Below are 72,089 nucleotides of genomic sequence, written 5' to 3' on the forward strand. Positions count from 1 at the left end.
ATTCACACACTGTACAATTCATCCTAAGTAAGCAATCAATGGTTCCCAGTATAATCACATAGTTATGCATTCACCACCACAATCTGTATGAAGACATTTCCATTTCTTCCTCAAAGAAAGAAGAAGAGGGAAAAAATGAAGATTAAAAAATAAAAATTAAATTAAAAGGGGAAACAACAAACACAAAGAATCCCATACCCTTCTTTATATCCCCTTCTTATTGATACTTAGCTCTGATATATTGCCTTTGTTACTTTTGATGTAAGCATACTACAATGTTGCCATAACTAAAGACCCTAGTTTGCATTGGTTGTATTTTCCCATGTACCATCCCATTTTCAATCCTTGCAATGTTGACATTTATTTGTTCTCCCTCATGTAAAAACATTCTTATATTTGTACATTTAATCACCATCATTGTCCACTCTAGATTTCCCTAAGCTTTACAGTCCCAGTCTTTATCTTCTCTCTTTCCTCCTGATGTCATGCATGCCCCAGCCTTCCTCTTTTGACCAATCTCACACTCAGCTTTGCTCAGTGTACTTTCAATAGTGTGCTACTATCAAATAACATTGTGCTATCCATTTCTGAATTTTACAAGCAATCCTGTTGAACATTCTGTGCTCCTTCAGCATCAAATGCTCAATCTCTACCCTCTTTCTATCTCCTCATGACCTGTGTTCTCAACTTTAACCCTCAAAGTTCACTTATTAATGTTAGTTCATATTAGTGAGACCACACAGTATTTGTCCTTTTGTTTGACTAATTTTATTCAACATAATGACCTCAAGGTTCATCCACATTGTTGCATGCTTCATGACTTTATTCTGTACACTTACTGATACTCTTCATTTCTGTACTCTTCTCCAAACCTCCCTCTTCTGTCTTTTCGTATCTGCCTGTAGTGTTCCCTTTAGTATTTCTTGTAGAACAGGTCTCTTGTTCACAAACTTTCTCAGTGTCTGTTTGTCTGAAAATATTTTAAACCTTCTTTCAATTTTGAAGGACAGTTTTGTTGGACATAAAATTCTTATTTGGCAGTTTTTCTCTTTCAGCACCTTAACTATATCATACCACTGCGTTCTCGCCTCCATGGTTTCTGCTGAGAAATCCGCATAGAGTCTTATCAAGCTTCCCTTGTATGTGATGGATCACTTTTCTCTTGCTGCTTTCCTAACTCTCTCTTTGTTGTTGACATTTGAAAATCTGATCACTAAGTGTCTTGGAGTAGGTCTATTCAGATCTATTCCATTTGGGATATACATACTTCTTGGATCTGTAATTTTATATCTTTCATAAGAGATGGGAAATTTTCAGTAATCAATTCCTCCATTATTTTTTCTGCCCCCTATTCCTTCTCTTATCCTTTGGGACACTCATAACATGTTTATTCATGCTTCATGTTGTTTGTTGTTATTCAGTTCCCTGAGACCCTGCTCATATTTTTCCATTCTTTTCTCTATTTGTTCTTTTGTGTGTAGGATTTCTGATATATCCTTTCCTCTAGTTCATGAATCCTTTCTTCTGCCTCGTTAAATCTGCTGTTGTATGTCTCCGTTGTGTTTTTCATCTCTTCTATTTTACCTCTCATTCCCATAAGTTCTGCCACTTGATTTTTCAAGCTTTTGAGTTCTTCTTTATGGTCACCTCATGTCTTCCTTATGCCCTTAATCTCTTTTGCCATATCTTCCTTCAACTCAATAAATTGATTTTTATTTGATTTAGCATGCTTCTTTGAACATCTTTAATTGTAGATTCAACTCATGCATCTCATCTAAATTGTTAGTTTTTTCCTTTGACTATGCCATATCTTCATTTTTCCTAGTACGACTCATAATTTTTTGCTGGTGTCTTGGTATCTGATTTCCTTGATTAGTTTATTCTGGAGGCCGTTTTCACTCTTTTATCTATGATTTTCTTGTTGGTTGGCTTTGATCTCTATCTGTCCTTTTGCATTCAGTTCAACTTATTCTAGACCTCTAGCATAGCTTCTGTTTAACTGTTAAGAATGTTTTAGTTCTTGTTTTTCTGGTTCTTTCCCTTCCTATATGGAGCTTTGTTTTTTAGGAGAGTTTCCCCAGGTATTATCAAACCCAATCACATTTTCCCAGACCAGACAGGTCCAGGTCTCAGGACAAGGGTGTAATTGGTATCAAGTTTCCCTGAGACTGGAACCCAGCAGATTGTGAGACTTTCCTGTGAAGCCTCTTGACTCTGTACTTTTCCAATCCTGACCAGCAAGTGGTGCTTGTCAGCCTCTGACTCCCCGCTGGTGTACAGTGGTGTGGTGCCTTTAATTCTCAACAGAACCTGTCCTACCAAAGGCTGAGGTAGAAGGCCAACTTAAACTATTTCAGTTTTGCAGCCCCTGGAGTCTGAATTCTTTAAATAAGTATCACTTGAGCTGGGCATGCTCCCTCCTTTTCTTGGGGAGAATATACCCTTTAGGGAATTATCTCCTTCACTTGATTAATTACTTTGTCTCTCAGACATATGTTAAATCTGCCCTGGCCTGGGTCAGTGCTAACAATTGAAAATACCTGAGGCCTTCTCTAATGAGCTACTTAGAATAGATAGTAAATAAATAAGAAATCCCTTTCCAGAGCCAGTCCCCAGCCCCCAAGTTTGCCAGTTGTTTAAGATTGTAAACTGCTGGAATGCAATATACCAGAAATGGAATGGCTTTTAAAAAGGGAATTCAATAATTTGCAAGTTTACAGTTCTAAAACTGTAAAAATATTCAAATTAAAGCACCAACAAGATGTGACCTTCACTCAAGAAAGGTTGATGCCATCCAGAACAGTTCTGTCAGATGGGATGTCCCGTGTCTGGCATCTGCTGGGGTCTTTGGGTTCTGGACACCTCTCAGCTAAGAAGGAACATGCAGCAACTGCTAAATTTCTCTCCTCATTTCATAAGCTTTCCCCAGGGGCACCTTCTCTCTGCATCTCCAAAGGTCTCTGGCTGTATGGGCTCTGTTTGTTCTTAAGCTTTTTCCAAAATGGTTCCCTCATAACGGGCTCCAGTAAGCAACCCACCGTGAATGGGTTGCAACACATCTCCATGGAAATCACCTAAGTAAAAGTTACCTTTAAAAACTGGGTAGATCACTTCTCCATAGAAACAATAAAAAAGATCCCACCCAGCAATACTGAGTGAGAATTAAAGAACATGGCTCTTCTGGGGTACACAATAGCTTCAAACTGGCACACCAGTCAAGAGCTGGGCTGGTACCTGGCTTTATGTGTCCTTTTTCTTGGGGTACAACCCTTTTCCAGTATTTTGAGCTAACCTGACTCCAAAAACTTCTGGTTTTTGTGTTGTGTGTGTGTGTGTGTGTGTGTCAGCCCCACCTCCTTTTTGACAGGAGAGCCTCAGGGTTATTTTCTTGCTTGCTCTGGGTTTATCTGTGTTCTGAGCTTGTATTTAGCAGTCCAAATTTGTTAATTAAAACCAATTGGAGCTTGGTTGAGCTATCTTCCTTTGATCCTAGTACTAACTGCTTTTTTTCCCATGGGAAAGTGTCTCCAACACTGTCTGCCATGCCAGTGGGGAAAAGGTTCCAGCCTCTGCAGTTTGGGGGCCTTACTTACAATTCTGTGCTGTGATCTGGGTCAATCCACCTGCTCCAAACTGATGTACAATGTGAGTCTGATCTCAGATATTCCCCAAACAGTTGTTCCAAACACTGTCTGGCTATTTACTAGCTGCTCTGGAGGAATAAGTAAATTCCACACCTCCCTATGCTATTTTCCTGCCCCAACTCCATATAACATGGTCTTAAGCCAAACTAGTCACTCATTGTGGAACTCCATTTTTACATTAAAGAGTGACTAGCAAATGACCCAGCAATACCATTGCTAGGTATCTACTCAGAGGACATGAGGGCAAGGACACAAGTGGACATTTGCACACCAATGTTTATAACAGCATTATTTACAGTTGCAAAGAGATGGAAACAACCAAAATGTCCATCAACAGATGAGTGGCTAAACAAACTGCGGTATATACATACAATGAAATATTATGCAGCTGTAAGACAGAATAAAGTTATGAAGTATGTAACAACATGGATAGAACTTGAGGACATTATGCTGAGTGAGATTAGCCAGAAACAAAAGGACGAATACTGTATGTTCTCACTGATATGAACTGACATTAGTGAATAAACTTGGAATATTTCGTTGATAACAGAGACCATCAGGAGATAGAAATAGGGTAAGATATTGAATAATTGAAGTTGCAGGATACAGATTGTGCAACAGGACTGAATATAAAAACTCAGAAATCGACAGTACAATACTACCTAACTGTAATGCAATTATGTTAAAATTGAAGCTGCATGTGAGAATGATAGAAGGAGGAGGGCTGGGGATATAAATGAAATCACAAAGAAAAATAGACAATAAAGGTTGAGTTGGTATAATTTAGGAATGCCTAGAGTGTATAATGATAGTGACTAAATGTACAAATTAAAAAAATGTTTTTTGCATGAAGAAGAACAAAGGAATGTCATTACTGCACGGTGCTGAAAATAGATGGTAATTAATATTTTAAAATTTCAACTTATGTGTGAGACTAAAGCAAAAATGTTTATTTGGTACAAAATTTACATTTTGATTAGTGCATTTCCTAATATAACTTATGTAGATAGCTTGCTTGAACACCATAAGTACATGGAACCTTGGGTAGGACATGAGATTTTGTTAGTTTGTCCAGAGTGATGCCCTGATGAATCCCAGAGTGATTTGATCAGTGAGTGGTAAAGTATTTGCAAAGTCCCCGAAGGGGAATGGTGAGAACAGGGGAAAATTCAACTTCCCCAAGTTGTATTCTTTTTTTTTTTTTTATTAATTAAAAAAAGAATTAACAAAACAATTAGAAATCATTCCATTCTACATGTACAATCAGTAATTCTTAATAACATCACATAGTTGCATATTCATCATTTCTTAGTACATTTGCATCGATTTAGAAAAAGAAATAAACAGACAACAGAATAAGAATTAAAACAATAATAGAAAGAAAAAAAACAAAAACAAAAACAAAAAACCTATACCTCACATGCAGCTTCATTCAGTGTTTTAACATAATTGCATTACAATTAGGTAGTATTGTGCTGTCCATTTCTGAGTTTTTATATCCAGTCCCATTGTACAGTCTGTATCCCTTCAGCTCCAATTACCCCTTCTCTTTTTTTTTTTTTTTTAATTAACGGAAAAAAAGAAATTAACCCAACATTTAGAAATCATACCATTCTACATATGCAATCAGTAATTCTTAACATCATCACATAGATGCATGATCATCATTTCTTAGTACATTTGCATCGGTTTAGAAGAACTAGCAACATAACCGAAAAAGATATAGAATGTTAATATAGAGAAAAAAATAGAAGTAATAATAGTAAAATCAAAACAAAACAAAACAAAAACCTATAGCTCAGATGCAGCTTCATTCAGTGTTTTAACATGATTACTTTACAATTAGGTATTATTGTGCTGTCTATTTTTGAGTTTTTGTATCTAGTCCTGTTACACCGTCTGTATCCCTTCAACTCCAATTGCCCATTATCTTACCCTGTTTCTACCTCCTGCTGGACTCTGTTACCAATGACATATTCCAAATTTATTCTCGAATGTCTGTTCACATCAGTGGGACCATACAGTATTTGTCCTTTAGTTTTTGGCTAGACTCACTCAGCATAATATTCTCTAGGTCCATCCATGTTATTACATGCTTCATAAGTTTATCCTGTCTTAAAGCTGCATAGTATTCCATCGTATGTATATACCACAGTTTGTTTAGCCACTCTTCTGTTGATGGAGATTTCGGCTGTTTCCATCTCTTTGCAATTGTAAATAATGCTGCTATAAACATTGGTGTGCAAATGTCCGTTTGTGTCTTTGCCCTTAAGTTCTTTGAGTAGATTCCCAGCAATGGTATTGCTGGGTCATATGGCAATTCTATATTCAGCTTTTTGAGGAACTGCCAAACTGCCTTCCACAGTGGTTGCACCATTTGACATTCCCACCAACAGTGGATAAGTGTGCCTCTTTCTCCGCATCCTCTCCAGCACTTGTCATTTTCTGTTTTGTTGATAATGGCCATTCTGGTGGGTGTGAGATGATATCTCATTGTGGTTTTGATTTGCATTTCTCCCAAGTTGTATTCTTGATATTCTCACAAGCAGTGTGGACAACCAAAGCTAGAGGCTGAGCCCCCAGTCTTGGAGTTTGTTCATATGAAACTTAACCCCACAAAGGACAGGTCAAGCCTACTTAAAATGTAGGCCTAAGAGTCAACCCCAAGAGAGCCTCTTTTGTTGCTCAGATGTGGCCTCTCTCTCCAGCCAACACAATAAGCAAACTCACCACCCTCCTGCTGTCTACATGGGACATGACTCCCAGGGGTGTGGACCTTCCTGGCAACATGGGACAAAAATCCTAGAATAAGCTGAGACTCAGCATCAAGGGATTGAGAAAACTTCTTGACCAAAAGGGGGAAGAGTGAAGTGAGACAAAGTGTCAATGGCTGAGAGATTCCAGAGTCGAGAGGTTATCCTGGAGGTTATTCTTATGCATTAAGTAGATATCACCTTGTTATTCAAGATATAATGGAGAGGCTGGAGGGAACCACCTGGAAATGTAGAGCTGTGTTCCAGTAGCCATGTTTCTTGATGATGATTGTATAATGATATAGCTTTCACAATGTGACTGTGTGATTGTGAAAACCTTGTGTCTGATGCTCCTTTTATCTACCTTGTGAACAGATGAGTAGAAGATATGGAATAAAAATAAATAAAAGGGGGAACAAATGTTAAAATAAATTTAATTTGAAATGCTAGTGATCAATGAAAGGGAGGGGTAAGGGGTATGGTATGCATAATCTCTTTTTTTTCTGTTTTCATTTTGTTTCTTTTCCTATTGTCTTTTTATTTCTTTTTCTGAATGCAAATATTCTGAGAAATGATCATTATGAATATGCAACTATGTGATGATATTGTGAATTACTGATTATATATGTAGAATGGAATGATCATATGTTAAGAGTGTTTTTCTTCGTTTGTTGTTAATTTTTTTAATATAATGAATAAGTAAAATTTAAAAAAAATAATAAAACGATTACCAAATTAAAAAAAAAAAAGAGTGACTAGCAAACTAGTCATTTGGATTTGAGTCTATGGCAGATATTTTTTCAAAAATGAGATTGTCAATTTCAGTAGAATAAGTTATAGTAATTGCTATCAAAGGTAAAAGTTTGAGTTTTCAAGCTAAAATTCTGATTTTTGAAAACTTTTACCCATCATGAGCTGGACAGCTTCTCAAGACTCTTCTGATGAGATTAGTGGTGATTTAACAATTTGGTAGTAGGTTTAGTTTTTTGGAAATTATATTTATTTTCCACAAAAGGAATCTACATTACTACATAACATGTTCATTATTATGAACTATTATTAGTTTCATTCTGTTATCCACATCAACAAAATACCTTTCAGATCCTCAATAGTTTTTCAGACTATAAAAGGATTGGGGCCAATTTGAATTTATTATGTACCCCAGAAAAGCTATGTTTTAATCCTGATCCAATTTGCGGGTGCACCCATTTCTTTTAATCCTGATTCAATATTGTAGGGTGAAAACTTTAATTAGGTATCTCCATGCAGAGGTGACAGGCCCAAATGTGTGTGTGAACTTTTGATTAGATGGAGTTGTGACTACACTCATTCAAGAAGGGTCTTGACTTTGTCTAGAGATATGAACGAAGCTTATCTGGATAGGACTAAGGTAAATCAGAATAATAAGAATGATATGGCCCATATTTTCAAACTGCTACCTCAGTGTGAGACCAAAGGGAGAGGTATTTATTTGGTGCAAATTTTATATTTTTGGTAGGACATTATCTAATTTAAATTGTATGGTCAGTTTACTTGAACACCATAATTACATGGAATCTTGAATCGGGAGTGAGATCTTGTTGGCTTGTACAGGTTAGTGTAATGCCCCAATATATCTCAGAGCAATTTAGACAGAGAATAAAGAAGTATTTGCAAAGTCCTCTTGGGGGACTGGGGAGAAAGAAAAAAATATTCAACTTCCCCCTGTGGAAATTCCTGATATTCTCAAAGCAGTGGGGACAACCAATTCAATAGACTGAGCTCTCAAAACTTGGGGCTTGGCCCTATTAAGCTTATTCCTGCAAAGGAGAGGCTAAGCCTATTGATAATTATGCCTCAGAGTCACCCCCAGAGAGGCTCTTTTGTTGCTCAGATGTGGCCTCTCTCTTTAGCACAACTCCACAATTGAACTCACTTCCCTCACCACTAACTCTCCCTGGCAGCATGGGACCTGACTCCTGGGGATGAGCTGAGACCTGGCATGATGGGAATGAGAAAGACTTCTTGGCCAAAGGGGGAAGAGAGAAATGAAACAAAATAAAGTCTCAGTGGCTGAGAGACTTCAAAGAGTCAAGAGGTTATCCTGGAGGTTATTCTTATGCATTATATAGATATCCTTTTTAGTTTATGATGTACTGGAGTGGTTAGAATGAAGCACCTGAAACTGTTGAACAGTGTTCCAGTAGCCTTGATTCTTGAAGATGATTGTATAAAGATATAACTTATACAATGTGACTGTGTGATTGTGAAAACGCTGTGTCTGATGCTCCTTCTATCCAGGAGCATGGATGAGTTTTATAGACAGATGAATTTTTAAAAAAAGGGGGGGGAGGGAGATAGATAATAATGAGAGATAAAGGGTAAAAGTTGGGTAGATTGAAATACTGTGGATCAATGTGGGGAGGTAGGGTGTATGGGATATATGAGTGTGTTTGTTTGAAATGATGTACGTACCCTAGAAAAGCCATGTGTTAATCCTAATCCCATTTTATAAAGGCAGCCGTTTCTTCTAATCCCTATTCAGTATTGTGTGCTTGAAACTGTAATTATCTCATCTCCCTGGAGGTGTGATTTAATCAAGAGTGGTTGTTAAGATGGATCAGCTGGAGGCACGTCTCCACCCATTTGAGTGGGTCTTGATTAGTTTACTGGAATCCTATAAAAGAGGAAACATTTCAGAGAATGAGAGATTCTGAGAGAGTAGAACGATGTAGCCACAAGAAGCAGAGTCCACCAGCCAGCGATCCTTGGAGATGAAGAAGGAAAATGGCTCCTGGGGAGCTTCATGAAATAGGAAGCCAGGAGAGAAAGCTAGCAGATGATGCCGTGTTCACCATGTGCCCTTCCGGCCTAGAGAGAAACCATGACTGTGTTCGCCATGTGCCTTGTCACTTGAGAGAGAAACCCTGAACTTCATCAACCTTCTTGAACCAAGGTATCTTTCCCTGGACGGCTTTGATTGGACATTTCTATAGACTTGTTTTAATTGGGACGTTTTCTCAGCCTTAGAACTGTGAACTAGCAACTTATTAAATTCTCCTTTCTAAAAGTCATTCCATTTCTGGTACATTGCATTCTGGCAGCTAGCAAGCTAGAACAATGAGTCTTCCTTCTTTTTATTTCTATTTTTGGAGTGATACAAAAGTTCTAAAAATGATCTTGGTGAAGAACACATAACTATGTGATGATATTGTGAGCCATTGATTGTATAATATGGTTGAACTGTACATGTGTGGATATTTCTCAATAAAAATATTCTTAAAAAAATATGGTCTTTGTTAGTTTACTTTAGTCCTTTTAAAAGGGGAAACATTTTGGAGAAACCTCAGAGGAGAGCTGACAGAGAGAGAGACCAGAGACACAGATAGTTGGAGATGCTTGGAGCCCAGCAGACATTGCCGGTGTGCCTTCCCATAAGATTCTAAGCAAGCCAGAACGTGGAGAGAGTCAAGGGAACCAAAAGATGGAAGCCAGCCCTGGAGAAGCAAAGTGAGGAATCCCCACAGGAGCAGAGGCTGAAAACAGCAGAGCCCAGGAGCAAGGGACCAGTAGATCCTAGTCATGAGTCTTCCCAGCTGACAGAGGTGTTCCAGACACATCGGCCTTTCTTGAATTTAAGTATCTTTCCCTGTAGGCCTTAGTTTGGGTATTTTCATAGGCTTAGAATTGTAAACTTGTAATTTTTAAAATTCCCTTTTAAACGCCATTCCATTTCTGGTATTTTACTTTCCAGCAGCTTAACAAACTTAATACAGGAATTTTTTTTCTCATGTTTCACATTTTTAACATTGACCATTCATAATAAAGATCCTATTAAATAAAAAGACTCACATAAGCAAACAAAATAATACAGTGATCTTGAGACCAAAACATTTGAGAACCGCTGTATTAACACATTGAATCCTCATTGTAATCCTGTAAAGTAGAGCATATCATACCCAATTTGCAAATGAAGGAACTTGAGAATAAGAAACTTTTCTTCTACCTTCCACACACTCACCCCCAATTCCTACCTCTAGTACTCAGAATTTCAGGGGCTTTATTGCTTACCCATTGAGGAAAAGTCAAAATGGTAGTATAAGCCAGTGTCATGAATATCTAACTGAATGCTTAGTAATTGGTTTCCTTTCATTTTTAAACAAGTTATTTTTCTTTGGTCCCCTAAAAGCATGAAATCCTTTTGGCATTTACCATTGGAGTATTTTGTTGGGATCCATAAGGAGCATTATCTCATTTTTGTCATAGGTAGATCGGTGGATGTATAATTAGAACATTTTTCAATTTCAAGTGTGTCTCCTTAAGCAAATCCACTATTAGATAAAGGAGACTATATATGAGCAACAAACTGAGGGTATAATGGTTTTTTGGGAAGAATTACCAAATAATTAATTCAATACAAGAATCTTTTCATGGCAAATTCCTTCCGCATTTAAATTTTTAAAAAACTTGATTTATATCTAAATGAAAATCATATCTATTGTGTAAAGTGAGATACAATGAATATCACTTCATAACTTTAAAATAATACCTATTGTGTTGGTAATTAATATTTTAAAATTTTAACTTATGTGTGAGACTAAAGCAAAAAATGTTTATTTGGTACAAAATTTATATTTTGAATAGTGCAGTTTCTAATACAATTTATGTGGACAGCTTAATTGAACACCATAACTATATGGAACCTTGGGTAGGGCATGAGATTTTGTAGGTTTGTCCAGAGTGATGCCCTTATAAATCACAGACTGATTTGAACACTGAATAAAAAAGTATTTGCAAAGTCCCCTTGGGGGAATCATGAGAAAGGGGGAAAATTCAACTTTCCCAAGTGGAGAATTCTTGATATTCTCACAAGCAGTGGAGACAACCAAAGCAATAGGCTGAGTGCCTAATCTTGGGGTTTGTTCATTTGAAATTTAACCCCGCAAAGGATAGGCTAAACCTACTTAAAATTAGGTCTAACAGTCACCCCCAAGAGAACCTCTTTTGTTGCTCAAGCGTGGCCTCTCTCTCTCAGTCAACATGACAAACAAACTCACCGCCCTCCCCCTCTCTATGTGAGACATGATTCCCAGGGGTGTTTCCCTTCCTGGAAATATGGGACGGAAATCCTAGAATGAGCTGGCACTCAGCATCAAGGAATTGAGAAAACCTTCTCAACCAAAAGGGGGAAAAGCAAAATGAGACAAAATAAAGTGTCAATGGCTGAGAGATTCCAAGCAGAGTTGAGAGATTATCCTGGAGGTTATTCTTATGCATTGAACATTATTAAGTATTACCTTTTTAGTTAAGGTGTAATGGAGAGGTTGGAGGGAATTGCCTGAAAATGTAGAGTTGTGTTTCAGTAGCCATGTTTCTTGATGATGATTGTATAATGATATAGCTTTCACAATGTGACTGTGTGATTTTGAAAACCTTGTGTCTGATGCTCCTTTTATCTACCTTTTTGACAGATGAGTAAAACATATGGATTAAAAATAAATAATAGGGGGAATGAGTGTTAAAACAAATTTAGCAGATTGAAATGCTAGTGATCAATGAAAGGGAGGGGTAAGTATGAATTTTTTTGTTTTCTTTTTGTTTCTTTTCTGAATTGATACAAATGTTCTAGAAATGATCATGGTGATGAATATACAACTACGTGATGATATTGTGAATTACTGATTATATATGTAGAATGGAATGATCATATGGTAAGAATGTTTGTTTGTTGTTATGTTTTTAAAAAATTTTAAATTAATTTTAAAGTATTCTATAAAATCATATCTATTGTGTCAAGTGATATACAATGAATATTACGTTATAACTTAATTTTTATCTTTTTCTTGTTAACCATATGTAGACTTGGATCTGCTTTAGCATGACCTCATCATGTCATTCTCTGGCTTAAAACCCTTCAACGTCTGCTCACTGTCCTAGGATGAAATGGGATATCACTAATGCGGTTAACAAGGAAGGCCTTGCCCTTGTCAATTACCCAATTCACCCTCGGCCCCTCTTCCTGGCACCTCTGCCCACCCCACCCCCAGCTCTTTTGTGTCTCAGTTCCATCATATTTTTTTCTCTGTTCCTTGTTCTTTGATCTCTTCACTGGGCTGACCCCGCATTTTCCAGATCTCAGTTTGTATGTCTCTTTATCAGGAAGTTTTCCCTGAGGGCTGGGGCCCTGGGTATGTTCCCATGGTGTTATATATTCCTTTCATATGAGTATGTTCCCACTTCTGAGGACCTTTTATTGTCTTTTGCCCAACAGCTTATAAACCCCCTGAAGGCAGCTTCCATTTTTTCCTCAAGGCCTAGCATAAAAAAAATATTTCTTGATAAGTAAATAAGTTATGACATGTGATATAAAGGACAGAGTGTTATTGTCATAGAGACACTACATAATTTGAATCCACCATTCCCTTCTTCTGTTTCCAGCTGTATCCAGTATATGTTTTTAATATAAGGAACTGAAAATCTGCATCTGGCAAGACATTTTATTTAACAGATGATCTGAACTCTGACTTCAAAGATGTAATTGAAGCTAACAGGGTCAATTCTCAAACTCTATGCTCCCACTTATAGACCTCTTGGCAGCCCATCCATTTATAGATCCCTTGGCAGCCCATCCAGCCTTACCAATGTGTGGCAGACAAAATTCTAAAGATGTCCCCCTAAGATTCTCATTGCCTTGTTATTAAGCCATTCAAACACTAATCTAGATACTGCTGGAAAGGAATTTAGTAGATGTAATTAAGATTACTAATCAACTTACATTAAGATAGGGTGATTATCTAGATGGGCTCAATGTAATCACATAGGCCTTAAACACCAAAACAAATGATACCCATGGCTGGCTCTGAGGTGTACAGGCCACATGTAAGGACTGAAGAGAGGTCTTAGGAGCTAAGGGCAGTTCCCAGTTTTCAGCCAGCAAGGCAAAAGGGATCTCAGCACTATCACAAGGAACTAAATTCTTCCAAAAAAGTGAATGACCTTGGAAGTGAATTCTTGCCAAAACTTCCCAATAGGAGCCCAGCTTATGGACAACTTGATTTCTGTTTTGTGAAACCCAGCAGAGAAACCATCTGAGTAATCCTGGGTTTTTAAACTACAGAATTGTGAGAAAATAACTTTGCATTGTTTTAAGCCACTAAATTTGTGATAATTAATTACAACAGTAATAGGAAAATAGTGCACTCTCTTTCGGTTGCTAACGCTGCCAGAATGCAACACACCAGAGATGGATCAGCTTTTAATAAGGGGATGTATTTAGTTAAAAATGTATAGTTCTTCAAAGGAAAGGAGCTAGCTTTCATCTGAGTTTCTCTGTCAATGGGAAGATACACAGCAATGTCTGCAGGCCTCCTCTCTTGGCTTCTGGGTGTAAAGTTACAATTCTAAGGCCATGAAAATGGCCAAATTAAGGCACCAACAAGAGGATAGCTTCTCAGGGAAAGATAGCATCTGGAGTATATTAGCTAGCACACTCTAGAGAAACAGAATCAGTAGGAGATATCCGTAAATATAAAAATTTTAAGTGTCTCATGCAACCGTGGGAATATAAGAGTCCAAGATCTGTAGGGCAGGCCATGAGCTGGCAGCTCCAATGAAGTCCTCAGTGAACTCTCAGGAGAGGCTGGCTTGCTGAAGCAGGAAGAGTGATTGTCTCTTCTGAAGACAATCCAGTGGTTAGGGTGCATGGGTGGTTAAGTGGTAGAATGCTCACCTTCCATGCGGGAGACCTGGGTTCGATTTCTGGACCACGCACCACCACCACCCCCAAAAATCCTTAAGGTGATTAGATTAAGTGTTACTTTTTGCAGAAGACACTCCCCTTAGCTGATTGCAAATGCAATCAGCTGTGGATGCTGGCAACGTGGTCATGATTTAAATCCATGAAATGTCCTCAGAGCAACAGACAGGCCAATGCTTCCTGACCAGACAACCAGGCACCACCACCTGGCCAAGTTGACACACAAACAAGACCATCACATGGGCTTCTCTGTTGACTGGCAAGGCATATGGTGATGTCTGTTGGTCCTTTCCTCCAGGGTTTCACTGCTTTCAGCTCCAGTTCCAGTGGTCTCCTCTCTCAGCTTCTTCTATCTGTCTTCAAGCATCTAACTTTCTGCTCTCTGTATTGGATCTTTTAAGGACTCCAACAAACTAATTAAGGTCAACCTTGAATGGGCAGGATCACATCTCCATCTAATCAAAAGGTTGCACACACAATTGAGTAGGTCACATCTCCATCAAAACAATCTAATCAAGAGGTTCCAACCTAATATTGGATTAGGATTAAAATAACATGGCTGCCCACAAGATTGGATTAAGATTTTAAAAACATGGCTTTTCTGGGGTACACAACAGTTTCAAACCAGCACATACCACCCATTGGATCCCCAAAAGATATGTCTTTCCATATACAAAATACATTAATTCCATCCTAATATCACAAAAGCCTTAAACTATTTCAGTAGCAATGCAAATACAATACAAAGTCAAAACCAGAGCAAAAATCTCATCAAAGTCAGTTATGGGCATTGTCTGTTCTAAGGCAAAATTTTCCTCTGACTATGGACTGAGATACTTAGAATCTGCTTATCTGTTATATACTAAGTTAGCTGTTATATACAAAGGAGGGACAGTCATAGGATACACGTTCCCATTTACATGGGGTGTTATTGTCTGGGTAAAATGTTCCATACAATTCTAAAAACCTACAGGATAATCTCCATTAGACTTCGAAGTCTGAATCATTTATCCTTGGGGCTTGAGAGAGCAGCAGTCCCACACATTCCAAGGACTTACACAGTGGACCTTGTTCTAGTTTGCTAGCTGCCAGAATGCAATATACCAGAAATGGAATGGCTTTTTAAAAGGGGAATTTAATAAATTGCTAGTTTACAGTTCTAAGGCTGAGAAAATGTCCCAATTAAAACAAGATTAGAAATGTCCAATCTAAGGTATCCAGGGAAAGATACCTTGTTCAAGAAGGCTGATCATGTTCAGCATTTCTCTTCCATGTGAGAGACCTGGGTTCAATTCCTGGACCATGCACCCCCCCATCCCCAAAAAAGAAAAAATCTTCCAAGGGCACATAGCAAAAATGGTGGTGTCTGCTGGTTTTCTCTCCAGGCCTCTTGCTTCATGAAGCTCCCCAGGAGGTGTCTTCCTTCTTCATCTCCAAAAGTCGCTAGCTGATGGTCTCTGCTCCATGGTTCTATGGTGTTCTGAAGCTTTCTCCAAAAGGCTTCTTTTTTTAAGGGATTCCAGTAAACTAATCAAGAATCACATAGAATGAGTGGAGACATGTCTCCATCTAATCAAGTTTAATACCCACAATTGATTGAGTCACATCTCTGTGGAGATACTAATCATTTCCAACCTATAGTACTGAATAGGAATGAGAAGAAACCATCGCTCTCACAAGATTGATTAGGATTAAAACATGGCTATTCTAGGGTACATAAATCCTTTCAAACCAGCACAACCCTGTTCTCTCTAAACACTAGGATGAGGGCTGCAACATTGGGAAGACCACTTCATTATTGGCTCCACCCTTTCCAAGCATCAGGATAGCACCCAGACTCTCAGCCATCTCTGGGAAACGTGCTCAACTCCTCCAGAGCAATGAGATGGTTGCTAGGCTCCATTCAATCCCTAGGGAATGTGCTTTACACTCTCTGAGGCCAGAGGTAGCAACATTCTTCCTGAGAAATGAAGCAGAAGGCCCACCCTCTGCTTCTGAGGCAAACTCACTATCTCCACACGTGTATATGATCTGCTCACCTGTCTGAGACATCCTGGCTCCAGACTATAGCTGACATGGTTCCACCTTTGAAGTAATTTTTCCTTCAATCTGTCCCTTTTCTGTCCTTTGACTGGCGGTGACCCTGTTTATACAGATCTTGCAAAAAATTTGCTGGTGAAGCATGTAGCATACAGGGATCAAAGCCATCAGACAATGGGACTTTCCATAAATCTTTTCTGGATAACTCCACCTCCAATCCTGGCTTGTCTTGATATGGTTGACTGGTTCCGTGTTTGATTAAATCCTCATGTGGGGCAATGTTCTCCGAGGTTTCATTTTCCCAAAGCTCAGAATTTTCCAAACTATCAGTCTCTGGTTTCTTTGCACCCAAGAGTTCAGTTCTCAGCTTATCCCTTTCCTGTCACATTTTCCTATAAACTGAAAGGAGCAGCCAGGCTTCATTTTCAATATTTGGTTTGGAAATATCTTTAGTTAAATATCCCAGCTCAGCGCACTCAAAATCTGCCTTCCATCTAACATCAGATCTCAATTTTGCCAAATTCATTGCCTTTTTAAAATAAGAATCACCTTTTTTTCCCATTTCCAATGACACATTCATAACTTCTGTCTAAGGCCTTATTGGAAGAACATTTAGCATCCATATTTCTACCAACAGTCTATTCAAAGCAGTCCAGGCCTTTCCTAGTCATCTCCTCACAATTCTTCCAGAATCTCCCCATTTATCCATGTTAAAAATGCTGTTCTAACATGTTTGGTATTTGCAAATCACAGCACCCCACTTCTGGGACCAAAATATGCTTTGGTTTGTTAATGCTGCCAGAATGCAATATACCAGAAATGGATTGGCTTTTATAAATGGGATTTATTAAGTTACAAGTTATTGTAAGGCCACAAAAATGTCCAAATTAAGGCACCAACATGAGGATACCTTCTGGGAGGAAAGGCAGGACCTGGGGTTTCTCTGTCAGCTGGGAAGGCACATGGCATTGCCCGCAAGCCCTTTGCTCTTGGATTTCACTACTTTCAGTTGCTGGTTCCAAGTGTCTCTTCTCTGAACTTCTCTCTATCTCCAAGCATCTAACTTTCTGCTCTCTGTGTTGGCTCTTTTAAGGACTCCTGCAAAATAATTAAGACTCATCTGGAATGGGCAGGGTTACACTCGATCTAATCAAAAGTTCACACCCACAATTGGGTGGGTCACATCTCCATGGAAACAATGTAACCAAAAGGTCACACCCTAATTATGGGTTAGGTTTTAAAGAACGTGGTTGCCCCACAGAATTGGATTAGGATTTTAAAAACATGGCTTTTCTGGAATACACTACAGTTTCAAACTACCACGAGAGTGTGAAGGTTAGTTTCATGTGTCATCTTGGCCAGGTGATGGTGTCCAGTTATCTGGTCAACTAAGCATTGGCCTGACTGTTGCTGCAAGGACATTTCATAGACTTAAGTCATCAGTAGTTTGATTGCATTTATTGCTTATTACATCTACAATCAATTAAGGGAATTGTCTTCTGCAATGAAAGGCATTTAATCCAATTGTTGAAGGCTCTTAAAGAAGAGGTAATGACTTCAGCATTCGGAAGAGAGAACTTTCATCTTCATTTCAATCATCTAGTCTCTCTGGGAGACTTCACTGAAACCCTTCATTAGGGTTGGTCTGCATCCTGCCACACAGGATGTGGACTCATGCATCCCCACAGTTGTGTGAGACACGGCTATAAAATCTCATACTATTTACAGATATCTCCTGTTGGTTCTATTTTCCTACAGCCCCTCAGGATGAGTCAAGGTTGAATCCAATCGTGGCCATCTCACTTCCTTCAGCTGATGATCACCTCCTCAGCCACCTCATGACACATAAGGGAAAATTAGCTGAGGACCTATGGGAAAGATTTCCCTCCTTAACAAAAATAGAGCAGTTATTTGTAGTCCAAGAAAGTCTGATTGATAACTCTAGACTGGACATTCTTTTCCCCCACAGTCCTGCTTTCTTTCTTCCTCCTAGCCCTGTATCCCTTCCACTATTCCCTGTCCTGGATCATCTCTAGGTAGAAGTGTGAACTGCCTCTACTCTGCCCTGTCCAGGCCAGCTTTGTCCAATCACTTCCTCTGTCCATCAGTTCTGCCTTCTAGTCCCACCTCTCCTCTGCCTTCTCCTGCTTTGAGTCAGGATTACATCGCTGCTCTCTGTACTTGCTCCATCTGAGGGGCCCTACTTTAATCTTTCTAAAATGCAAATATCATCTTGTAACTTTCTTGAAGCCCTCGTGGCTTCCTGCTGCTCACACATGGGACTCTGCAGGACCCACTCCTAGGACATCAGCTGCCCTAGTGTTGGAGGGAAAGAAGGAGAGGAGGTGGTCCCCTGAAGCTGCCTGTCTTCCAAAACAGAAGGGCCATATGTCCAGGGGCAAAAGTCTCCTTGGCAACATGGGACATGACTCCCAGGGATGAGCATGGTCCTGGCACTGTGGGATCAACAACGTTTACTTGACCAAAAAGGGGGTAAATAAATGTAACAAAATAAGGGATCAGAGGCTAAGAGAGCTCAAATAGAGTCGGGTCTATTTTGGAGACTATTCTTACGCTACCTTCAGCTATATATTGCTAATCACCAGGGTTTGCCAATCCCCTACCAAAACCATTCCTATCAATCTTTAAAAACACCTAGGGCTTTTATCATGAAACAAAAGTTTCATGCACCATGATTATTTTCCAGAAATCTACAACCTCCAGATGGTTTCCTAGGCCAAACCCAGAGAGCCCAGCCTCTCCAGAACATCAACTAGTTTCATCCCCCATCCATATTGTTGACACCCATTTCCAACATGAAAAAGTTAGAATGGGCATAGCCCAAATAGTCCCTAAAGATTGGGACAAGCATCAAAGGAGAAGGAGGAGTTGTAAAAGAGAAGATAGGATTTAACAAATGAGTATGATTGCTGAATCATTATACTGGTATTTCTTTCAGTCTCGGTGTCTTCGAGCACCTAAAATTGTGGAACTGTAACCCATACCAAACTCTGAAATCTGTTTCGTAACTACCTATTACAACGTACTTTGATATTTATTGTGTTTTTTATATTATGTTATCCTCCACAATAAAACAGGTTGGAAAAGAAGAAGAAGAAGGGCCACAACTAGAAGTGCTGAGAAGCCCTCGGACTGATAAGAAATTGCCCCAAACTGACTGTGGCATGAAAACTACCCCTCCCTCAGCCCAAGACCTAAGCAAAATCCCACTCTCACCCCCACCAGGCCAAGCTGATGGAGGGAGCACCCTGCCTGGACCAGGCCAGCAGCCAAAGGGGCTGGGGAGGGGAAACCCCTTCCTGGCCTTTCAGAGAGGCAAATGGGGCCCGGGGGAGGGATAGAAATCTGGCTGAGGCTTGAGGGGCTTATCTGGCATATTCATTTGCTGAGACTGCCATAACAAATTATCACAAACTGGTGGCAGAAAACAGCAGAGATATTTCAGGATCTTGTATTAGGCAATGAGTTCTTAGATATGACATCAGTACACAAGCCATTGTCCCATTTCTGCCTGCAGCTTCACACGGCCTTCTTCTCTGTGTCTCTGTCTCCCTCTTCTGTCTCCTAAGGATACATGTCATTGAATTTAGGGCTCCCCTGAATCCAGGATGTTCTCATCTAGAGATCCGTAACTTAACTGCATCAACAAAGACCCTTTATCAAGGTCATGTTCACAGATTCTGGAGTTAGGATGTGGATGTATCTTTTTTGGCACCACTTATTCAATCACACCCAATAAAGACAACCTCTGGGCTGGAATCGGGATGGGACTAGCTGTTCCCAGGAGTCCCAGTGGAGAACAGAGCCTGGCTGTCACCTGGGGTAAGAGGAACGACGGGAAGTCAACAAGGAGGCAGCTAGAGGACACTACGTGTGTTCACCACTATAGACCTGTTGTCCGATGCAGCAGCAACTGGCCACACATGGCCACTGGGTACTTGAAATGTAGCTAGTATGAATGAGGAAATGGACGTTTTATTTTAAATAATTTAAATTTAATTTGGAGCAGTGTAGAATACTTTTCCTGCACAAACTACAAGAGAAATTTGAAGAATGCATTGTTGATACTGATGCATGTAGAGCAGCTTTTCAGTGTATGCTAGACCCCTCTGACCCCGATGCTAATCATATCAAATTGACTCAAGAGTTAGTGAATTTCCTTAATTCGGAACGATGTAGCTTTGAAATGGATAGGCTTTCGCTTCCAAGTAAAATCAGTGCTGCCAAAAATGGATGCACCAGTTTTGTCAATGTGGCATGTGAATTTTAAAGGGAAATTATTTTTTTGGTACTAGATTCAACTATTAGAAAGCTTTTAAGCCTGTTTGGAACAACTTGGTTATTTGCTTTTTCAGCAGTAAATTTTATGAAATCTAAACACATCTCATGTATTTCTGATAAAAATTTAGCCACTAAGTTGAGATGTGCTGTAAGTAGAAAACACACACTGGATTTTGAAGACTCGGTACCAGCAAAAGAATGTAAACCATCTCATTAATATATTGGTTATTTGTGGAGATAATACTTTTCATGTAGTTGGTTAAAGAAAATGTATTAAAGTTTATTTCTCCTGTTTCTTTTAAACTTTTTTAAAGTAGCTGTAAGAAAATTTAAATTGACACATATGGTTCCCATGATATTTCTATTGACCAGTGCTGGTATAAAGTATCAGGACATGTGGGGCCTGTAAAATGTCACACAGCCTGCTCACCAGCAAGGCAAGACTGTCCAGGGCCCTGAAGTTCACCATAGTGACGTCCAGCCCAAATGATACCACCCACAACCTTTGTTCATGCTCTCATAAGTTTTACACCTCCCTAGGCAACTCCAACCTGACTATTCTGGAGACTCTGGCTGCCTACTTCTCTGGCCATCAGGTACTAGTAACAGGTAATACCAACCGGAGCACCACTTCAAGGTTTACTGAGAGGTTGGGTAAATGAGAGCAATTTCCCAGGAGTATCTCTCAGCAGCTGTTGGAGATTCTCAATTGAGTGCCCAGGGGGCAGGGCAAGGTGCTTTCATCTTCAGGACATTATGCAAAAGGACTGTTCTAGTTTCTTCATTGCTAAAACAAATACCATGCAATGGGTTGGCTTGAAGACTGGAAATTTATTGGCTCATGGTTTGAGGCTAGGAGAAATTCAAAATCAAGCATCATCAGGCGATGCTTTCTTCCCAAAGCCTGGCATTCTGAGGCTGGCTGCAGGCAATCCTGGGCTCCTCTATCATAGGGTAGTGCACATGACAGCCTCTTCTTTTTCTTCCAGGTTCTGTTGACTTTCAGCTTCTGGCTGCTCCTTCAGTGGTGTTTCTCTCTCTCCATGACCTTCCCTATAAGGCCTTCAGTAATAGGATTAAGACCCATCTGAAGTCACCTCATCGAAAGGTCCTCTGTACAAGGGTTCACACCCACAGGAATGGATTAAGTTTAAGAACCTGTTTTTTGGGGTACATAAGTCTGCTCAGGTACCATCACGTCCATTTGACAGATGCAAAAACTGAGGCTCTGCGAGCTTATGACCTATGTCCAAAGTCACACACACATACCTAATGTCTTAGTTTCCAGGCCAGCTGCTATGAAAAATACCACACAATGGCTTGGTCCAAAAACCAGGAATTTATTGTCTCATGGTTCTGAGGCTGGAAGAAGTCCAAAATCAAGATATCAGTAAGGCTGGCTTTCTTCTAGAGTCTATATATTCTGGTGCTGTCTGCCAGCAATCCTTGGGGTTCCTCAGCTTATACTTCTGCCTCCCACTTCATGGCTTTCTGGCTTCTTTGAGTTCAGCATTCTTTTTATAAGGCCCCTAGTAATCCAGATTAAGACTCATCCTGGTTTAGTTGGCCATAACGTAACTAAAAATAACTTAGCCAAAACTAGGACTGTCAAAATGTCCTCTTTACAAAAGGGTTGACACCCACAGGGACAAGGATTAAGATTAAAAACATGTGTTTATTGGGGTACATAATTCAACCTACAACCCCTAGTAAATGCAGGGAAAGAGGGTAAATGAAGGAGCGCTCATGCTTTCCAACTTCACCTTCCCACCACCAGCACTCTGAACACATGAGAGAATCTGGATGCAGTCCTGGCCCGTGGAACCCAACAATGCTGGTGTTGGGAAACCCAATGCCTGGGAGAGAGTGGGATGGGAATTCTAATCCCTATCATTTTCTACTAATTAAAAAAAAAAGCTGCAAATTCAAAAATTCAAAAAATAAATTTATTAGCTTAACATAATTAGGTCAATGGAACCCTATTTTTAATCTCAATCCTTCTCACATTGCAATATATGAACATGACAAATTTCACTCTGTAAGATAAATGTCTAATTAAGAAGGGCTTTTGATCTATTTGAGTTTGCAGTTCATGTGCTTTGCAGCTTTGCAGCATTAGTCACTCACTTCTAGGGACGTATTCCAAGCAAGATCAGGAAGGCCAGACTTAGGCTGTTCTGATATTATTCTATCATTCAGACAGTTCTGATATTATTCCATCATTCAACCTTGGCAAGTACTGACCTAAGAATTTATTTTTAATTCTATGTACATGTTAAAAATGAATTTAATCATTTCATACATGATCATTTCCTAGGAATTTGTATTTCAGGTGAAATCAGGAATTTTAAGATTCTTTGATCTACTTTATATAATTAAGCCAAACAATCTAAGTATTTAGAAGCAACTTTTTCAATGAAAGCTCTTTTGCGAAAGCTTGCACTTGACCACTGCTAAATGTACTTGTACAGCCATTCAATCAGATTCCTTCTGGCCTCTTCAACATAGGGCTTGTCTTCGGGTGAGCAATCTTCTCTCTTTCTATGCACGAACCCATGGGTTTGCCCAGAAAATGTTTTAACTTGATACTCAACTTTGCAGTGTTTTTTCAACCTCTGGGTCAGCAAAGCAACCTGTTATGCAAGAGATTACATGATCTTATTTTAACCCTTTTGTGTCTTTCCATTTTCCAAATCATCTATAAATGTTCCAAATAGAGATATAACATCAATGCTTTAAATTATAGGCAAATTCCATAGCTACACTGTTAATTTATTACTATACAGTTCTTACCTCTGGCAAAGGACAGAATTCATAACAATATAATAATGGTACTATACCAATTATTTGAAATCATTTGTATTAATGTAATACAATATACTGATTATTATTAACAACAGTAATTTCTAAAAGACAGCTTTTGTATCAGAACGGTCTTCTGTTTTTTACTTATCAACTCACTAGACTGGGTGTGCCCATGTATTTTCAGGTCACAGAAGGGAGAGCAGCTGGCAATTCGTGGGTTACACATTCAAGTGAAAGGCAGTGCCTGTTTCCACACAGGAGCCAGTCCAGGCCCACGTCACCCCTTTGCCTGTCAGGGCAGAGGGTGCCATGGCGCTTAACTCTTTGGGGGGGCGGGTATTACAATTCCACTCTACGTCCCTAATTCCATCTTTAGAAGTTTTTAATTGTGATAAAATGCATATAACATAAAATTCTCACTTCAACAATTTTTACATGGCATCATTCAAAATTACATTCATAATGTTATGCAACCATCAGCACTATGATTTCCAAAACTTCTCATGACCCCAGGCAGAAACTCTGAACCCATTAAGCAATAACTCCCCAACCTTTCCGCCCCCACGTCCCTGGTGATCCCTAATCTGAGTTCTAGCTCTACAAATTTGCCTATTCTGGAAATTTCTCGTAATGGAAATCTTTACAGTATTTGTCCTTTTGTGACTGGCTTATTTCGCATGTTTTCAAGTTTCATCCACTTTGTAACATGTTTCAGAACTCCACTTCTTTTTATGGCTGAAGACTATTCCATTTTATGTAGATACCACATTTTGTTTATCCACTCACCTAGTGACGGGCATTCCTTTCACCTTTTGGCTATCGTGAATAATGCCACTGTGAACACTGGTATACAAGTATCTGTTTGAGTCCCTGTTTCCAGTCTTCGGGGTATACATCTAGCAGTGGAATTTGCAGGTCATATGGCAATTCTATGTGTAACTTTTTAAGGAACTGCCAAACTATTCCACAGCAGCTGGGACATTTTTCTTTATCACCAACAATGCAGAAGAATTCCAATTCTCCACATCCTCACTGACACTTCTTACATATTTTTTTTTTAATTATGGTCACCCTAGTATAATTTGAGATTAGAATTTTAAATTTTTTTAAATTTTATTTTGAAATAGTTTCAAATTTACACAAAAGTTCCCAAAATACTATAGAATACATACAGATAATACCAACATACCAGATACGCAGATCTACCAACTTTTAACATTTTGCCTCATTTGCCATATCATTCTATCTATCCATCTATCTATTTTCTAAACATTTGAGAGTAAGTTGTATACATCATATTCCTTGAAAACTCAATATTTTCCATGTGTATTTCCTAAAAACAAGAACATTCACTTATGAATCACTTAAGTGCATTTATCAAGTTCAAAAAACATAACATTGATATAACAAAAACTTACAGTCTATATTCCAATTTTTATCTTTAGAATTTAAAGTATCTGTAGCAACAAATGCTTTAGGACTTTTTCCCTCCAAATGGCATACCAAGTTATTAAAAATACAAGCAAGAAGTGGAAAGACACCAACTTACTTGTTCAAGAGAAATCACAGTATCATTTTCGGCAAAAATAAACAACGTGGGGTTTTTTAAACTGTATATGTCTTCAGAATCCTTGATAATGCCTGAAGAACGGGAACAAGGACATAGAGAGAATAATTTACATACACATATCCTAGAGAGACACGTGAATCAGGTTTGATCTTTCAAAGTAAAACATACGCTTTTGGCGTTCTACTTATTTTTCTTTTTTATAGCAATTCCAGAGACGTGGCCTACAAAATCAATCTAAAGTAGAATCTTATTGAATCAGATCTTCCTAGCACACATATTATTGACTAGGAATCGAGAACAGTGGGCTGGCCTCCCGTCCCTTCTCTCTCTTCTCGAGGAGGCAGGGGCCACAGGAGAGGTGGCCCCATTAAGTGGCCACTTGAGTCCTGTCCTGCTGGGCAGCTATGTACTGCCCAACAGCAGCCAGAGGGAGGTGAGGCAGCCACATGGGGGAGCCTTTGGCTAAGGCACACAGATGCATGGTAGACCAGAAGCCCGCCTGCCAGCCCCAGAGCACCCAGTGGCAACTGGTGATTTGCAGAGTGTATTTCTTTTTGTGCAGGTAAATATGTAAAGGCCTTTATTTAATGCTAAAAGTAAGTAAAAATACCACAATGACAAGCCTTTAAGCCAAACAAGAATGATGAGTATAACCTTACAATAGACAACTATGAAGGAAGGTGTGGCTCCTTGTGTGCCTCCCTTTTGGGCAACATCTTTTTGGTCTGAATGTTTTTGTATCATGAACTTGGTGTGCAGTTTCTATAAAGAGAGAGAATATGCTCATTGCATTGCTATGATGCCTTTCGGTTGAATTGTGCATGTTGCTATTTACATTTCAAAGTGGGTTTTCCTTTTCTTTCTCTCTTTCTTGTTTGGGTGTATGTGTATGCATATGTGGTTGAAAATAATTTGTATCTTGGAAAACTATTTTCATAGATGTTGCTCATAGAAATACTGCTTGATAGTAATCATCACATAAATGAACTCTAATTAGATCTATCCCCTTCACCCTAGGTGAAACAAATGAGGCCCCAGGTCAGTCCCAAAATTACAATGTCAGAATTCATGTCTTTTAGGCCCAGTGACATCCTCTGGCAACTGCTTCGCAAACCTTCACTTTGGCTTTCAGATTTTCAAAGCAAATTTTCTTCGGATGGGACACCTCTGCGATACTGGGTTTACTGTTGTACCCAGGACCCTTAGATCTTGGGAAAAGAGGCCTGTGGTAAAGGTCACTATTCATTCCCTTTTATTTTCATCCTGTAAATATGTTCATGGCATATTTACCATAGACAGACACCCCTGCCCGGAATTCCGAGTATGTCATCATCACGTGATGGACAGCAATGCCGCCCCAGCAGAACCCCACAATGCCAATTTTCTGGGCATGACACTGTTGTTTCAGGTACCTCAAAACCGCATCCACCTCTCTAGAACAGAAATATAAGTGATGAAAGAATCAAGAGTTATTTTGTAGACAGCTGCCAAGAGCACTGGGTGGTCTGGCTGTGTAAGGGACAGCAATGCTGTTATCTGAAGGTCTCCGAGCTCCATTCCCACCATCTCCTGCCTGAGAAAAGCTAATGGGAGGTTGGAACTGCTGCAGCCACCCTGACATCCAGAGGAGAAAGCTACCTGAGAATGAGGTCAGGATACAGGAAATGGAGTTGAGAGATATTGGGGAGGTCAAATCCTGGGGATATCTTTTCAGCCATAGACCAACCGCCTGTCCCAAGCAAAAACTACCTCTTTTCAGTTCTATAAACAAATACATTCCTTGACTGCTTAAGCAGTAAGCATTTAGAATGGGTTCTCTGTCACTTGCAAACACTAGACTCCTGATGGGACACAGGGCTTTCTGTTAACCTCTGACTTCCCCTTCCCCCATGAAACCATGCCACTGGGCTGCCTAATGCCTGCCAATAACAGCCTCCCTGAATTGTGCTCACAAATGGAAGGCAGAGGAATACTGCTTGTCCTCTGAAAAAAGCAACACTTCCTAATGATCTTTCCCCAGCCCACCCCCACAAAGCTGAATTCCATATCCTTAGTGTTGCTCGCTCTGGTTCTCTTTTCTAATTTACTCTTAATGTCTTGTATGTGGTTTTTCTTGGAGGGGGGAGGATGATGGTTACAGGTTGGGCTCCTAAAATGAGGATACAGGAGGTCTATGGGGCTCTTGAGAGCAACACGGATGAAGGGAAGGAATGAAGGCGAGGCTAGAGGAGAAGTGGGGCTGTGGTGTCGTCTCATCAATGGCCTCAGATGAACCTCCAGGGGAGCTCTGGGGCTGGAGCAGCCCCTGAGGGTCACTCTGAATTGGGGTGAGACAGCAGGGCTGTCATATCCTTGCAGTGACCAGGGGTTGAATGCAGATAACTCTGGTGTCATAGGATGAATTGTGTCCCCCAAAAGACATGTTCAAGTCCTGACCCCTGGTCCTATGGATGTGAACTTCAAAGGAGCTTTAAAGATTCTATTTCCAAATGATGAGTGACCCCAGTCCAATATGACCGGCATCCTTACAAGGAAAGGAAATTTGAACAGAGAGAGAGACGGCCATGAGTGGGAGGCAGAGGTGGTGCTGGCAGCCACTTCAGATTTTAGAGAAAGCTCGGCCCCGCGACACGTTGATTGTGAGCTTCTAGGTTCCATAACCATTGGATAGTCATGGCAGCCAAGTAATCTTCAGTGCTTTGTTACAGCAGCCGTGGCAAACTAAGATGCCAGGAAGGGGCGTGAACTTGGACAAGGTGGTGTCCTCGTAGACGTAATTTCAAAGAGAGCTGATGGCGGCAGGCAGCACCCAGCAGGGATAAAGTCCTTCAGTTGCGTAGAGGGCCAGGGTGGCACGTTACGCCTCCGCTAGTCTGGTCACCTCTGCTCTCTGTCTCAGGTGGAGCTGGTGCTAAAACATTAGGCCCTGAGGTTAATACTCACTAATCCCATAGAGCTGGGTACCCAGGCTAGAGCTGCAGCCAAGCTGGGAAGTCCCCAGGCAGCTGGCTGAAGCTACCCATGGCCTAGTGAATGAGGCTGCACAGAAGACCTTCAGAGACCCCAGGCCAAGGTAGGCCTGGACACCTGGCCTGAGCCTTGCAGCACTGCTCCTCTGTGCTGGCCGAGAAAGGGCAGCCAGGATAGGGGCGATCATGGTCCCAGGGCCATCGATGAGTGTGTGTGTGGTGATGGTGTGGGCGGGGACGAGGCAAGGCTGTGGAGGCAGGATGTGGCCCCCAGAAGGAGGAGAGGCCCCTGGAGAGCTGATATGGGCTGTGGGCAGAGGCATTGCTCGGGGCCCACCAGCCCAGGTGACAGAAGGCGAGCCGCCCTGGAGGACAGGGAAGTTCAGGACATTCTGGTGGTAGAAGAGAGGAGTGGAGCATCCTTGGGACCCAGAGGCTGGAGGCAGGTGGCCACATCCTCAGGGGTTGCCCTGGCCTGGGCGTGGGCTGTGTTATGAATTGAAATGTGTCCGCCCAAAAGATATGTTGAGGTCCTAATAGTGAGGGCAATAGTGAAGTCAAAATGAGGTCATACCAGAGGAGGTCGTACCCTTAATCCAAGGGCCTGATGTCCTTATGAGAAGGGGAGAAGGGACAGAGGGAGGCAGACCCTGAGGAGAAGATAGCCACGTGACAACAGAGGTGTAGCACAGGAGGAGAGCCAAGAAGGGCCAGGAACTGTCAGCAAACACCAAAAGGAAGAGGCTAAGGAGTCTCCACTACAGATTTCTGAGACAGCGTGATCCTTGATTTGGGACTTCCAGCCTCCAGAACTGTGGCACAGCAAACTTCTGCTGTGTTTAAGTCACCAGTTTGGGGTACATTGCTACATCAGCCCTAGAAACTTATTTAAGTTATAACTCATCAACCATGAGGTTAGCAGTGATAAATTTTGGAACTCATGTGCCATGGTGAAAGGAAGCCAGGTGACGGGACAGGAGAGTGGTAGAAAGGACAAAGAGCTAAGGGGAGTTGGAGGCTGACATTGGGGAACCTCCTTTCCCCTGGGCTCAGGTTTTCCTATGCAGGAGGAGGTTGACATCAGAGAACATTCCTGGCCTTATCTTCTCGCTCGTACTCTTACTTAGTCCTCAGGACAGAGGGAAAATGAACCTGATTTGTAGCTGATAGCTCTGGTCCCTGCTTCTAGATGGAGCAGAGTTGACCCAATGAAAGACTTGAGCCTGGAGATTCATCCCCTTCATTAGCCATGGCCATGAGAAGTCCTACACAGAGGAAGTGGGTCTCGGGGCAAAGCAGGACCCTCCTTTCTCCTCCAGTGCCTTCTCGCCCCTGTGCCCTGGGAGCCCCACAAACACGGCCGCAGCCTGGTCCGTGAGAACTTACTTATCAATCTTTCTGGCATTTCTTGTTTTCACCCACTCAGGGAAGGAGGCCCAGTCATAAGAGGGGTGCCACGGCTCTTGCCCCACGAAGAAGTCCGGGACGATGGTTCTGTAAAATAGGGACATTAAGTTGCCTGTGGTTTCTGAGCTGTTTGGACTTGGTACTTGCTCACCTTTGTTAAGAAACTTGCCAGGTTGGAGGGTATATGACTCGCAGAAAAGGGAAATGTGGTGACCGTGAGGGCAAACTTTGATCCCAGCAAAGACACTAACTGGTGCCAGGCCAGACGGTCTTGGGTTTCATAACAGGTGCAGGGGCTCTGTCAGCCACCTCATTCCCCAGCTGGTTTGAAATGAGAGGCCATCTGGAGGGGCACGCAACCCCGGATACCAGGCTCAGGACCTGGGAGGGGCCTGGGAGGTTGCTTTGAGGGCCCCCCCTTCCCCCCCGCCCGGAGTTGCCTCTGTCAGCCAGCCCAGGAGGGAGGGGGCTAGGAGGGAGGGGACTGGCCTTTCACCTCTGGCTCAGGCCAGAAAGGCATCTAATTAGGCACGTCCAGTCACTATGACCAAGCAATTTTCCCCACATCGCCACCCAGGGGTGCCAGCAGGTCTCAATGTCCTGTCCAGAGGGCCTGGCATAAGCAGGCCAAAAATGGGGCTGCAGACAGATTCTCTGTTTGGGGTGATGGAAAAGTTTTGGCAATGGATGATGGTGATGGTAACACAAAATTGTGAATATAATTAACATCACTGAACTATATATTTGCACTGGGTTAAAAGGGGAAATTTGGGGTTGTATATATTATTAACAGAATAAAAGAAAAAACCCATAGGACTATACAACACAAACAGCAAGCCTTAATGTAAACTATGGTTAGTAGTAAAATCATAATAATATTCTTTCATCAATTGTAAAAAAGATACATTACTGTAAAATATTAATAATAAGAGGGATATATGGGGACTCTGGATTTTTCTGCATGGTTTTTCTGCAAACCTACAACTTCTTCAGTAAAAAGTAAAAATAACAATACTAATAAAGAATTATCTCCCTAAGAAATAAACAGGTAGGGGTGGTGGGGTGGGGAGCAGAGAGGAAGCAAGCAGTCTTGCCGCAGTCCAGGGCTTCTACCATGACCGGCAGCCCAAACTGGATGGAGCCAACGTCTGCTCCGGCTAGAGACCCATTTCCTAGGATAAAGAGCAGCTGGCATGGCTGCAGGAGGACAACCCCTCCTACAGGGATGGGAAGAACACAGAAATTTGGGTCAGAAAGCTCGAGTACATGTCCCAGTACTCCCCATGCCAAGTCATTTAAGCACTTTCAGCCTCATTTCCTTGATCTACCAAATAGGGCCTCGCCCTGCACCACCTAGCCTCAGAGGATTATGATTTTGAGGGCAGGAGCTGCATGGGACCAAGAGGCTGTGTAAACCTTAAGCGCCATTATTCTCATAATTCATGCTCTGACTCCAGTAAAGGACACACCATAAAATGCAAAGCCAGCAGCCCGTTCAGTTCTGCTGGGAGGAGCTGGGGCAATGCAAGCTTCTGTCTACCTTTATGCCCTAGTTTCCTAATGTGCAAAATGGTGACAATCACGGAACCTCCCTCCCCAGGGTGCTAGGAGGATCAAGTGCAGTGATCACTGGACATGCTTTATAGAACCCAGGGTCAGAGCACCACAGGTGTTGGCTGTTGATATTGTTGGTTTGTCGCTGGAAAGTCATCACCTTATCTTCAACAGGAAATCCAGGGACATGAAAAAAGTGGAAAATCAAGTTAAAGCCATTTTTTCACATTTTACCCATGCATCACTAAATTTGCATTGACCCGCACTGGGTGCAGGTCCTTTGATGCAGTTTCTCTTCAAGCAAAACTAAGTGGGTCCCTTCATGCCTAGCTTCTCGCTCTATTATGCTAACACATACACAATGCAAACTTTCCCTTTAACCATTTTCGCATGTATGATTCAGCGGTATTAAGCACGTTCATAACATCTCCTACCATCACCAAAACATTTCCACCACCCCAGACAGAACCTCTGCACCCATTAAGCAATAGCTCCCCATTCCTCCTCCCCGCCCCCAGCCCTGGCTGCCTGCTCTGCATACCCCTTATTCTGTGACATCATATAACACTTCTCCTTTTGCCTACGGCTTATTTCACTCGACATGTTCCAAGGTTCATCCACATTGTATTATGTACCAGAATTTCATTCCTTTTCACAGATGAATGATATTCCATCGCATCGATAGACCGCATTTTGTTTATCCATTCAGCTGCTGATGGACATTTCGGTTGCTTCCACCCTTGGGCAATTGCAAATAACGTCTAACTTCTCTTTCTAGGAAACTAAAGGAAATCCAAGTGGTGGATCAAACTCCAGGGTTTGCTCTGTTTTATCCTTCCTGCAGTTTGAAAGGAAGGCATGGTCCCCCACCCTCTCCTCAGCACTTCACTGAAGCTTTACCTTCTATCACCACCAGGGGTAGAGTGAGAAGCAACCATCAAGAGCATTTTCCAAAGACATGGCTGGCCACGTGTTCTGACAAAAGCATAAGCCCTGGGAGTGAGGGAGGGCTCACTGTGCCATTTCTGGAACTCATCTAATTTGGACAAGGCAGCAACACCTCAGGGGTGCCCTGCAGTCCAAGGAAGCCTATGAAATCTGGTTGGGGAGTGAGAAGCTTCAGTGCCAAGTAATGGGCCATATCGGAGCTGGTTAAGTCAGCCCAAGCCATCCTGCCCCTGAGGCTGGGCAGGGCACCACATGGAGTATTAACTCTCTCAGTGTCCTACAAGTCCCCACGGACAGGCACTCTTAGGAGGAGAGGCAGCCCAGAGATTAGGCTGGGGCTTCCACTGGAGGCCAAGAGGGTGTTGAACTTCCTATGACACTTAGCGGTGACCTCTGCCACAGAGACATAAGGAAGTTAAAGAGTGTAAACTAGAAAATACACAGAGCTTTTATTCTGAAGGAAACAAAACAGAACTCAGGGAATTCACACGAATTTGAGAAAAGGAACAGAATGTTCTACGTACGTGTATCCATGTGCCGTGATCATGTCAGCCATGTACCTGGTGTTTGGCAACTGCCAGCCGAATATATCATGGACTACAATCACAGCTTTGCCGGTGGCAGCAGGGGATTTGCTGACATACGCCTTGATGTGCTCGACCTGAGCTTCGCGTCCCATCCCTCCATACTCCAGCCTGTGGCCGATGTCACAGGGACAGGGACTAGCTTCGTTGGCCATTGTGGCTATTTGAGAACTGAGCTACACAGAGAGGAACACATTATACTCTGAACCATGCAAATCTAAACACTATAAATAGCAAGTAAATGAAAATCAAGATTACAGAAAAAAAATAACTTTACATCCCATCTGTCTAAAACAATCCAGTTTCAATATGGACAAACTTTATTTGAAAGGATTATTGTAAGGAAGGGGCTATTGCAGTAGAAAGAATGTTCTGACCCTAAGGTCTGCAAACTCCTTTCTCTCGAGAGACAAAGGTGGGGTATGGGGAAGTGGGGTGAAAGGTTGGTGTGATCAGATAGAAGATCTGAGAATCTTTTATGCTGAAGCGGCCAATTTTCTGGGAGGTACCCTCAAACCTCAGGGGTCTGTGGAAAGAAGCTTAACCAAAATTTGGCAAGCAAGTGTTTTGCTCCAGTCGATCAGTGGGACAAGCAGTTCAGCTGGTCATTTATGAGACAAAGGATGGAATTTGAAGGGTCTGTGCCTGGCCATATCCCAGATAAACAAGGAGGGTACCTACGAGTTTTACCTAGGTCATACGAGGATGGGGGGTTTCTTTGCAGTAAGCTGCTTTCCAGAACACAGAGAGTGGGGGGGATTTCTTAATCTTAGCTGTTTTCCAGAAGCACAGGCCTTGAGTAAAATTTAACATTGCCACACTGCATTTATTATGTAAGAAATCATTGGTAACTTCTGATCTGACAATACATCGGATTAACACTAATAAGGACCATTTCCATGAGGAATACTAGAAAAGCCAGACTGAATGCAATTAGCAAGTAAAAATAAAAATGGTAGCGCTCATAAGGCAAAGGGAAGCACCTGGAGCCAGGAAGGGAGGGAAATCAAAAGCCCAAATTGGGAGAGATGCACAGATGACGGAGGGCAGGCCCAGACTCAGAAACAAGCCTTAACAATCAGGTGCTTGGGATTTTGAGAGCTGTGAGGACTGGGGCCCACATGAGATGTGGATTTGTAACTGAGACCCCTCCCCCAACAATGTCACCATCCTCAAAGGTTCATATTTAATGAAAAGAAAATTGAAAAAGCTTCAGCAACAAGGACTCAGATCATGGCAAGAAAGTTCCTCTTGGTGCAAGCTCTGGGTAGAAGAGAAAAAGGCTCCCCTAAGAAAACAATTTCCAAAGCTATGCCACCTGTGGGTATAAAGCCCACATTTACACTATCCGCATGGAAATACCCAGGCTGAGAAATTACCAAAACTGATCCTGGGCCAGTGAACCCCTGGGGCAACTGGCAGAAGCAAATGCAAATCTACCCTACAGCCACACTTCAGTAAATCCAATGAAAAAACAAAAACTACTCTATTGAAGAGAAGCTCAAAAATAAAAAAAAAAAAGGATAAATGATAATCAGCAAATACAACAAACAGGAGAAATTGAGATAACAGAAAATTTTAAACTATAAAATCAGTGTGCTTAAAATGACTAAGTATTTTTTTTTAAAGGAAGAGAAATCGTAAGAATAAGACCAGAAAAATTTGGATTTAACAAATGACTGTGACTACTGACTCATTGTATAGATATTTCTTTCTAGTGCCCAGTATTTCAGAATAGCCAGAAGGAAATACCTAAATGTGCTGAACTGTAATCTAGTAGACTTGATCTTTGATAATGGTAATATAATTGTATTGCAAAAAAAAAAGAGTTATATTTGCAACTTTTTGTCTTTTTCATTTTATTTATTCTGGTAGATGGGTAGTTGTATTATTTTGTGACTTTAATTTGCGTTTCTCTGATAACTAATGAAGTTGAGTACCCATCTAAATAAATAAATAATGTAATGGCTTTTCACTGTTTTAATGCCTCAGCATCTTAGACCTTGTCATTAGGCCCCTCAGTGATCACACTTAATACCTGCTTATACAAGATAACAACCTTGTCCCTCTCCTCTACACATCTGATCTGGGTTAATGCCCCCTGCCTCAAGTAAATCATATAGAAGCTTCTCAATCTATACTGCTGCATAGTCCCCAGGTCCGCTGTAACCTTTTGCTCCCCACCTGCTTGGTTGAGCCTACAGTACTGATGTGTTTCCCCATGTGGTCCTATGAGACATGCTGCTCCTCTCTGCTCTAGGACCTATGATTATTAATAAAATTTCTCTCATATAAAACAAAAAAAGAACACGGCAAATGAAAATTTAAAATCAGGCAAATTTAAGAACCAAATTGAATATTTAAAAATTTAAAACATCATTAAAATTAGAGGTGCAATGGAATAAGTTAAAGAGCGAGTTAGACACAGATGAAGAGAAAATTAGTGAACTAGAAAAGTGTATGAGGCAATAGCCCAGAATTCAAAACAAAGCTGCAAAGAAGAAAAATATGAAAGAGAAGTTACAGTACATAGCAGATAAACTGAGAATGTCCACGTTCAGGGGAAAGACTTCTCCCCTACTCCTGATGGACTCCCTTCCATGGAAGGTAACACATGGCATTCTTCCATCCCTCTACTTTCTGTTCCCAAGAGAAGTAGAGTGATTTATCTTAATGGTAAGTCAGGAAGAATAAACTGGTGTTGTCATGGTCAGCTTCATGTGTCAACTTAGCCAAGTGGTGGTACCTGTTTATCTGGTTGGGCAAGTGCTGGCCTGTCTGCTGCAAAGAGGACATTTCATAGAATTAGATCATGATCATGTCAGTTGCATCCACAGCTGATTCCATTTGTAATCAGCCAAGGGGAATGTCTTCTGCAATGAGTGATGCTCAATTTAATCATTGGAAGCCTTTTAAGGAGGATTCAGAAGAGACAGGCGCTGTTTCTGCTTTGGCCGGCAAGCCTCTCCTGTGGAGTTCGTCCAGACCCTCCATTGGAATTGTTGCCTTCAGAGCCTGCCCTGCAGATTTTGGCCTCTGTGTTCCCACGGTCACATGAGACACTTTTATAAATTTTATATCTGTGAGAGTTCCCTATTGATTCTGTTTCTCTAGAGACCCCTAATTAATACAGGAGTGTCCCATGCTTCTTTGCTTGAGACTGAGCTTGCTAAGGAGAGTGTAACTTCTCATCTGCCCATCCTTGATGTCTAACCTACCTGGGCTCCTTAAATAGTGGGGGGGGGGGGGGGGGAGGGCAGGGGGAAGGAGTGTCAGACTGCCTTAACTAAGTAGAAAAGACTTCCTAATTCTGGGACGAAGAGGGGGCTTTAAATAATGTGAGATCAAATAGAAAGCCAGAAAGAAGGGAAAAGAAAATGCACAACCTGTTGATGACAAAATAAAATAATGAAATAATGTGGCTAAAATAAATCTAAATAAAGGTAAACAGAAAAATTAACTAGTTGAGGCAGATTCTCAAGTCAGATTTTGTTTAAATTAAAATTGGAGTTCTACCAGAAAGGAGGAACTGGGAATACTGAACACAAAGATAAATGTAGATCCTATTCATTAACAATTAGAAAATGCACAGTCTTTTCAAGCAGATGTGAAGTTACCAAAACTATCCTCATATTGAACCACAACTCAAGTTTCAACAAATATTTTATATAAAAGGTCATGTGATATGATTATATTGAAGAAGTTATAATAAAATACAAAATACTTTGAACTGGATTACAATGAAAACACCATAAAGAAAAAGTCTATATAATACATATAATAAATATGCTTAGAGGAATACTTATAGCCTAGATTGTACATACTAGACAACAGAAGAAAATGAAAATGAGCTAAACACCCAATTCAAGAAAAGAGGAAAATAAAACAGAGTAAACTCAACATGAGAAAATAATAATATGAAAATAAGGAAACAATACAGTGACTCCAAAAAAATTAAAATCTGGTTCTTTGAAGAATTTTCAAAAAGGAATAATTCCAGCAAAACTGATAAATAAAAAGGAAAGAATGAGTCAAAGATAAAATAAAACAATATCTGGAGTAAAAAGGTGAATAAGCAAAATTTTCTATTTTAAAATCATAAGAAACTAGTATGAACAACTTTATACCAATAAATTCGTAAAGAGGCAAAAATAAAAATTGGAGAAATAGAAAAAAAGAAGCAATTATTTCCCAACTATTTTATATGGTTGTGGTGGTTTGAAAGTATTATGTACTCTAGAAAAGCCATGTTTTAATACTGATTCAATCTTATGATTAAACCTGATTCAATACTGTAGGTGGAAACTTTTTATTAGATTATCTCCATGGAGATGTGACTCACCCAACTGTTGGTGTGACCTCTGATTAGATGGAGATGTGACTGCACCCATTCCAGGTGGGTTTGATTAGTTTATTGGAATCCTTTAAAAGGGGAAACATTTTGGAGAGAGTCAGAAATGACAGAGCTGACAAAGAGAGCCAACAGAAATTTCAGAGCCGACAGAGAGAATAGAGATATGGATGTTTGGAGATGCTTGGAGCCCAGCAGACGTCTCCATGAGATGTTAAGCAAGGCAGAACCTGGAGAGAGCCAAGTGAAGCCAAGAGATGAAAGTCATCCCTGGAGAAGCAAACTGAAGAACCCCAAAAGCAACAGAGGCTGAAGGCACCAGAGCCTAGGAGTAAGGGGCCCACAGGAGCAAGGGACCCATAGATGCCAACCACATGACTACCCAGTGAGAGAGTTATTCCTGACCCATTGGCCTTACTTGAATTAAGGTATCTTTTCCTGGATAACTTAGTTGGACATTATTAAAGGCTTAGAATTGTAAAATTTTAACTTATTAAATTCCTCATTTTTGAAGCTGCTCCAGTTCGGTATTTCGTATTCCAGCAGTTTTCTAAGTAATAAAAATGGCTAAGTTAAAAAATCAATGTAAAAGGAAAAAAGGTGGTCAGACAGCTTTAGCTTAAAAGAAACTAAAGAAAAATAAAGCCAAATGCAGTGTGTGAACCTTGACTAGATCTTAATTCAAAATTAAGAAGAGACATAAAAGACATTTGGGGATGAAAGACCTAAAATTACAGATCCAAGAAGTACAGCGCACCCCAAAGAGATTAGACCCAAATAGGCGTTCTCCAAGATACTTACTAGTTAGAATGTCAGAGGTCAAAGAGAAAGAGAGGATCTTGAAAGCAGCAAGAGAAAAACAATCCATCACATACAAGGGAAACCCAATAGGACTATGTGTAGATTTCTCAGCAGAAACCATGGAAGCTAGAAGACAGTGGGATGATATATTTAAATTACTAAAAGAGAAAAACTGCCAACCAAGACTCCTATATCCAGCAAAATTGTCCTCAAAAATGAGGGAGAAATTAAAACATTCTCAGACAAAAAGTCACTGAGAGAATTTGTGACCAAGAGACCAGCTCTGCAAGAAATACTAAAGGGAGCACTAGAGTCAGATACGAAAAGACAGAAAGAGAGGTATGGAGAAGAGTGTAGAAAGAAGGAAAGTCAGATATGATATATATATAATACAAAAGGCAAAATGGTAGAGGAAAATATTATCCAAACAGTAATAACACTAAATGTTAATGGACTGAATTCCCCAATCAAAAGACATAGACTGGCAGAATGGATTAAAAAACAGGATCCTCCTATATGCTGTCTACAGGAAACACATCTTAGACCCAAAGATAAACATAGGTTGAAAGTGAAAGGTTGGGAAAAGATATTTCATGCAAATAACAACCAGAAAAGAGCAGGAGTGGCTATACTAATATCCAACAAATTAGACTTCAAATGTAAAACAGTTAAAAGAGACAAAGAAGGACACTATCTACTAATAAAAGGAACAATTAAACAAGAAGACATAACAATCATAAATATTTACGCACTGAACCAGAATGCCCCAAAATACATGAGGAATACACTGCAAACACTGAAAACGGAAATAGACACATATACCACAATAGTTGGAGACTTCAATTCACCACTCTCATCAATGGACAGAACATCTAGACAGAGGATCAATAAAGAAATACAGAATCTGAATATTACTATAAATGAGCTAGACTTAACAGACATTTATAGGACATTACATCCCACAACAGCAGGATACACCTTTTTCTCAAGTGCTCATGGATCATTCTCAAAGATAGACCATATGCTGGGTCACAAAGCAAGTCTTAACAAATTTAAAAAGATTGAAATCATGCACAACACTTTCTCGGATCATAAAAGAATGAAGTTGGAAATCAATAATAGGCGGAGTGCCAGAAAATTCACAAATATGTGGAGGCTCAACAACACACTCTTAAACAGCAAGTGGGTCAAAGAAGAAGTTGCAAGAGAAATTAGTAAATACCTCGAGGCGAATGAAAATGAAAACACAACATATCAAAACTTATGGGACGCAGCAAAGGCAGTGCTAAGAGGGAAATTTATTGCCCTAAATGCCTATATCAGAAAAGAAGAAAAGGCAAAAATGCAGGAATTAACTGTCCACTTGGAAGAACTGGAGAAAGAACAGCAAACTAATCCCAAAGCAAGCAAAAGGAAAGAAATAACAAAGATTAGAGCAGAAATAAATGAAATTGAAAACAATAGAGAAAATCAATAAGACCAGAAGTTGGTTCTATGAGAAAATCAATAAGATTGATGGGCCCTTAGCAAGACTGACAAAAAGAAGAAGAGAGAGGATGCAAATAAATAAGATCAGAAATGGAAGAGGAGACATAACTACTGACCTCACAGAAATAAAGGAGGTAATAACAGGATACTATGAACAACTTTACGCTAATAAATACAACAATTTAGATGAAATGGATGGGTTCCTGGAAAGACATGAACAACCAACTTTGACTCAAGAAGAAACAGATGACCTCAACAAACCAATCACAAGTAAAGAAATTGAATTAGTCATTCAAAATCTTCCTAAAAAGAAAAGTCCAGGACCAGATGGCCTCACATGTGAATTCTATCAAACATTCCAGAAAGAATTAGTACCAACTCTCCTCAAACTCTTCAAAAAAATCGAAGTGGACGGAAAACTACCTAATTCATTCTATGAAGCCAACATCACCCTCATACCAAAACCAGGCAAAGATATTACAAAAAAAGAAAACTACAGACCAATCTCTCTAATGAATATAGATGCAAAAATCCTCAATAAAATTCTAGCAAATCGTATCCAACAACACATTAAAAGAATTATACATCATGACCAAGTAGGATTCATCCCAGGTATGCAAGGATGGTTCAACATAAGAAAATCAATTAATGTAATATACCACATCAACAAATCAAAGCAGAAAAATCACATGATCATCTCAATTGATGCAGAGAAGGCATTTGACAAGATTCAACATTCTTTCCTGTTGAAAACACTTCACAGGATAGGAATACAAGGGAACTTCCTTAAAATGATAGAGGGAATATATGAAAAACCCACAGCTAATATCATCCTCAATGGGGAAAAATTGAAAACTTTCCCCCTAAGATCAGGAACAAGACAAGGATGTCCATTATCACCACTATTATTCAACATTGTGTTGGAGGTTCTAACCAGAGCAATTAGACAAGAAAAAGAAATACAAGGCATCAAAATTGGAAAGGAAGAAGTAAAACTATCACTGTTTGCAGACGATATGATACTATACGTCGAAAACCCGGAAAAATCCACAACAAAACTACTAGAGCTAATAAATGAGTACAGCAAAGTAGCAGGTTACAAGATCAACATTCAAAAATCTGTAGCTAGTAATGAACAAGCTGAGGGGGAAATCAAGAAACGAATCCCATTTACAATTGCAACTAAAAGAATAAAATACCTAGGAATAAATTTAACTAAAGAGACAAAAAACCTATATAAAGAAAACTACAAAAAACTGCTAAAAGAAATCACAGAAGACCTAAATAGATGGAGGGGCATACCGTGTTCATGGATTGGAAGACTAAATATAGTTAAGATGTCAATCCTACCTAAATTGATTTACAGATTCAATGCAATACCAATCAAAATCCCAACAACTTATTTTTCAGAAATAGAAAAACCAATAAGCAAATTTATCTGGAAGGGCAGGGTGCCCCGAATTGCTAAAAACATCTTGAGGAAAAAAAACGAAGCTGGAGGTCTCATGCTGCCTGACTTTAAGGCATATTATGAAGCCACAGTGGTCAAAACAGCATGGTACTGGCCTAAAGATAGATATATCGACCAATGGAATCGAATAGAGTGCTCAGATATAGACCCTCTCATCTATGGACATTTGATCTTTGATAAGGCAGTCAAGCCAACTCACCTGGGACAGAACAGTCTCTTCAATAAATGGTGCCTAGAGAACTGGATATCCATATGCAAAAGAATGAAAGAAGACCCATATCTCACACCCTATACAAAAGTTAACTCAAAATGGATCAAAGATCTAAACATTAGGTCTAAGACCATAAATCAGTTAGAGGAAAATGTAGGGAGATATCTTATGAAACTTATAATTGGAGGCAGTTTTATGGACCTTAAACCTAAAGCAAGAGCACTGAAGAAGGAAATAAATAAATGGGAGCTCCTCAAAATTAAACACTTTTGTGCATCAAAGAACTTCATCAAGAAAGTAGAAAGACAGCCTACACAATGGGAGACAATATTTGGAAATGACATATCAGATAAAGGTCTAGTATCCAGAATTTATAAAGAGATTGTTCAACTCAACAACAAAAAGACAGCCAACCCAATTACAAAATGGGAAAAAGACTTGAACAGACACCTACCAGAAAAGGAAATACAAATGACAAAAAGGCACATGAAGAGATGCTCAATGTCCCTGGCCATTAGAGAAATGCAAATCAAAACCACAATGAGATATCATCTCACACCCACCAGAATGGCCATTATCAACAAAACAGAAAATGACAAGTGCTGGAGAGGATGCGGAGAAAGAGGCACACTTATCCACTGTTGGTGGGAATGTCAAATGGTGCAACCACTGTGGAAGGCAGTTTGGCGGTTCCTAAAAAAGCTGAATATAGAATTGCCATACGACCCAGCAATACCATTGCTGGGTATCTACTCAAAGGACTTAAGGGCAAAGACACAAATGGACATTTGCACACCAATGTTTATAGCAGCATTATTTACGATTGCAAAGAGATGGAAACAGCCAAAATGTCCATCAACAGAAGAATGGCTAAACAAACTGTGGTATATACGTGCGATGGAATACTATGCAGCTTTAAGACAGGATAAATTTATGAAGCATGTAATAACATGGATGGACCTAGAGAACATTATGCTGAGTGCGTCTAGCCAAAAACTAAAGGGCAAATACTGTATGGTCCCACTGATGTGAACCGACATTCGAGAATAAACTTGGAATATGTCATTGGTAACAGAGTCCAGCAGGAGTTAGAAACAGGGTAAGATAATGGGTAATTGGAGCTGAAGGGATACAGACTGCGCAATAGGACTAGATACAAAAACTCAAAAATGGACAGCACAATAATACCTAATTGTAAAGTAATCATGTTAAAACACTGAATGAAGCTGCATCTGAGCTATAGGATTTTTTTTTTTTTACTATTATTATTACTTTTATTTCTTCTCTCTATATTAACATTCTATATCTTTTTCTGTTATGTTGCTAGTTCTTCTAAACCGATGCAAATGTACTAAGAAATGATGATCACGCATCTATGTGATGATGTTAAGAATTACTGATTGCATATGTAGAATGGTATGATTTCTAAATGTTGGGTTAATTTCTTTTTTTCCGTTAATCAATAAAAAAAAGACATTTGGGGGACATATGGGGAAATGAATATGGATGATAAATGACAACATAAATTATTAAAGCTCTAAGGTGTGATAAGTGTGATATAGTGGTTATGTAGGAGATTGCTCTTATTTTCAGAACATGTGTGCTCAAGAATTGGGGGATAGAGTGTCATTGTATCTACAACTTCAAATGATTTAAAAATTATACACACACGTATACATATGAATAAATAAAGCAATTACAACAACTTGTCAACAATTGTTGAATCTCGATGATCAGTATGCAAGTGTACATTGTGTATTTTTCCAATTTTTCTATATTTGAAAATTTTCATAATAGAAAGTTGGAGAGGGGGACCCAAGCAGAAATATAAGAAGGGTACATTAAAAAAAACATCGAGAGTAATGTCAACTTAGAGCAAATAAAATCTGGCTATATCCTGGATACTGTTTCAGTTTCCTTGTCTGCTCAAGCAAATACCATGGAATGGGTTGGCCTAAATAATGGGGATTTATTGGCTCATAGTTTTAAGGCTAGGAAAATTCCAAATCAAGGAACCATCAAGGCAATGCTTTCTTCCTGAAGACTGTGACATGTGGGGATGACTGCCAGTGATCCTTGTTCTTAGCTTTTTTGTCACATGGCAACAAACATGGTGACCTCTCCTAGACTCTCTCTTCTCTCCTGGGTTCTGTTGATTTCAGATTCTTGCTGCTCCCTCTATGGCTCTCTCTCTGTCTGAATTTCATTCTGCTTATAAAGGATTCCAGCAATAGAATCAAGACCCATCGGGATTGAGGTGGGTTACACCTTGTGCTGGTTTGAAATGATGATGTACCCTAGAAAAGCCATGTTTTAATCCTAATCCCATTTTTTAAAGATAGCCATTCCTTCTAATCCCTATTCAATACTGTATGTTTGAAATTGTAATCAGATCATCTCCCTGGAGATGTGATTTAATCAAGAGTGGTTGTTAAGCCGGATTAGGTAATGACATGTCTCCACCCATTCTGGTGGGTCTTGATTAGTTTCCAAAGTCCTATAAAAGAGGAAACATTTTGGAGAATGAGAGCGATTCAGAGAAAGCAGAGCAGAATGACACAGCCACGAGAAGGAGAGTCCACCAGCCAGCCACCTTTGGAGCTGAAGACGGAAAATGCCTCCCAGGGAGCTTCATGAAGCAGGAAGCCAGGAGAAGAAGCTAGCAGATGATGCCCTGTTCACCATGTGCCCTTCCACTTGTGAAAAAACCCCTGAACTTCACTGGCCTTCTTGAACCAAGGTATCTTTTCCTGGATGCCATAGATTGGACATTTTTATAGACTTGCTTTAATTGGGACATTTTCTTGGCCTTAAAACTGTAAACTAGAAACTTATTAAGTTCCCCTTTTTAAAAGCCATTCTGTCTCTGGTACATTGCATTCTAGCAGCTAGCAAACTAGAACACACCTTAACTTAAGTAACTTCATAAAAAGGTCCTACTTACAATGGATTCACACCCACAGGAATGGATTACATTTAAGACAGGTTTTTCTGGGATACATAGATCTAAAACACCATAGATACCAATAGTGAACAAGAGCAAGATATGAATGAAAATGTACATGAACTCCTTACTTACTAATTTGGGTTCAAAAATCCTAAATGCAGCATTAGCACACTAAATCTTGCTATATATTTTTAAATGTGTATCTCCTGACTATCCAGGAATGCAAAGATGGTTTAACACCAGAAAATTATATAAATGTAATCCATTATATTAAGAGATTAAATGAGTGAATTAATGTCATCACCTCATTAGATGCAGGAAAAAAAGCATTTTTATAAAATCCAACAGCCATTTATGGGTAAAGGAAATAAAAAGAAACTTTCTGTTCTAGTTTGAAGGCTGCCAGGATGCAGTATACCAGAAACAGAACAGCTTTTTAAAAAGGAAATTTATTAAGTTGCAAGTTTACAGTTCTAAGGCTGTGAAAATGTCCAAATTAAGGCACCAACAAGAGGTTACCTTCACTCAAAAAAGGCCAATGAAGTTCAGGGTTTCTCTCTCAGCTGGGAGGGCACATGGTGACGTTTGCTAGCTTTCTCTCCTGGGTTCCTGTTTCATGAAGCTCCCCTGGGGGCATTTTCTTTCTTCATCTCCAAAGGTCTCTGGTTGCATGGGCTCTGTTTCTGGTGGGTCTCTTGGTTCTAGTGGCTCTGTCAGTTCTGGTGGCTCTCATGGCTCTCCATCTTTTTTCCAAAATGGTTCCCTCTTAAAGGGTTCCAGGAAGCAACCCCACCTTGAATGAGTGGAGACACATCTCCATGGAAACCATCTAATCAAAAGTTACCACCCATAATGGGTGGGTCACATCTCCATGGAAAATATCAAAAAGATTCTGCCCAGCAATACTGAATAAGGATTAAAAGACATGTGTTTTCTGGAGTACATAATAGCTTCAAACCAGCATATTTTCTCAATCCCTACAGCAAACACCATTCTTTCTAAAGCCAGGAAGAAGACAAGGATACCACCTATCACTCCTGTTCTATATGAAACTGAGGGTCCAACCAACACAACAAGACAAGTAAAGGAAACACAGGTTATAAGAATTGGACCGGAAAAAAGAAAATTACCATTATCTGTCAGTAGGTTATCCTGGAGGTTATTCTTATGCATTATATGGAGATCCCTTTTTAATTTATAGTGTGTTCAAATGTCTAGGGGGAAGTACCTGAAACTGCTGAACTGTATTCCAGTAGCTTTGATTCCTGAAGATAACTGTATACATAGCTTTTACAATGTGACCGTGTGATTGTGAAAACCTTGTGGCTGATACACACTTTATCCTAGGCATTGACAGATGAGTAAAAAATAAGGACAAAAATAAATAAATAATGTGAGAATAAGGGGTAAAATAAATTAGGTAGATTGAAATACTAGTGATCAATGAGAGGTAAGGGGTATGGAATGTATGAGTCTTTTCATTTTTCTTTTTATTTCTTTCTGAAGTGATTCAAATGTTCTAAAAATGATCATGGTGATGAATACACAAGTTTGTGATTATATTGTGAGTCACTGATTGTATACTTTGGATGGACTGTATATTCATGAAGATATTTCAATAAAAATGTCTTTTTAAAACTTATCATTATCCCCTGACCCTATTACTAGCTCCATAGAAACTTCAAGATTCAAAACAAATGAATAGATCTGATAAAGAGAGTATAAGTGTAGCAGCGCTGCTCCATGTAAGAATATACAAAAAACAATAGTAATCTTACATACCAGCAAAAATCACAAGAAAATATAGTTTTTAAATGATACCACTCACAACAGCAATAGTTGCTGGGTAGGAATAAAGCTAACAATAGACAACTAAGACCATTAAAGAGCTTTTTTTCAAATATTAAGACAAAAAAGACCTAAATGAATGGAGATATATGTCAGTTAATTAATCACTAGTAGAATCTATATTATAAAGATGCTATTTCCTTCAAATTAACCTATAAATTCAATGCAATTATAATCAAAATTCCAAAGGATTTTTTTAATTGAAATGAGTATAAGATTACGTAAGTGACTTTGGAGAGGCCCCTTCAAGTACTGAATGAAAACACCTGTGGTGTTCCGAGTGTAGAACACAGTTGTCTTTGGGAGGAAGAGGGAGTCATGACTCAGAGAGACAGGAACAGAGGGGTTGGAGGTAGTTTCATTACCTCCAACAGTTGCCCCAGGTATCTGTCACCCAAGTGTGGAAACTCATGGAACTACAGGCTTATGGCATGGGGCACTTCTCTGTACTATGCTCTGCTTAATAGAAACTCATTAAGAAAAAAAAGAAAATAAATATTCATTGTCATATCTTCCTTCTATGTTTGCTCAAATCTCTTTGCTCCTTTTCCCAGCAGAAGTGTTGAAAAAGTTTTCTACAGTCACTGTCTCCTTACAAGGAAGGCACAGAAAGAAAGACTAGAGGGGGTAGCCAGAAGCTGAAAGTCAAGGGAACCTGGAAGAAAAGAGAGAAGCCATAAGAGGCTATGAGGTGCCATGCCAGGTGATAGGAAGCCAAGCCCAACAATCATTGGCAGCTAGTCCCAGAATGCCCCAGTTTTCCAGGAGAAGCATCACCTTGATGATGCCTTGCTTTGGGACTTCTAGTCTCAAAACTGTGAGCCAATAAATTCCCATTGTTTAACCAAGCATAGTATTTGTTTTGATAATGAGGAAACGAAAATAGTCATCTATCAGCTAACTGTGATTTGTTCATTGTGGTAGGTTGAATTTTGTATCCCAACACAGACAGACTCTTAATCCCAATCCCACACATTCCTGTGGATGTGAACCCATTATATATAGGACCTAGTGAATACATTATTTTTAGTTAATGTATGGTCCAACTGAATGAGCTTGAGTCTTAATCCAAATTACTAAAGGCCTTATATAGAGAAAAAGTCAGAAGTCAAAGACTGGAGAAGCCCATGGGGCGGGGAGGTGAAGGGGAACCAGAAGTCAGCAGAAACCAGGAAGAGTGAGAAAAGAGAGGATATGGCCATATGACAGGAAGCAGAGATACAACTGTTACTAGTAAGTAAGAGGCATTGCAGCTGTCCATTACGAAGAGCAGCGGCATTCTATGCCTGATCGCATTATTTCTTGAGAACCAATTTCTGGGACGATTTCTTATCTGGATTATTTTACAAGGGCTTGGGGACCACTGAAAATCCTGGCCACTCCCAGGAAGCCTCTGATCTGAATCTTTTTATTTTGTCTACAATTGATACCCACTTTCCAAAAGGAATATTTACAGGCAAGAGGACGCCTTCTGGGCAGAGCCTGAAAGGAGCAGAGGCCAGGAGGAGAGGCAGGGGGTGTCGCTTGTGGCAGGCTGGACTTTCGCCCGGCCCCTCCACATGGGCACAGCAGCTGGCCAGGCCTCAGAGTCCCTGGCCAAGTCCCCTGTGCTCAGGGAGGGCTACACTGGCTGGAGAGAGCCTCAGAGAACCTCCCCTTGGCCCTCCACCAACTGACTACACTATAAATAAAATCTCACTGTACAACTTTCAGGATGTGTGTTGTTTTTGTTTTTTTCAAAATCACACACTCGTTAAAAGCTAATTTTTAAAAAAGGAAAAATCAAAGGAGCACAAATTTATCTGGAGTGAAGAAACACTGGGATGAAATTGCAAATGGGGACAAAAATGATTTTTCCATTTAGAAGGACAAGAGGATTTTGATTAAACCAGACAAAATTTACAAATCTACTGCTATCCATTTACAAAAAGTTGCAATGTAGTTCAAACACAACAAATGTGCTAAAGTCGGACAATCCAGAAGGATGGTGCATACTTTTCCACCAAAACACTTTTTTATCCTACACGTTCTAGGGCCATTGGTTAAGACAAAGTTTCTGTTGCCTACTGTACCGTGGTGGGATCTGCTGCTGGTTCAAAGTTTCACACTTGCATGGCAGAGGCCTCATTAAACGTGTATCAAGAAAGGCTTTTCTAGAGGGAGGAGGGCTGGGGGCATAAATGAAACAGAAAGAAAAAAAAAAAGAAAGGCTTTTCCGGACTCATGGTGGACATGCTTGGGAATGCATCTAGCCAACCCAAGATCCACAGTCTCTAGTGTGAGGCTTCTAGAAGCTGAGGTCCTCTTCATTGCCATGGATTACCAGGACATACTCTTGCGCATGGCACCTGGATGGGCATGTTTTTTGGCAATGCCCACACTGCTAGCATCACTATTTCCCACAGTCCCCCCACAACATTCATGTCAGATGCTCTATACATGTGAACATTTGTGCAGTGACCTTTTTGTCCCTCCCGCTCTGCTTGATACAAGACTAGAATAAATGCCTCTGCAAAATTGTAAGTCCAAACACATGATAATCACTGGTGAATGTTCGATCTGCAAATTCCAAGGGTCCCGCATTCCCACTTCTCATGAGTTGTACATCCTGAGACCTTCCTTTACTCCATATAAATTGTGCTTTTTGACTTCTTTTTTGAACTGATTATAACATCTGCCTGGAGCCCTCCTTCTGAGAAAAACACAATCTTTAACACATGTTAATTTTTTTTATCAATATAAGAGTAATGATTTTACCTTCTTCTGCAAATCATCTTTTAACAGTGTGATCGAATGACATCCCCATTTTCCTACTCTGGCGACTGAATCGCATCATCCTCAAGAGACACATGCAAGTATTCCTCTGCATTCTGGCGGGTGTGAGACCATTTGCAAATAGGAACTTGGAAGATATAATTAGCTAAGGGGTGGACTCATTTGTGAATAAGGGGGGAGAAACAGAGAGAGAGAGAGATGGCCAGAATGCCACTATCTCCGGGAATCAGCATGACCTTGCCAACATCTTGACTTTGGATTTCTGGACTCCAAACTGGGAGCCAATAAATTCTTGTAATTTAAGCCAACTAGTGTGCAATATTTGTCTTAACAGCTGTAGCAAACTAAGACAGTCAGAAAGGCAGGAAATGGGTCATAAAGTATTGTCGGGTGTGGCTTTCCTGCTTTCATACCCCAAGTGTTTACATAATTCAGAAGTCAGACTTCCCAACCCAAGAAAGTTCTTCAACAGAAATAGAGAAAATAGATTTGATGAGCAATCAGTGTGGATGGCACTCTAACAAGCAAAGAAGTCTGGGAATAAATTGCTGGAAGCTTTAGAGAGTTAGAAATAGAAACCATCTGCAAGCATAACAGGAACTCAGAGCAAAAGGAAACCCCTGAAGATAATATAGGAAAATGGTGTTTAATGGGGCAGGCAGAACACTTAGAAGGCAGCATTTTTCCTTTACAGGTTAAACACTGTTTGCCTGGCAACTGATTTTCAATCTTGCAAGGGGAAGGTCAGCTACTACTTATCCTTGGATGATTCCATGCACTTCAACTCCTCCAAATATTTTTATTTCAGCAACCATATTTGTATTTTGTGTAGGGTATATGGGTTGGATAGTGTTAGTTAGAAAGCTAAGTGTGTTATTAGCACCCACTGCCTTCCCTGCTGTTCCTCAAACATGCCAGGTGCACCTTCCCTCTGCCCTGTGCTCTGACCGCTCCTCGGCCTGAATCACTCTCCTCCAGCCACCTGTGGGGCTCACTCATGACCTTTTTAATGCGCTTGGCAAACACAATTAAACAGCAAGATGGCATTGCTCATCCTTCAAATGAACATAAATTGTAGTACCCAATGTTAGCAAGGTCTGGGGGAGACTGGATCCTTTGCCTCCCGACCCCACATGGCTGGTGGGTCACAAACTGTACGAACTCTCTTGAAAAGATGAACCAAGCACCAACCCCAGGATGCCAAATGCCTCGACTCAGCACCTCCCCTCTTAATACCCTGTCCCATGGAAATATTGCCTGATGTGCATAATGATTTAGATGTACATATGCTTGTGTTTCCCCTGCTCTATCAGTACAAACTATAGAATTGAGAGAACAGTCATTTCATCAAATGGTACTGGGAAAATCGGATATCCACATGCAAAGCACCTCTACATCACACCATATACAAAAGTTAACTCTAAATGGATAAAAAATATAAGAGCTAATACCATAAAACTCTTAGGAGAAAACATAGGGCAATATCTTCAGGATCCTGTATCAGGCAATGGATTCTTAGACTTTATACCAAAGGCAACCAAAGAAAAAATAGATAAATTGGACTTCATCAAAATTTTTAAATGTTGTGCATCAAAGCGCATCATCAAGAAAGGGAAAGGTTTTCTGTCCTAGATGAAGAAAAAGTCTTAGCGATGGAAGGAGGTGATGGTTATATCACATTGTAAAAATAATTAATGTCACTGAACTGCACAATGAAAAATTATCAAAATGGGAAACTTTGTTACCTGTGTGTGTCTGTGTGTGTATACGTCTCCACTATAAAAAAAAAAAAAGAAAAAAGAAAAAAACACTACACAAGCAAAACATCCAACTTCAGGAAAACAGAGAGTATGGAAAGGCATTGGGTTAAACGGAAAAGGAGAACAGAAGTTTATATACAGTGTGACTGCAACCATGCTTTGGAAAATGTATTGCTAAAAACCTATAGAAAGTTACACCAAGGCGTTAGGGCGGTTCCCTCGACTGCTGGCATGGAGGGGGGCTGCTTTTTCTGAAACGACAATGTCTTCCTTCTATAATAAGCGCAGCAAAGGGCCAGGCGGGGAGAGGGCCCGGGAAGGGTCCCTGCCTCTGCCGCTGGCGCCCGCCGGTGGGCCCGAAGGCGGAGTCGCTCCGGGACCCAGTCTCCGCAGGGCCGCGCACCTACCTGTGCCCGCGGCCAGCGCTCGGCGCCGCCTGTACGACCCCTGCGTCCGTCCCGGACTCCAAAGGGCTCCGCAGCCAGGCCCCGGCGACCCAGAGCGCAGGGCGAGCGGAGGGGGAGGCGCCTCCGTCCCGACGGGAAGTGGACTCGGGGAACTCTGAAGACTGGGCCGCGGCCGGGAGGGACGGGGCGGCGGGGCGGGGAGCAGGGGGGAGGAAAGAGGGAGAAAGAGAGAGGGAGGGAGGCAGGCGGGCAGGCCTTGAGAAGGAAGTCGCCATGCCAGCCTGTGAAATTAAAGGTGTGCCCAGCTCTAGAGACTATAATTCCTCCCTTCTAAGTCAGAATGAGGCTCTTTTTTTTAGAGTTTTTTTTTTATTGTGAGAAATAACATATATATATATAAAGGCAATACATTTCCAAGTAGATTTTACCAAATAGTTATACCACAGATCTTTAAGTTTAGTAAGGGCTACAGTTCCACGATTTTTCATTTTTTCTTCTAGCTGCTCCAAGATACGAGAGACCAAAAAAAATCTGTATATTGATTCAGCAGTCATATTCATTTGTTAAATCCTACCTTCTGTATTATACACTTCCTTCTCCTTTCCTTTTTTAGTGAAAAATAACATATATACAAAAAGCAGCAAATTTCAAAGTACCTTGCAACAAATTAGTTGTAGAACATATTTCAGAATTTGGTATGGGTTACAGTTCAAAAATTTAGATTTTTGTTTCTAGGTGTTCTGAGGTACTGGAGACTAAAAGAAATATCAGTATACTGATTCAGCACTCATATTCATTTGTTAAACCCTACCTTCTCTGTGTAACTCCATCATCACCTTTGATCTTTCTCTCACTTTTTAGGAGTATTTAGGCCGTGCCCATTCTAACTTTTTCATGTTGGAAGGGGCGATTGATAATATGGTATAGGGGAATGGAACTAGCTGATGTTCTGGAGAGGCTGGCCCCTCTGCATTTCAGGATTTGTCTGGTCCGGGGACCCATCTGGAGATTGTAGGTTTCTGGAAAGTTACTCTAGTGCATGGAACATTTGCAGAATCTTATATATTGCCCTAGGTATTCTTTAAGATTGACAGAAATGGTTTTGGTTGGGGTTTGGCAAGTTACGATAGGTAGCAATGTCTAGCTGAAGCTTGTGTAAGAGTGACCTCCAGAGTAGCCTCTTGACTTTATTTGAACTCTCTCAGCCACTGATACCTTATTAGTTACACTTCTTTTTCCCCTTCTGGTCAGTCTGGCATTGCTGATCCCATGGCGCCAGGGCCAGGCTCATCCCTGGGGGTCATCTCCCATGCTGCCAGGGCGACTTTCCATCCCTGGTTGTCATGTCCCATGTAGCAGGAAGGGCAATGGCTTCACTTGCAGAGTTGGGCTTAGGGAAAGAGAAGCCACATCTGAGCCACAAAAGAGGTCCTCTGGAAGTAACTCTTAGGCATGCCTAAAGGTAGGTTAAGCTTCTCCACTACATACATAAACTTCACAAGAGCAAGCCTCAAGATCAAGGGCTTGGCCTATTGATTTGGGTGTCCCTAATGTTTGACACAGTATCAGGGGTGCCCATGGTGGTAAATTTTAATAGTTCCATATTGTTTCCTTCATTCCTCAAGGGACTTTTTCAATACTTTTTGATTATATGCTTAATATACTCTGGGATGTACCCAGGCATTACATTACACTATGCAGGATTAAAGGCTCTCATTCTTATTCTGGGCTCCATTGTTTAAAAGATCTATCCTGACAGGTTGAGTTGGATTATGTACTATTGAAAATTTAGGCTCTGGACAAAATAAACCTTTTTTCCTTTGGCCTCAAAGAATAAGTGAAGCTCTAAAATACAGGCAGTGTCTTCCTTACCCCTCTATTCTGAATTAACTTAATCCTATCTGATCGGCTTTGTTTTTATCTCTAAATACCAGGTTATATACATATAAAACAGACCGAGGCTCTCTTTTATACATCTGTTTTTTAAATGTGTATTGTTTCATACCCACCCCCCGACCCCAGCACACTTTTGTTGGGTCACGGAACTATGGGATTGATAAGGTTTTTGCTGGCTACTGAAGAAGTTTCAGGAAAAAAATGGTTGGAAATGTGGATTAGAAAATTAAGTCAGTGCGTGCCAGGAGAGGAAGAGCTGTTCCTGGCCATGGCAAGAATTCTTTTTAATTAATTAATTTTTTTTTAATACCAAAAAACACCATCGCAAACATTCTTATTTTGATCATTTCGTTCTACATATATAATCAGTAATTCACAATATCATCACGTAGTTGCATATTCGTCATCATGATCATTTCTTGGAACATTTGCCTCTATTTGGAAAAAGAAATAAAAAGAAAACAGAAAAAAATTCATACATACCATACCCCACACCCCTCCCTTTCATTGATCACTAGCATTTCAAACTAAATTTATTTTAACATTTGTTCCCCCTATCATTTATTTTTATTCCATATCTTCTACTCATCTGTTGAAAAGGGAGTTAAAAGGAACATCAGACACAAGGTTTTCACAATCACACAGTCACATTGTGAAAGCTATATCATTATACAATCATCATCAAGAAACATGGCTACTGGAACACAGCTCTACATTTTCAGGCAGTTCCCTCCAGCCTCTCCACTACATCTTGAATAACAAGGTGATATCTATTTAATGCGTAAGAATAACCTCCAGGATAATCTCTCAACTTTGAAATCTCTCAACCATTGACACTTTGTCTCATTTCACTCTTCCCCCTTTTGATCGAGAAGGTTTTCTCAATCTCTTGATGCTGAGTCTTAGCTCATTCTAGGGTTTTTCTCAGTCCCTTGATGCAGAGTCTCAGCTCACTCTAGAGTTTTTCTCAATCCCTTGATGCTGAGTTTCAGCTCATTCTAGGATTTCTGTCCCACGTTGCCAGGAAGGTCCACACCCCTGGGAGTCATGTTCCACGTAGACAGGGGGAGGGGGGTGAGTTTGCTTGTTGTGTTGGCTGAAGAGAAAGGCCACATCTGAGCAACAAAAGAGGTTCTCTTGGGGGTGACTCTTAGGTCTAATTTTAAGTAGGCTTGACTTATCCTTTTCAGGGTTAAGTTTCATATGAACGAACCCCAAGATTGGGGGCTCAGCCTATAGCTTTGGTTGTCCGCACTGCTTATGAAAATATTAGGTCTTCTCCTAATGGGAAAGTTGAATTTTTCCCCTTTCTCGACATTTCCCCAAGGGGACTTTGCAAATACTTTTTTATTTACTGTTCAAATCACTCTGGAATTTATTGGGGCATCACTCTGGGCAAACCAACAGAATCTCATGCCCTACTCAAGGTTCCACGTACTTATGGTGTTCAATTAAGCTGTCTACATAAGTTATATTAGGAAATGCACTAGTCAAAATATAAATTTTGTACCAAATAAACATTTTTTTGCTTTAGTCTCACACATAAGTTGAAAATTTAAAATATTAATTACCATCTATTTTCAGCACCCTGCAGTAATGACATTTGTTTGTTCTTCCTCATGCAAAAACATTTTTTTAATTTGCACATTTAGTCACTATCATTATACACTCTAGGCATTCCTAAATTATACCATCTCAGTCTTTATCATCTTTATCATCAAAGGGATCCTGGTGGCCCACCGAGGATGCATTAGGAAACCTAGAATAAGATTTACCATGCAAGAATTTAACTAGAAAACCTGTGGCCTGTGAAAAATCTTTCTTTCTGATTTCATTTGTGCCCGCAGCCCTCCTCCCTCTATCATTCTCACATTCAGCTTCATTCAGTGTTTTAACATAATTGTATTACAGTTAGGTAGTATTGTGCTATCCATTTCTGAGTTTTTACAATCAGTCCTCTTGCACAATCTGTATCCCTTCAACTCCAATTACCCAATATCTTACCCTATATCTATCTCCTGATGGTCTCTGTTACCAATGAAATTCTCCAAGTTTATTTGCTAATGTCAGTTCATATCAGTGAGACCATACCGTATTTGTCCTTTTGTTTCTGGCTAATCCAACTCAGCATAATGTCCTTAAGGTCCATCCATGTTGTTACATACTTCATAACTTTATTCTGTCTTAACAGTTGCATGATATTCCATCGTATGTATATACTACAGTTTGTTTAGCCACTCGCCTGTTGATGGACATTTTGGTTGTTTCCATCTATTCACAACTGTAAATGATGCTGCTATAAACATTGGTGTGCAAATGCCCATTTGTGTCCTTGCCCTCATGTCCTCTGAATAGATACCCTACAATGGTATTGCTGGGTCGTATGGCGATTCTCTATTTAGCTTCCCGAGGAACCACCAAACTGCCTTCCACAGCGGTTGTTCCATTTGACATTCCCACCAACAGTGGATAAGTGTGCCTCTTTCTCCACATCCTCTCCAGTACTTGTCATTTTCTACTTTATTGATAATGACCATTCTGGTGGGTGTGAGATATCTCATTGTGGTTTCGATTTGCATTTCCCTAATAACCAGAGAAGTTGAGCATCTTTTCATGTGCCTTTTGACCATTTGTATTTCCTCTTCTGAGAAGTGTCTGTTAAGTATTTTGCCCAATTTGTAATTGGGTTGTCTGTCTTTTTGTTGTTGAGTTGAACAATCTCTTTATATATTCTGGATACTAAACCTTTATCTGATATATCATTTCCAAATATTGTCTCCCATTATGTAGTCTGTCTTTTTACTTTCTTGACGAAGTTCTTTGATATGCAAAAGTGCTTAATTTTGAGGAGTTCCCATTTCTTCCTTTCTTTCTTCAGTGCTCTTATTTTGGGTGTAAGGTCTAGGAAACCACATCCTAGAATAAGATTTACCATGCAAGAATTTAACTAGAAAACCTGTGGCCTGTGAAATGCAACTAGATGCTTCTAATTTTAAAATTTGTGACATTCAGACTGAGGGGGCCTTTTCCTAGAGATCTTTTCCTTAGAGATGGCAAATCAACCATGTAAAATGGTGACTAGTGTGAGGTTTGTGATACTCAAACAATCAGAATGGTAGATGGTTTCTGAGGGGACAGCCCAAAGTCGGGGTGGGATGACACCTCCATCATCAGAAATGTTCCCTTCTCCCACTGGGGGGCAGGTTAAACTGGAAACTTTGCGTCTTTGCTTTTGCCCTTTGCACTGTGATGGAGCTCGACATAAACTATTGGTTTTGGTTAATCCCCGGGACGCAAAGACAGCTGTGGCTGCTTATGGAAAGGGATCCTGGTGGCCCACCGAGGATGCATTAGGAAACCTAGATCCTGCAGGAGGTCAGAAGAAGGCTCAGTCATTTAGGGAAGCATTGTGCTTTTCTCTAAAAGTCATTATTTGGGGAGGATTGGAGAAGAATTTGGATGATGATGACATGATTTTTAATTTTACTCTGTGAAGGAGCAAACTAAAATTGTGTGAAGAAATGGAGCAGCTGTTGCATTTTACACCATCAGGGTGTGTGTCACCTGCTGCACATCTCCAGTACCGTGTGTATGAGAAGGAAGTGTCACAGCCAGGGCCTGGCCCGGCCATGCTGAGCATCTTTTGTGAGACCCTCCAGGAGGACGAGGCCTTGGGTGTCAGGTGCCTGGTTTCTCCTGCCATCTACCAAGTCCATGGTGGGTCCAGAGGAGTGGGGGTGCTTGTGGGAGGTGGAGGCCCCAGGAGTATGGACCCAGCAGAGTCAGCATCTGGCTTAAGATTTGTCTTCAACAGTCAAGCCTTCTGGAATCTTGCCTAAGAAATTCTGGGGAGAACGTGAGTAGTCAGGGTAGACCTGGACAGTTCAACCGCAGAGAAGGGAGCAAGGAGGGGATCAGTGGGGAAGAATTGGAAAACCCAAAGACTGGTGAAGGTTGTGGAGCAAAGGAGGGGGAGCCGGCTTACTGCTGAGGCCCACGAATGCTGGCGAGGGGGCTCCACTGGGCTGAGCTGTGGACGAATGACACCAGGAGTTCAGTGGCAGCTACAGGCCACAGCACATGTGTCCCAGCACCTCGCTCCACCAGAGGCAGGTTTGAGCCCAGGGGTCTGGCTGCCAGGCCTGCTTTATAATCTTTGAGGAGACAATGACCACCGAGCCCCTATCCGCCCCATAAGTTTTGTGGGGGCTCAGTAATGGAACAGCTGAGAAAATGCTTCTTGAAGCATGGAGAGCTATGCAGGTGCAATTATTTTCCCAAGGGAATTTGCTGGCAGTTCCAAAAGTTTTCAGAAGCTCGTTCTTTAAACCTGATACATTTCCTATCACTTAGGATAAATTTGGAGAGACTGCCCTGGAACCACCTGCACATGTTTTCTAAATATACCTCTCTCTTTAGAAGTAAGTAAGCTCAGAGGAAAGACCATGGCCGTTTTGTTTGATGTTGCAGAGATCCCTTTATGGGGTTGCCCACGCCAGCCCTGTTGTAACTGTGTGAGCACAGACACTAAAGAGGTTTCTATGGAGACACATGCCATTTCTAGGGAAGTTTCAGGCAACGTCAGGGGCAGCCAGAGCTCCCTGAGGGCGGGGCAGGCTGAACAGTGCAGGCTGTGGGCCTCCTGTTGGCTCATATCCCACCTATGTGCCAGGTGGCCTTCAGAGGGGGTGCCAGGCTGGCTTTAGGATCTCAGGCATCACCTAATTTAGATGGGAAGTCACTGGAGAGCAATTTGGGACTGGCAGTCCTTCTAGCACGTTGATGGCCATGAGTGAAAAGGCTTATGGCAAGAAAGGTAACTGTAAAAATAAAATAGCCTACTTTGAATATGACATCTGGCCTTCCCCTTCTCAACTACTTATGGAGCCATGCTCTGTGGCATGTATTCTGTCACTTCTGGGGATCCATCCATCCATCTATCCATCCATCCATCCATCTCTCTCCCCTCCCTCCCATCCTTCTTTCCATCCATCTGCCCATCCATCCATCCATCCATTTAATCACCCATCAATCTCCCTTCTCTTTTTCCCTCCCTCCCTAACCATCTCCCTATACATCAAAATCATAATTGGAAAATACAATCTCCAAAATGAGGTAAAATCAGATTCTCATAAAGATATAAAAATGCACATTAGAGATTTTATTCTGTTCATTAATCAATGAGGAAACCAGGCAGAATATTATAAGCAGTTTAAAGGAAGAGTCTAAACAAACAAACAAAAAAGCACATTTATATGGAGTAAAGGATGTTGAAATGAGAAAGTGTAAATGGAAGCAAAACTGCTTTTTCCACAGGGCAGGGAAGGGAAGTCAATTAAAGCTCTTAAGACAGGATAGAATCTGCTTATCTATCAGTCACTCCAAGACAATTAAAGACAGATAAACTGGAAGGGTGTCCTCTAGAAAAAGAGTAATTTTCTATTGAAAGGCAATTTTTTTCCACCAGACCATTTAAAAAATATTTTATTGAGATATCTTCACGCACCATACATTCCGTCCAAAGTATACAATCAATGGCTCACAATATCATCACCATGATCATTTTTAGAACATTTGTATCACTCCAGAAAATATCAGAAATTCCTCATATAGGGAAGTTGAGTATTTCCTCCTTTCTCCCCAGTCCCCCAAGGGGGCTTCACAAATACTTTTTCATTCTCTGTCCAAATCCACAGGCTATTGTTAAGCATCACTACCAACTTTTTATTAACACTGTGCATAACTCCATACTTCCCACAATTTACTAACCTAGTGTTAAATTTATGCATGTCCTTAAAAAGTAATTTTAAACAGTAGTGGCTACTTCCTCATCAGTCTCAACTAGTGAAGTTGAACTGTAGATTTCAATTTTATAAGAGACAACTCTACATTATGAAATATAACTTGGCTACAACATTCAAAAACAATTATTCCTACCACTATTTTTTCTGTATGTCTTCCTTAAACCATCACTCAGTGCTTTCCACAGTCAACTCAATGGTTCTAACTTTGATCTTTCATTTGAGCAGGTCTGGAATCTTCAATTGCTCTGACCCTACCTCCTGCAGTTTCTACACTCTGGGGAGAGGACTTCCCTCTCCCCATTTGGGCAAATCTTCCTCAGCTTTCAGAACTTTTCTCCACTGAAGCCTGCCTGGCTATTGCAATCCTTTTGATACTCCTATATCCCCATTCCTAAAAAATAACTTCTTAGTAGTTTGTACTATAAACTGGTCAAGTAATCACATATCATCTTCTAGTTGTTGAAAGCCTTGTTTCACAAATGTAATGCAACCTGGGTTTTTCTCAAGTCTGTGAGCACTTTCCCCTTAAAACACCAGAACTCAATGACTGGATGCTTCATATTCTGGTCTCTTCAAATAACCCTGTAAGTATAAAATTAAGTTTAGCTTTCACACAAGATGGTGCAGGAAAGGGCTGCAGTACTTGCAGGCAGTGAAGGAGAGAGCCTCTGATGCAAGCCTAGAATTGGTGCCAAATAGGTAGAAATAAATTTGAATAAATAATGGCCAGGGTCATTGAAATGTAAAGCGGGAACCTTCAGTGGGAAATTTGAATCAGTTAGACTATCCAGATAGGCTGTAATCTCTGGAGTATCCAATCAGTGGAGAAACGGGGGTGGGGGGCGGGATCTACAGGTTAGGCTTAGGATATAAATATCACTGCTATCAGTTGCTTGGCACACCAGCCATCATTTATTGGCTGGGTGCCCATTCTTAGAAGATCATCAGTACATTATTTTCTTCTCCACAATCAGGTGAGCATTTATTCTCTTTCACGTATGGCTTTCTTTCTTACAATTTAGGGGCTCATCCAGGATCCGAGGTTTCAGAGGCAGACCCCCAGGGAGCATGTAGGGAAGAGGCATTACACTGATTGAGTGGTCTCAGACTCTGCTGTTGGGGCCCCATCTCCAGCAGCCAGAAGAACCCAAGACCAGACACTTGGATTCGCTGATTGTGATGGAGAAAAGGGGAAGGGAAAATCTGCCTCACAGTGACCTGGCAACTCTCTGCGCAGACCAAGGTAAGAAAAAGACTATTAAGTATTACCTTGGTGGTCAGGATGAATTCTGAAGAGCCTGGTGTTGAGTAAGCAAGTGCGGAGTCCCAATCCATGGTTCCTTTCTCCCACAAGGGAAAGGGTAAGAATCAGACAACGCAAGATGGTGCTAAGATAAAGGAACCCAGGCAAGACTCAGAATGGGTAGAGACAGTCAACCAGCTGGGGAAAAAGGTAGGGGGTACCTATAAAGTTTTTGGGGAACATTTCCCTGGATAGTTCATAGGGAGAATGTTTGAACATTGAACTGACAGTGATTGGATCAAGGGAAAGGACAAAAAGGAAATGGTTAAATATTGTTGCTATATTTGGACCAAAGAAAGCATTGTGCCACCCGATGTACTTGGGCCAAAATACAGGGCAGATGAGAATTGGCTTTGTGCTGACCTTGTGCTTTATGTTAATGAAAAGAGCCCTTCTCCAAAGAGGAGTCTGATTATGCCCTGTGTTGGCTGAAGGGAAGGAGGAGCACTCTTCATCCTATAAAGGTCAAAACCCCAGAGCCAAGGCTAAATCTTTAGAAGCTAAAGCCTGGGATCCTTTATTGACCCTTCCCCTGCCCTGTGCTTCTCCCCTGGGGCAGGGACTGTTGGACCTTGAAGGCCCAATGAAACTAACGTGCTTTCCCCCTGGGGAGCTGGAGGAACAATCAGGGCCAACTGTTCCACCTGTGACAACCCATCAAGAATTGAGGAAGGAGTTGGAACAGTATAAGAAAGAAAAACAGAATTTTCCCTTTCTGGGGGCTCCTGAGGGAAAAAAGGTAAAAGAATATAGACCTGTCGAGTCCCTATACCCTCTGAGAGAAGTACCTATTGGACCAAGGGAAATTGGTTACATACCTGGTTCGAATTTTTGTCTATCCTAAATGTCGTCTTTATGGGGAAGAAAGGGGAATGGTGGGGAGAGACAGCACCTGCCCACATAAGGGGTAATGGCAGCAGCGCAGAAATTCCCCAATGTAGATCTCAATTGTAAATAATAAAGATCAGGAAGACGGCACAAATGAGAGATCTTAAAGACTAAAAGTGAGGTCTTTAAGAATTTAAAATTAGCTGTACCCAAATCTCAGAACTTAAATAAAGCCTTTGAGGTGGCTCAAGAAAAAGATAGCCTTAACTATCCAGTGATTTTTAGTCCTTGAAAGGGACTTGAAGAAGCTACCCAGAGTTACTGATATTCTGATAATTTTCTAGTTTTGTCTCTTTAGTTCAATAGAACTATTTCAAAGTCGTTTGTGACCACTTGAAGCAGAGTCTGGGTTTCTTTATAATAAATCCCTTTGCCAAATGCAGGAGTTGCAGACTTGCTACTGGTAAAAGTTAAGCAAGTGGGTGAATAAAACTATCATGATGTGGGAACATTTTCTTACAGGAGTTCAGTCTTAATGAAAGTGTCAGTGCAGGAAATTGGACTCCTAGGAGGGTTGTGGTGTCTCCTGACAGTACCTGCCAACTACTTCTGGGCAATAATGCTAGCATTATTTGAGGTGGCAGCTTTCTGATCTATTTGGGCAAGTAGCTGAGCCAAGGAGAGGTCGGATGATTAAAACAGACACAGAGAATTCTTAGTTAAACTGAAGACTTCTTTGGGAACCAAAAACCTTAAATAATCTCTTGGACATTGAGCCACATATCTTATGCATCTTTTCCAGCAAAATCTTGTTGTTTTTTTTTTGAGGAATGTACTTAGACAAGACTCCCTCTGCTTACCTGCAAAGGTTGAGGGATCTCAGGTAAGGGAAATACTCAGGAATGGACCCTGATAGTCCTGTGGCCCAAGAATGTAAAGGGGTCTTGGCCTGACATTCAGAAAAAGATCCAGAATATAGATGGGTGGAGGGTAAACTATATGGAGAGTTATTGAGTGAATCTCAGAAAATGTTTGTGAGAAGGAAAGAGGAAAAGCAGAAGCAACAAGCTAAAGTCATGTTGAACATGGATTAGAGATAAAGCAGGGAGGAGACAAGCAGAGGCAAGATAAGAGAAATAGTCTGGGCCAAAGGGGATAAAGCAGAGAGCTGAGCACAAGACTCATCAGGGTGTTATCACTGTGGAAAACCTCGTTATTTCAAAAGGGAGTGCCCAAGTTTAAAGACAAAAGGTCAGGTGATACCCCTAATGAATTTTGAGGATTGGGGGGAGGTCAGAGGCTCCTAATCTCAAGAGCCCACTGGGAGACTATGGTAAATCTGAAGGTGGGCCCATATCAGGAAGAAATTACATTTTTGGTGGACACGGAGGCAGCTAGATTCTCTGTGAACCACATCCCAAAGGGGAACAAATTCTCTGGTAGCTCCCTCACAGTTTGGGGGATAAAAGGGGAAGGATTTAAAGTCCCCATTTTCAAACCTAATATCTGTAGGGAAGATAACCAAATGATAAGCCCCTTGCTGTACATTCCAGAAACTGGGTGTAACTTGTTGGGAAGGGACTTGATAGTACCCATGGGACTGGCTGATGGACACAATCTGAGACTGCTGCATAGAAAGCCAACAAGAGTGTTGCAGTATCTGTATAAAGAGAACCATGGCCAGTCTCAGTTGGGGGGCTCAGAAAAGGGGCAATATGAAGGCAAAATAACTTCAGAGGCAAAACTATGGAAGCTAAAGTCTAAAGTCAAGAGGCCTCAGTCCAGGAGAATGGATTCACCCAAGTACTTGGAGAGAGTGAGCTTGCCCCAGAGGCAGAGGATGGGCCTTCTACCTCATTGCAGTGGGAGAGTTGTTCTGCCTCAAGCCTTCGAGAGGGTGGAGCACATTCCTTGGGGATTGGGGAGAGTCTGGCTGTCACCATATGGAGGGGTTGAACATGTGCCCTGGAGATGGCAGAGAGCCTGGGTATGGCCCCAATGCTTTGAGAGGGAGGAGCCAAGGAGAGGGTGGTCTCTCCAGTGTCTCCCGGGGTGCATTTGAGAGAGGCGGACCACTGCGTGGGCCCTTGGAAGGGGTGGGACTGCCACTTTCTAAAGCCCCAAAGAGAAATGACTCTCAGACTTTGCAATCTAAATAGTTTGCCCTAAATAGTTTTCCAAACTGCTTGGGTCTGATGACCCCTATGTTCCTTCCCATTTCTCCCTATGGAAGTGGGAATGTGTATCCTATGGCTGTCTCTCCTTTGTATTTTGGCAGTAAGTAACTTGTTCTGAGTTTTGCATGTCCTGAGCCTGAGGAGAATTTTGCCTTGAGACGGACCACATCAGTAGCTGACTTTGCAGAGGACCTCTTCCTTAAGAATTATGTACTGGCTTTGTCCTCTACTGTCATCCCTCAGGCACCTTGGCTTGCTGACCCAGACCCCTCCTCTTGAATTTGTTGTCCATCAACACCAACCCAGCAGTAGGGTCCTCATCAAATCATGGAGAGTCTAAACTCCATCCAGCCTGGGAAGGACCCTATCAAGTTCTGTTGACAACCAAGATGGCCATCTGGACAGCAAAGGCTGGACTCATTACACCTGAGTGAAAGGATCAGTACCTGAGCCAGACAATACGTACCCAACAATGCAGTCCAATTCCTGGGAAATAACTCCAACTTCAGACCCTTTAAAAATCACATTAAAAAAAATCACATTAAAGAGACAATAGTTGGGAGGGTAGAAGGGGTTTTTGGATTTGGGGTTTGGATTCTGTATTTTAATCTAAAATAGTTAATACTGACCCTGGTCAGAGAGTCTTTCCAAGGAAAATAGATGAGGGATTTGAAGTTCACTTAAAAAATTAAAATAGTTGTACCAATCATAATGTTCCAAATTGGGAATGCAACAAGCCCCATCAGATTGGTGGTTGTTCTGGTTTGCTAGCTGCCGGAATGCAATATACCAGAAACGGAATGGCTTTTAAAAAGGGGAATTTAATGAGTTGCTAGTTTACAGTTCTAAGGCCAAGAAAATATCCCAGTTACAACAAGTCTATAGAAATGTCCAATCAAAGGCATTCAGGGAAAGATACCTTGATTCAAGAAGGCCGATGAAGTTCAGGGTTTCTCTCTCATCTGGAACCAGGCACATGGTGAACATGGTCAGGGTTCCTCTCTCATCTGGAAGAGCACATGGCGAACACAGCGTCATCTGCTAGCATCTTCTGGCTTCCTGTTTCGTGAAGCTCCCCGGGAGGCATCTTCCTTCTTTATCTCCAAAGGAGATAAAGATGGACTCTCTGCTTCGTAGTGTCACTCTCTCTGAATCTCCAAAATGTTTCCTCTTTTATAGGACTTCAGAAACTAATCAAGACCCACTCAAATGGGTGGAGACATGTCATCCCCTAATCCAGTTTAACAACCATTCTTAACTAAATCACATCAACCAGGGAGATGATCTCATTACAGTTTCAAATATACAGTATTGAACAGGGATTATTCTACCTTTATGAAATGGGATTTATATTAAAACATGGCTTTTCTTAGGGGGCACATTTCCTTTCAAACCAGCACAGTGGTGAATGTAACTGAAGGTTTCGAGTCCCAAACCGTATAGTTTGATGAAAGGCAAACTCAGCAAACTCACCAGGAAGGAGGTGGGACAAAAGAGTTCAGGCAGGAAACATCTAGAGTATATTAACCAGATAATCAAAAAGTATTGACAAAGTCCCCTGAGGGCAGGGAGAAAGACTATGGAACTATTAAACCTTACCATCAGGGAATCGCCTGATACTGTGTCAAACTTTAGGGACACCCAAATCAATAGGCCATGCCCTCAATCATGAGGCTTACTCCTGGGAAGCTTATGTAGATAGCATAGAAGCCTAGGCTACCTATAGGCATGCCTAAGAGTTTCTTCTGGAGGACCTCTGTTGTAGCTCAGATGTGGCCTCAGTCTCTCTAAGCCCAACTCTGCAAGTGAAATCATTGCCCTCCCCCCTAGGTGGAACATGACATCCAGGGGTGAAAGTCTCCCTGCCGATGTGGGAGAGGACTCCCAGGAATGAATCCAGACCCAAGCACCATAGGATCAACAATTTCATCCTGACCAAAACGGGGGAAAGAAGTGTAACTGATAAAGTATCAGTGGCAGAGAGAGTTCAAATAGAGTGAAGAGGCTACTCTGGAGGTTGCTCTCATGCAAGCTTCAGGTACACCTTGCTACCTATTCATAACTTGCCAACCCCCAACCAGGACCATCCCAGCCAATTTCTAGGGCAATATATAAGATTCCATAAGGGTTCCATGCACTAGAGTAACTTTTCAGAAACCTACAACCTCCAGATGGGTCCCTGGTCCAGATAAGTCCTGAAACCTAGCCCAGCCTCTCCAGAACATCAGATAGTTCCATCTTCCTACCCCACATTAGTGACAGACCCTTCCAATATCAAAAAGTTACAATTGCCATAGCCCAAACAACCCCAATGAGAGGTATGGAAAGATCAAAGGTGATGGTGAATTATACATAGAAAATAGGACTTAACAAATGAATATGAATACTGAATCATTAAATTAATATTTCTTTTAGTCTCCAGTATTTTAGAGCAGCTAGAAGTAAAAATCTAAGATTATGAAATTGTAGCTCATGTCAAAGTCTGAAATATGTTCTACAACTAATTGTGGTGCTGTGCTTGGAAATTTATAGTTTTTTTGTATATATGTTATTATTCACAAAAAAGAAGGAAAAAAGTCAATTGTGATGATAAAAATGTATTTAAGCCCACTAGCCTCCTATATTCTGGAGCAGCTAGAAGGAAAAATATGAGAGGATTGTATGGTAGCCCATGACAAATTCTGGGATCTATCCTGTAACCACTTTTTGAAGAGTGCTTTGAAAACCATTGCTTTTTTTATTTCTTTGCTTTGTATATGTCATACTATACAATAAAAAAAGTTTTAAAAAAAAAGAGTTCAGGCAAAGACTTTATTTCAGGGGAAAACAGCACTACCTGGGCAACATCCCGAGAGAGAGAGAGAGAGAGAGAGAGAGAGAAATGACTGCCCCAAGGTGGCAGAGAAATAGGGTTTTTAAGGCTTAGAGTTAGGGATTTGGGGGACAAGAGTTAGGCAGATCTCTATTGTCTAGTTTTTAGAAATAGGGGGCTATGATAGGAGTTGGCAGCTTTCCATTGGTAAAGTTTAAAATTTAAATGCTGCCTTAGGCACACAAGGTTGTAAATGCCTGAGGGCATACAGTGAACAAGGGGAGCTTACACAAGAAGGCATTTGCTGGAGAGTGGAGGCTGTGTAATAGGAGGTTATCGCAAGAAGGTAGCTACTGGGGGGTGACGGAGATACGGGGCTGGCACAGTTTGGGGTGATAGAGGCTTTCTGAAATATTTGCCAGGGTAGGTTACATCCTGGGGGAAAGAGGTCCTGTCCTCCAGGCCTAACATTTTTTATTTAAAAAATATATATGACAAGAAAGAAACACAAACATTCTTAACGTATGATCATTCCATTCTACATATATAATCAGTAATTCACAATATCATCACATAGTTGCATATTCATCATCATGATCATTTCTTAGAACATTTGCATTAATTCAGAAAAAGAAATAAAAAGACAACAGAAAAAGAAATAAAACAAAAACAGAAAAAATATATACATACCATACCCCTTACCCCTCCCTTTCATTGATCACTAGCATTTCAAACTAAATTTGTTTTAATATTTGTTCCCCCTATTATTTATTTTTATTCCGTATGTTCCACTCGTCTGTTGACAAGGTAGATAAAAGGAACATCAGACACAAGGTGTTCACAATCACACAGTCACATTGTGAAAGCTATATCATTATACAATCATCATCAAGAAACAAGGCTACTGGAACACAGCTCTACATTTTCAGGCAGTTCCCTCCAGCCTCTCTGTTATGTCTTAACTAAAAAGGTGATATCTATTTAATGCATAAGAATAACCTCCAGGATAACCTCTCGACTCTGTTTGAAATCTCTCAGCCACTGACACTTTATTTTGTCTCATTTCTCTCTTCCCCCTTTCAGTCGAGAAAGTTTTCTCAATCCCTTAATGCTGACTCCCAGCTCATTCTAGGATTTCTGTCCCACATTCATTGCCAGGAAGGTCCACACCCCTGGGAGTCATGTCACACGTAGACAGGGGGAGGGTGGTGAGTTTGCTTGTTGTGTTTTCCAGGCCTAATATTTGATGCTTACCAAGTAATAGACTGTGGAGACTTAACGGGTCAATGGCAATTGAGTGGGGAAAGGCAGTACTGTGTCCAGAACCAGTAGGGGGGTGTTACAGTCGAGCCCCTCCTTGCCCCTCCTGGGATGATGTATGATGGACTACCCAGTTTCAAGCGTGGACTGTGAACATGGGATTAATTTCACAGACCTAGAGGCAGTATAACCTGGTGGTGATAACCATCAAGAAAGCAGACAACCAGGAGGGGGCAGCAGCAGAGATGCAGTGATAGTTAATAGACTATCTGGGAGGGGGGCAGACCTCACTAGAAAAGACCCTTTAGGAAAGTTCAGGGCACAAGTCCTGTTTCCAATACCAATAATGCCCTCTCCAGTTAACTCTTCAATAGTGCCAAAGGAGGCCCAGCTGGAGGTTAGTTCCCAATACAGAATGATCCCAAAGTTGTCAGGGTGGTCAAGGCAGAAAAATTGAAGCGAATCATAGAAATAGAGGCAGGGAACGGAGATACAAATGCCTGAGTGGAATGGATTAAATATATAGTCCAGAGCCTAAACAAAGTGTTATGCTTATACAACAGGCCAACCTACTTCTTTTATCATGCCCTTTCCAATAGGTATAGAGAAGCATAAAAAGGAGTTCAAATGCATGGAACTCCTTTTCTTCTGGTGAAAATTGTAGTATGTGGTCTTCTCTTTTCCCTCCAGGCAGGGGTGGAAAAGTCAAGGCCATACCAGCTTTCTGCCTCTGTCCAGGAAAACCACTCTGCCTGTCTCTCTAGACAGGAAGAAGGGCTCCAGGAGCTCATGTACCCAAGCATGGGATGTGGCTGAGGATAGTACTGGCAATTTCTCCAGTTTGACCATACCCTGAGAAAGCCTTTGGTGTTATAGTGGAAAGGGCATGCTCCAACCAGCATTACCTAAGAAGTGGAAAGGAGCCTGTGCTTTGATTCAATTGGTCATCCCATTCACCCTGGCATTTGAAAAGGAGGAGGAAGTTCTAACCCAAGGAAAAAGAAAGAAAGGAAGTTTACTTGGTTCCTTCGATGATTGAGTTTATTTAGACAATAAAGGGGTGTCAAGGGGAATTCCAGATGAGCTGAAGGCTAGGAATCGAGTAGCTGCAGGATTTGAATTATCCTTATTCTGGTGGTTCACCATCAACAAAAGTGTGGATTGGATTAATCAACAAAGATTTATCAGTTACTCCAAGGATGCAGTTAAGGGAATAGCAGAACAGTTGGATGTTACTAGCCGAATGACATGGGAGAATAGGATGCTAGCTGAAAAGGGAGGTATTTGTGTTATAGCTGGGGGTAGTTGTTGTCCATTTATCCCCAGTAATACAGCCCCAGATAGAACTATCACAAAAAGCTACCCTATGTCTAATAGCCTTATCTGAAGAATTGGCAAAAAAAAATCAGGCATTGATAACCCCCTCACAAGATGGTTAGAAAGCTGGTTTGGGAAATGGAAAGGGTGGCACTGTCCATGCTAACTTTCTTAATCATTGTAGCTGGGGTACTCACAGCACTTGGGTGCTGCATTATCCCATGTGCCCAAGGTTTAGTTCAGAGACTCATTGAGGCTGCCTTAACCAAGCAAATGCCTATTCAGTACAGGCAAAACAATTTGTGCACCCTTAAAGAGGAGTATGATGAAGAGTATAAAAAGGCTCTTATCAAGTTTGAAGAAAGACTGAAATGTAAAAACTAAAAGAGTTCAAAAAGAAAGAGGGAGGATTTGTAAGAATGAAAGTAAGTTTAGCTTTGGCTACAGAACAACTCACACGGGTCTAGTAGGCAGGGAAGGAGAGCCCCTCTGATGCAAGCCTAGAATTGGCATCAAATAGGTAGAAGCAAGTTTGAATAAATAACTGCCAGGGTCACTGAAATGTAAAATGGGAACCTTTGGTGGGAAATTTGAATTAGTTAGACTATCTGGATAGGCTGTAACCTCAGGAGTATTCAATCAGTGAAGAAACAGGAAGGAGCCTGTAGGTTAGGTTTGGGAGAAAAATATCACTGCCTTCAGTTGCTCAGCACACCAGATTCCATTTTTTGGCTGGGTTTTTTTTTTTTTGCAAGATTGTGAATAAATTCTTTTCTTCTCCACAATTCAGTGAGTGTTTATTCTCTTTCAGGTATGGCTTTCTTTCTAACAACCCCAAGTATGTGTCCCTTCTCTTTGGACTCAGTTTCTTCGACTATAAAATGAGGGGGTTAGCCCAGATTCTCTTCTCAAACTTTAGCATGCATTAGAATCCCCTGGAGGGTTGGGTTCCACCTGTAGCATTTCTGGTTCAGGAGGTTCAAGATGGATTTGGAGAATGTGAATGTCTGACAAGTCTCCTAGTGATGCTGATGCTTCTGGTCCAAGACCACACTTGAGAACCACTGGACTAGACTCTCAGATGGTCGATCATCAAATCTACGTGGGGAAGTTCTCACATTCAGGTGTCCTGGACCCAAACCTACTGAACCAGAATTTTCAGGGATGAAACTGGGGAGTGTGCATTTCTAAAATCTCCCTGAGTGATTCTTATGAAGAACCGAATTTGGGACCCACTGAACTAGATAACCTGTACAGGACTTGTCAGCGCAGACCTTCCATGTTTTTTTGTTCTAGATTTAGCAAGAAAGGCCTGGCTGAATGAAGGCGGGCACAAGGCACCTTTCCTCACAAGAGGGGAACATATAATGATGAGGGTTTCCTTCTTCTCCCAGGAAAAGTGGGGTGCGTGGGAGGGGGCATGGTCCGTATGTGACTCACTCAGTGGGAGCTACCATGTGCATCAGTCAGGGTTTGGTTCAACCAGAGAAGGAGAACTGGTAGAAGATACATACATATACATATACATACACTTATACTCATATGTAATAGCATATATATGTATACATATATGCAATGCACATACTTAAACATATACACATACTTATATACATGCTGATACATATACATATTTATATATATACATATACATGTACATACATATACACATATACATGCTAACACATATACATATTGTGATAGGGACGGTTCAAGCACAGTCTGGCACTTTTCCCTGTGACCCACAAATAAACCCCATGTCAGGGCCATTAGCCTGGCTCCTGGGAAGGGATGATAAATCTGGGCTGACTCCCTTCCCAGGAGTGCCAGCCCTTAGCAGATAGTGGCCTGTGACACAGTCCTTCCCTTTCCACCCTGAGCATATGTGAACATTCACTGGAGACAGTCACTGGAGGCCATCTGGCTAAAGTACATCTACATTATGGCACCCAGCCCACTCTTGCTGGTACATCTGTTCCTGGTGGGGATGTGTAGGCCATTTCTCTGCAGGGGAGAGCAGACCCAGACCCACTGGCCAGTGCAGCTGGCCTTGCTCTGCTCTGCTCCGTGAGGAAAGGTCTTTCCATCCAGTGCTGTGTGCGTCATGCTTTTGCCGGTGGCCCTGAAGCCTGTAAGCCGTGGAGTGGGCTGGGTCCCGAGGAGGGCTGTTCCTTTGTTATCCGTCATGCGGCAAGGCCTCTCCCCTGGGGCATTAACAGGGTCCTTCTGACCGATAGTTTGGCGCAGCGAGCAAGGTGCCAACACACGTGCACACGCATGCCCACGGCTGAGTTCAGGGACTCAGCTTACACAGTATTGGAGGCTGGCTAAGCAGTCTCCCAAAGGCTGTGTCCCCGCATCTAATCTGAAGGCCAAAGTCCACGCATGAGGAGTCAGGAAGGAAAGCTCACCCATTGGATCAAAAGCTGGACCTCTTTGCCTGTTCTTGTCGCTGACCTTGGCGACAAGAGTACTGGCAGAGTTCAGAGCCTTTTGTCACAGAGCTGAAAGTCCAGTGGTCTGAGAAACTAAAGGAAGAGCTAGGAGATGGTAGAGCATTTGCAGACCCAGCTGCTGCTTCATGTCAAGGAGATGAGCCAGTAGACCCATGGCAACCCCGAGTCGCTGCTGCCTTCCTTCCCCCTTCAGTTCCCCAGAGAGGATCTCCCTGGGAGCCCACTCTAACTGGGAACAGTCAAGAAATGAGAAGTCTGGGAAATGTAGTTCAGCCCAGCCACATGGCCACATTACAAAGCCATCACATGGGGCAGATACTTTTCATGTCTCCCTATAAGATCATGATCCTATTAGAGATACACAACTTTTCATCAAACAGGACCCTTCACATCTGTGAAATATCTGTAACTGGATTATTTTCCTGCCTTGAGATTTCCCCTCAAATAACGCCTACACATTTTTTTTCTTAACATCTGAATAATTGAAAGAAGTCATCAAATTGCTATTGCTCAGAACAAATTGAGGGCCAGCCCTAAATACAAATTCTAATTCTATCCTAAAATGTAGAAACTGCTTGCAACACCTAATATGGCAGTTTTCCAGCTTCACCGATTTGAGTTCCAAACTCCACTGGAGAATTCATTCCACAAGTAAATATTTAACCCAGGCTGTTTAAAAAAAAATTATATTCTTATAGAAACTGAGTGTTTTCAAGAAAATAATACTTGAGTCCATGGAGCTCCCTAATAAATTAAAGAGTTATGACTCAGCAGTAACTGCTGGTTACCCCTCCTCGGTTGTGTTGTTTTTCCTTATAAAATAAGACACTACATTCCAGGGACTGAATGAGCTCAAGCTGAATTAACAAACAGGGCGAGGGCAAAGTTAAACAAAACTGCTGACGCTGCTAAAAACCCTGCCATTAACACTGACCTTGAAAGGGAGGTCAGGGAAGTATTCCATGGAACTGTGCCTCTAAAGAAGCTTTGGAACAAAATCAGAAAAACTGGTGATATAATTCAGAACATCTCAAAATAATACCTGAGGGAGAACATATTCCAGCTCAGTTGGTACCATTTATAGGGGGATGTTGCTGACTTAGCCCCACTCCAGCCCCGCTTTGAATGCAGCTGTAGGTAGCCAGCTGAAAAAGCACTGAGTTCTGTGCGTGTGGCAGTCGCTGCTGGAGAAAAGCGGTCAGAAAATTGGGTAGAAAAGAAAGTAGCTAGTTTCTAGAAGGCTTGGGTCAGTAGAGCTATCCAGACAGAAAGCCTAAATAAATGTCTTCATTTTTTTCTTTTCAACTTTTTAATATTAAAATTTACAAATTTTAAAGAAGTAGAGTACAATAAGGTCCCATAAATTCCCTAGGACATAGATATAATTATTGTTACCAGTTTGCCAAATTTGCTTCATCCTTTTTTTTTTTTTGGCTGAACTATACCAAGTCAACTACAAATATGATGACATTTCACCTCTAAGTAATTTCATGGTAGTCAGCCTCCAAGATGGCCCATAAAGCTCCTTGCCTCTGGGAAGCCCCACCCTATAAGGTCTTGTCCCACCTTGGAACAGGGCTGGTCTGTGTGACCAATAACACACAGCATCTCACTTCTGGTATTAGGTTATAAAAGATAGTGCAACTTCCCTCATGGGCTCTCTCTTTCTTTCTTCTCCTCTCTCTCTGATCACTTACTCTGGGGTAAGCCAGCTACCATGTCATGAGTAGCCCTATAGAGAAGCCAATGTGGCAAAGAACTGAGACCACTGACATATGGCCAGCAATGAATGGAGGCCTCTTTCCAACAGGCATGGAATGGGGCCATCTTGGATCCACTAGATGCCAACAAGTTTCAGATGACTGCAGC

At 41.1% G+C, this 72,089-nt stretch overlaps 1 protein-coding gene across 1 annotated transcript; it reads right to left on the reverse strand.

Annotated features, from left to right (window-relative positions):
* Positions 1-22,129: 22,129 nt before the first annotated feature.
* Positions 22,130-50,477, reverse strand: CMBL (carboxymethylenebutenolidase homolog). The gene is made up of 6 exons (XM_077116851.1): positions 50,371-50,477; positions 32,252-32,487; positions 29,205-29,312; positions 26,140-26,282; positions 24,829-24,920; positions 22,130-23,107 (listed from the first exon to the last, which is right to left on the reverse strand). Exons 2-6 carry the CDS (start codon positions 32,464-32,466, stop codon positions 22,928-22,930), a joined length of 738 nt encoding a protein of 245 aa, XP_076972966.1. The 5' UTR covers positions 32,467-32,487; positions 50,371-50,477; the 3' UTR covers positions 22,130-22,927.
* Positions 50,478-72,089: the final 21,612 nt, after the last annotated feature.

This window comes from Tamandua tetradactyla, chromosome 9 (genome assembly GCF_023851605.1).
Source record: "Tamandua tetradactyla isolate mTamTet1 chromosome 9, mTamTet1.pri, whole genome shotgun sequence".
In the NCBI taxonomy this organism is placed as follows: Eukaryota; Metazoa; Chordata; class Mammalia; order Pilosa; family Myrmecophagidae; genus Tamandua; species Tamandua tetradactyla.

Bases quoted from the DNA above. Each gene is read 5' to 3' on its own strand.
- CMBL (XM_077116851.1), bottom strand. From the start codon at position 32,466: ATGGCCAACGAAGCTAGTCCCTGTCCCTGTGACATCGGCCACAGGCTG. The intron at 29,313-32,251 runs GTACGTAGAACA...CCTATTTTACAG, and splicing joins ATCACGGCACATGGATACAC to AACCATCGTCCCGGACTTCT. The intron at 26,283-29,204 runs GTAAGTTCTCAC...TTTCTGTTCTAG, and splicing joins AATGCCAGAAAGATTGATAA to AGAGGTGGATGCGGTTTTGA.